Source organism: Argiope bruennichi, chromosome 1 (assembly GCF_947563725.1).
Source record: "Argiope bruennichi chromosome 1, qqArgBrue1.1, whole genome shotgun sequence".
Classification (NCBI taxonomy): domain Eukaryota; kingdom Metazoa; phylum Arthropoda; class Arachnida; order Araneae; family Araneidae; genus Argiope; species Argiope bruennichi.
In genome coordinates, this window is record NC_079151.1 from 15,446,414 (window position 1) to 15,518,502 (window position 72,089).

At 26.2% G+C, this 72,089-nt stretch overlaps 2 protein-coding genes across 3 annotated transcripts in view; both read right to left on the reverse strand.

Moving 5' to 3' along the window:
• Positions 1-5,237: 5,237 nt before the first annotated feature.
• Positions 5,238-47,185, reverse strand: LOC129969318 (small G protein signaling modulator 1-like). 2 transcript variants are annotated; one of them, XM_056083848.1, is made up of 25 exons: positions 47,058-47,185; positions 46,847-46,890; positions 42,293-42,368; positions 41,431-41,593; positions 39,148-39,321; positions 38,596-38,663; positions 36,043-36,203; positions 31,594-31,722; positions 30,173-30,321; positions 28,986-29,053; positions 27,381-27,545; positions 23,874-24,017; positions 21,092-21,284; positions 19,659-19,723; positions 19,013-19,227; positions 18,410-18,620; positions 17,353-17,483; positions 15,714-15,840; positions 13,022-13,248; positions 10,203-10,327; positions 10,024-10,106; positions 8,055-8,164; positions 7,622-7,718; positions 6,221-6,388; positions 5,238-6,069 (listed from the first exon to the last, which is right to left on the reverse strand). In XM_056083848.1, exons 1-25 carry the CDS (start codon positions 47,077-47,079, stop codon positions 5,981-5,983), a joined length of 3,204 nt encoding a protein of 1,067 aa, XP_055939823.1. In that variant the 5' UTR covers positions 47,080-47,185; the 3' UTR covers positions 5,238-5,980. The 2 variants fall into 2 exon arrangements, with proteins under 2 accessions (XP_055939823.1, XP_055939815.1); XM_056083840.1 differs by having other exon boundaries at positions 23,874-24,038.
• Positions 47,186-55,876: 8,691 nt separating this feature from the next.
• LOC129976371 (PHD finger protein 12-like) overlaps positions 55,877-72,089 on the reverse strand; it is a 39,738-nt gene continuing 23,525 nt past the window's right edge. The window contains exons 12-15 of the mRNA XM_056089907.1: positions 65,475-65,570; positions 64,498-64,580; positions 60,795-61,016; positions 55,877-58,306 (exon numbers count right to left, since the gene is read on the reverse strand). Of these exons, the coding sequence (XP_055945882.1) occupies positions 58,130-58,306; positions 60,795-61,016; positions 64,498-64,580; positions 65,475-65,570 (578 nt within the window). The 3' untranslated portion in view covers positions 55,877-58,129. The remainder of the gene's footprint in view (positions 58,307-60,794; positions 61,017-64,497; positions 64,581-65,474; positions 65,571-72,089) is intronic.

Consider the following 72,089-nt stretch of genomic DNA (forward strand, 5'->3'; position numbering starts at 1 on the left):
GGAAATAGCGATACAGTTTTTTTAAAAAAAATCTATTTAAAATATATCTGTTTTAGCTCAGAAAAGTGACTTTTGAAAGCATAAAAATAAATGATGAAATAAACAATGTATATGCTTTATAATTTCTTGATCATCAAAATACATAACGTTGGCAATAGGAGCATTGAAATTCATAATAGTATAACTTTTTATATACTTTATTTTTTAACACTGAAGTTTTAATTTAAACAACTTAAGGTTTTATTGTTTTTATATAAATTCACTTATGGAAACCATTAGTGTATGTTGGCTATCTTGCATACTATTGCAGATCATTGTTAATAAATTTATATTAATAAACTTGATTGAGAATTTTTTTGAGATTATTTACTTTGAAAATTTTACTTATAATTTTACTTTAATATAAAATTTACTTTTATTCTTTTTGAATTGAGAATCCGATGAAAAATGGAGAATAGGTAAGGAATATCTATTCTTCAGAGATAAAATATGTTACTAATTGTAACAGTAATTACAGAACAATTACACAATATTGCATATAATTGTCTTATTCATATGTATGAAATCCAAATTTAAATACACAAGAATATCTTGCACTAGCACAATAATCATCTTAAGTTAAAAAATTTGCTAGCGGCTCCAAAACAGAAGCGCAATGAACCTTAACTCTAGAAGCGCAATTCAACTCCATTTCGTCAGCTGGTCTCTGACTTTCTTCTTAAAGACAGCCTTTAATATCTTCCTTCAATTGGGTGGAAGGGGCGTATTTTCCATAGGAGCCTTTTATGCTAATCATCCCAAAATAGCCTAATTTGTTCGACATTTGAATATTTTTTTAATAAATCAGAATTTGTTCTTTGTTAAGTTCGGTGTCGATATGACTTTTGGTTCATTAAGAAATATCGCCATTATTTTCACATTTCATACCCAATTTCAAAGTCAGAAAATTTGAACTCAATGACGGCTTGATTAAGACAATATCATCAGTAGTATAAATATCACTTGTTTGATCTTTTAGAGAGTTTTCACACCAGCGAAGCAAATGTATAAGACTGAGTATTAAAAACTAACTACAATAACAACTTCGCTCAGATAGCTGCGATTACGCATGCAAATCCCTTAGTATATAGAAGACTGCTTTGTAGCAAGTAGAATTTTATATTTTATTTTATAATTAAGCTTCGGTTTGAGAGCATTCGTATGTTTTAATCCTCCGTTAGTTTCAATTGTTTTCATTCTTAAATGGTCTCACTGTGCTTTAAGAATATAAAATGCATTTCATGATATATTCATTTGATTTTAATATTTTTTCCTTGTTACTATGATAATCATTTCTTATAAAAATGTAAATAGTATTCTGTCAGAAAAATTCAAATTATAATATGTTAAATACAACAAATAGATGCAGATTTCCCGTGTTTCTATTAGAGTTATTAATAAAAATTTAAAGGCCTGTCAATGTCTCCTTAAAACTTCTCCGATATATTAAATATTTGACATTTGCATAGATGTTCTTCAATGATAAGGCAAATTCCTCGCCTCTACACTATGCTTTTTTAAAACAAAAGGTCCACTAAAATCCTAAAGAAAGTATAAGAGCAGAACATAAAAATCAAACACATAATAAAAGAAACTACATCATATTTCTTTATTCCCCGTCTAAAAAAAGGGGGGGTTATGTTACAACACATTAAAATACTTGCTTTTGCACCATTGCTTATAACATTTCATATTTTCAAGCATTCATACAATATGTCGAAATATTATAACATTCAATACAGTTAATTACTCTAGAGAGAAATAGCTTTACTTTAAAGATATTTCCATGCAGTGCATCTGAAAAAACTTTTTCCCGTTATTTTGACGAAGGGAAAAACAGAAAAATTACATTTCCAGATACATTTATCTATAGGCATTCTGTGCAGGTTTTCTGCATGAAAACTATTTTAACATGCATTTGAAGCACCGAGCAATCCACACTTTTTTTTTTCTATAGTATATAGAAAACATGAGAATGGAATGAAAAATGTATAAGTAATTCTTGCATAAATAGAGGATTCATTTCTTGCTCATATACAAAATATTCTCAAATATGCCACTTATTTTATTATATCACAAAACCATCAACAAATCGGCATAAAGACGACTCGTGTTCTAAACGGGACGACAGAAATTGCAAATACATAAGCTGGAATTCTGTTTCAAATAATTTCAAAAGAATTATATATAATAATTAAACTATTTTTCTTCCTTTGCTTATCTTTAAACATAAGGTTTTCCACAAAAATTAGTTAAAACTTTCTTAATTAAAAAAAAGTAATCATTTGGAAGATTTGCAAGTAATTAGCTTTTCATTCTATTCTCAAACATTTAAAAAATTACATAAATAAAATATCTCATTAACACCAATTCAAAGTATACAAATAAATGAAAAGTAAGATCTGAAAAAAATTATTTTAGTTTTATGTAACTGAAACGTGTTGTTGAGATGCAATTAAAAATTGATACATTTGATTATAAAAAAGTTGTACAGTCAGATTTGAAATTTTAATCTTTACAGTAATTACCCAGGATTGGGTTGTTCAAATTCTCAGCAAATTTCTACATGTAATAACAATAGTGAATATTTCAAATATCTTTTTCAATGTAAATTTTATAATGTAACATTCATATTTTTAAAAAAATCACCATAAATGAAAAAAATTCATGTATTTTTTAGAACATTTTAGAATACTTCGAATCTATATTAATAGTCTAAATATTTGTCAAAAATCAAAAGTTCCATAATATTCCAGCTCTGTCATCACCACTGAAGAATATTTCAATAAATTCAAAAAAATTTAATAGTACTAAAGTTAACAGACTTTTTTTAAAAAAAAATAGTTGTTTGGGAATTACATTTATTATCAGTATAAAATTTAAATTGATTACATTTTGGAGAAATCCATTAGACCAAGTCTACTTAAGATTAGACCAAGTCTATACATGCTTGGGATCCTTCATTTTCGAATTTATCCAGTCTTAAAGTAATACTGATCAAGTGGCAAAGCTTCAGGTACCTGCGTGATCAAACCAACCGAGATGAGCAGTGTAAAGAGTAATTTTCCTGGAACTGTATACATCTAGTAATGCAATAGTTCATCGTCTTTGAAATTCCTTTGTTATAATAATTAACAAAATCAAGTAATGTCAAATTAATAATACCCAAAGTATGCATTAAAAAAAATTCCAACTGCATTATTTTCCAGGTAGCAAATTTTTAATCTTATCATGAATACTGCATTTAAATGAAAAATAACAATATACTTAATATCATAACATATGGTAATGAGGAAAAAACAATAAAAGTAGCAGATAAACCAGACTTGTACTTGCATTTGGTGTTAATGAGATTTTATCGAAAATGCAAATGTTAGAAAGCTACGAAAATACAAAAACTGTAAATAAAAATAGTTCACATTATTTGAAATTTTATAAAACAAAATAAAAATTCTTTTAAATGACTAGATAGATATTTTCATATAAATCTCTGTATGTAAAAAAATGTTAATCCCACAAAATAGTTTCGAATGGCCTAGTATTTATCCCCAAAAGGGATAAAAGATTCTCTGCTCATTGATATGTCAATAATTTCACCAGCATTCAAATCTGTATTCACTCAATTAGTTTCAACAGCTTCAAATACCATCATCGAAGATATATGGAATATTTTATTTTATAATTTGCATGCTTAGAATATATAATTTGTACTAAAAATACTATAATAAAATATACAATAAGCTAACAAGAATCTTTAAAAATAATGTTATACATTTACATGTTTTATGCATGTTTTAAATATACACTCTGGAAGGGACAGACTGTACTAAAAGATATCACTGACTAGAGGCCACAAGAAATAGTTCATTTTATGTATATGTTAACTGGCAAAATAAGATCATGAATTGATTTTTATTAGATACACTGGAAAATATATATATATCAACATTTATTTCCACTATAGTAAGCAATAGTGATTCTAAATATAAATTTGGCATGCTTTAAATGATACATATCCATATTGAAGAATTAATAACTACATTAATTAAAAATATGCACAGTTTGAATCGGTAATTTTAATATTCATTTCATAAACAATGATATATCTTAACTGTCTCTCTTTAAAAAATGTTTAAAAAAAATTATACTTTAAAATGTAACACATAAAGTAGGATTTTAACACAATAATAGGTTAAAATACAATAGGTAGTATACTCACTCACATAAGACATTTATTATAAATTATAATCTAATTTAGGTTTCCATAATCAGTTACAAAAAACATATGTTCTGAGCCTTCTATTGACTTTAATTTTATATCTGAAACTTTGTTTATATATACCGTATATTAATATAATAGTATTTATATATTATTATAAAAAATACATAGGAAATATATCATAAAATTTGGATTTATAACATATACACAGAAAAAAAAAAGAATTCATCAAGTCTTATAACATAAGGATAAGTATAAACATTTTAAATAATAAAAAAAATTGAAAAATGATAAAAACATAATATTTTCTAGCATAGCATTTACCTTCTAAACCCTCCGATAAGAAAAAAAAAATGCTAAGTCAGTTTATAAAAAATATAATAAAAAAATGCTTAAAATATAAAAGGATTATCAAACATAAAATAACAGTCAATGTACTTTAAATATTGATACAAGTAACTTAAAAAAAAAAAAAATCTTTATTAACATAATATATCATATATTATATATATATATATCAAGAAGTTTCACGGAATTTAGATTTGGAAATATAATGTTATTGCCTAAAAGTCCCCTTAACTTTTTTTACCATAACTTCATATTAATTGTGTATAACTGCAGTTTAATACTGAAACTGATACCCTTCTATACCTTTCTACAATAATAAATTAAACTATATTACAATTTCAAAGGAATCATATCTCCACTGATAAACAGTACTCAACTCTAACAACAAAATTTTCAATGTTTGGGTTGAAATTATCATTATTTGCTTTGATAAATTAATGTATGACAATTTAATATATATAAAATTATTATATACATTTATATATATACATTAAATTTCTTTAAATTACACTTATATATTATTTCATTTATATCAATTTTCTATACATAGACATAAATATATATTGAATTAATATAATCTCTTTAAAGCAAGTTAACATTTATATTAAATATTGTTGAACAACAATAGGTAAATATTAGTAGCACAGAATCATCTATAAAGATACAAGACTAATCCTTTTCGAATTCAAAATAATTGTAATTATCATCTAATAAAATTCATTTCATAATTGATTTTATGTATACATTTAAGTATATGTAAACAAATTTAATGATTTAACTATTGTTCAATTACTAAATATTATTGGCAATAACATCAAAAATATACTGCTATTTAACTGCAGATTCAAAATGACTAGAATGACTCCACTGAAATGTTCCAAGTCAAGATAACTTTAGAGAAAAGAGGGTGAAATATTCTGGTACCATTAATGCTTCCAACTCAAATCTTTAAAACTCATTGGCATTTAGATAAAAAGGAAATGTAATTCATATTTGATACTCTCTCTCTTTCTCTTTTAACTTTCAAGATTGAAATGACCAAGGGATTTAACTTTTCTTTTTTGCATATTGAGAAGGATTAAGACATTTTTTTTTTGTAGCAGAGTAAATAAAAAATCCACGACATAAATGCTTAAGTCATTATAAATAATAATTACAAATAACGTAAATGACACAAAAGCTTTGGCACTTTAGGGCCTTCAGCCAGTCTGTCCCTGTGTCCACTCCTTCCAGGGAAGATACACCAATAGGAAGAGAGGTTTGTAGGAAAGGTCCATCCACACTGAATCTTCTAAAGGTGGTGGAAAGGGAAATTTCCCAGTGGACATGCAACATCACAATGGATTCATATACATCTCATAGGGATTGCAGTGCTCACTTGTTGTCGATTAGTGTTTGTATCTGGCACACCAGATCTCTAGCAATTTTTAGGACAGCTTTAGCATCATGTCTTTCGGCCATTTCTAAAAACAAAATCAGTTAAAATCAATAAATTTGGTTTTGTATGCTATGAAATATTAAATTAAAATTAATTGGTGGAAATGTAACAAAAATTCATTTGACAGCTTTGAAACAAAATGAGATGAGAAAATAAAACATAAGATAACATCTCACCATTAAAAAATTTAATGATGTCTGTGAAGTCCATATTGTTCTCCAAAATGATGTCTCGGTAGTATTCCACAAGAGCCAAGGCTATAAATAAGACAAAGTGACTAGAAGCAACATGCTTTGCAGCCCAAATGCTCTCCCATACAATGAACACATCATCATAAAGCAGTTCTGAAAAGAAAAATAATTCTATCATTTGAATTTCAGAAGAGTATCTACAAAGAAATTTTCCATTCTTCATTTTGAACCACAAATTAGATTTTCTTTCAAAACTTTGCCTTTATTTTCCATAGTTTGAATCCAATATTTTTTACGATGGCATTTACAGACTTTTGAATGCTCCATGAGATGAATCAAAATAATAATTTTTGCATATTATCCCAATAACTAAAAGAAGGAAAACAGAAATTTTATGCCTAAAACTAGACAATAACTAAATTCATTAAAATTAAACTTTCTGCATTAAAAAATTCAAATCTTTAAAATGCTATTAATTCTTTTCAAATGGTAACATTTTTAATGATTTTTAATTGATCTAATACACAGATTGAGAAATTAGATGTCAACATTTGAAAAAGTTATTGAAAATTATAATGACAGTATAGACAAATAAAAAATAACATCTGTACTTATACAAATTATCATTAGAAATATATTATTTTTTCGATTTCAATGTGTGACATTATTTTAATTAGTCATAAGAATTCAATTATATATTAGATGGCAAATACAAAGCTATTTTGATTTCAAAGAAATTTAACTTTTTATAAGAATTGGATTGAATATTGAACTATTTACATTTACAATATTTTACACTGTCAAAAACATTTTAACAAACATGTACCCTAATAAAACTTATACAATAAATAATGCAGGATGTCCATCTTGAGTAAATCAATTCTTACACTGAAATGTGTAAATTAATTTGAATTATTTTTATGTTTCAAAAGCAATGATCATCCACTACAGAATTACACTGAAGTAAACAAAAAGGTCTATATTAACAATCAACATTTATTATCAATAAAAAAAAAGCTATAATAAAGTTTTCTAAGATAAATTGTTTCATGTTTAGAGGAATCATAAAAATGATATAAAAAAACTGCAAGTCGTTAATTTCAGTTCCCATTAAATTTTCTGACTTACTATAATTATAGAGCTATATGTAAAATGCTAATATTCATATGCTAAATATTCATATGTCACTTTTGAGATTGTCATCACGTGGCATTCTTAAAATCCTCTCATTGTGTGTGCAATGAGTATTCTCTTATTTGTGGTGAATAAATGTGGTTAAAAGGGGGAAGGGGCTTTCTCCTCTTATTCTCAATAGGAAGTCTCACATTAAGTCTATCTTTTAAAATTGAAAAATAATGCAATATTCATAAAATATAAATCTATTACCTCTTTTGAAATCCAATAAAAACCACCTATAACAGAAGTAAAAATGTGTGTAGTCCCCATTTTGATGCATTAATTCAAACATTTCAGCATCTAAAATCTGAAAAATAGTAAATTTAAGATATTAATAAAAGGGAGAATTCAAATTAACTTATTAACAAGGATCTGAAAAACATTCAGACATGTTAAATAAATTATATAAATCCAGTTTATAAACATGTTTAAGAAAACAATTTTCTGAATTGTACTTATGTAGTTTGATATATATATATATATATATATATATATATATATATATATATATATATATATATATATATATATATATATATATATATATATATATATATATTAGACAGACTTAAAAATGTTTAAAGGAAAATAAATATCATTTTATATTTATTTCTATATAAAATATCACAAAAAGTTGAATTACCTGAATAAGAGATCTCATGTTGGCAAAATGGGCATCCATTGCTCCACCATGTGGAAAATTAGCAACCATTCTTTTCATAATCTCACAAAAACAACTGTATGATAGCATTTCTGAAGAAATAAATAATCTTCTCTAAATTTTTGACCATGTTCATTAAAATAGTACTATAATTTTTACTACTTTAAACAGACAGATATACATACATGGCTATATTCACATTCGTCTTTAGCAAAGAATCAAATTTAATTATAATACAGTTTCAATTATATTTAAATTAATTTTGTTAAAAAATGAAAAACTAGAAGACTATTATATGCTATATTTTTATTGTATAAATGATAACTGCTGCACTGAAATCTGAGATATTTATCATTTGATATATCATATGATTTTTCTTAAAAGAAAAAAAAAACTATTTTTTAAAATGAAGACTAGATTTTCTCTTTTTAAATAATTAATTTCATATTCATAAAAGAGAAAGCTTCGAAAATGATAAATGTATATCATTTAGCAAAAATTATTTCAGTTGAATTCTACTGAACAAAATTCAAAAGCCCACAGACTTTTAGCAAGCCAAAAACCAACTTCAAATCTTTATGATTAGATAATTTAATCTTTTCACGTATAGTAACATTAATATATCCATATTAATCAATCAATGTAATAATAAACTATGAGCAAAAAAATTTGAAAATGATAAATCAAGTATTTTCGATGTTAACTTCCAACCTCTACACAAGTTATTTTCAATATTAACTTATAACTCAAGCATCATTTTCTCATTATTTCTTACTTAATAAGTGAAAAGCACTAAGGATATTTTTGATAATCTTGCCGATAATCTGTGACTGGAAACATGAATTTTCTTATGCAGTCAGAGATGTAGAGTCAAAAAGACTATTATAATTTTTCTTTTTTGTTTTTTATAAACAGCGATGCAATTTATTTTGGAAACACAATATATTTTGAAAATTATGCAATTATTCAAAATATTAAAATTAAAATTGTTAAATGTTGGAAAAATATTATAAGAAACACCTAAACAATCTTTTGATGAGTAGTTATTTCATTTAAATATTATGGAATAAAATTAACATTAATAACTGTTAGAATTTCAGAAATAAAAATGAATACAATATGGATTGCAATGAGAAATGTATAGAAATTTAGAAATTTAAATGGGGTGTTATATATTTTTTTCAATCATAGTTTCAGAGACGTAGAATCATTGACTCCATAAACAGCAATGAAAACTCCGTTATATGCTTGTGTTCAAACTTGGACTTCTGCCAACATACTGCTAAAAGTACTACTTGAAGGTGCTGAGAAGATAATTGCATTCAAAATCCAAAAACAAAAAAAAAACAAGATAATCAGGGCAAATGAATAATACAGCCATCTTGACTCCTGTTTCCAATTATGGATTAATAAACTAACAATTATAGTTCAAAATGGATTTTGAGATAAAATCTTTTATCATTAATCATCAAAAGATGGTAATCCTTCTTGTCCCTTCCCTTCTTTCAAACTCGCAAAAAAAGAAAAGATTGATGCCTGACAGCATTTGCATATCAAATTTTTTTTTCTGTTGGTGGAATTTTCAAACTGAAACCAATTGCACTGTTTTGCTCCACTCTTTCAAAAAATGATAGATATGCATCTCGTCTATTTTTCAAGGGTCCAACCTTTATAAAGATCTAACAAAATTGAAACATTTTTTCATAATGCAAATTCAACAAAAAAAAAAAAAAAAAATTATGAAGTCTTTAACTATCTTCACAGGCCATGAAAATCTAGATCCTATAAAAAACACTTTGCAAATCAAAATATGATAGCCCATATGTAAACACTTTACAACTTACCCACTGTCAAAATCATACAGTACACAATAATGAAACATGTTTTTGCTTAACTAATAGATAAACAATGCATCAACAAAAACATACAGGTATTAAGCAATCTCACTCACCATCATCAAATATAACAAGTAGGGGAGCCACAAGATCGCACATTCCTTGGACATATCCCATTTCTAAATGTTCCCACACATATCTGTAATAGCAAAAAAAAAAAAAAAAAAAACATCAGTAATAAATTGTTTAAAAATATTACAAGAATATTAAATTAACAAAATAAAAATGTACTTACGTGCACATGACATTTCTAAGCTTTTCCAGATTTTCTAATGTAAAATACCAATAGTTACGATCACATCTTTGAACGTCTTTGTCGATACGATGTAGATTTAAAGAGAACATATCTAAAAGTTCATTCTAAAAGGAGATAAAATATCGATTATATACTTGCAGGATAATAAACACTAAAATTGCATCAAACATTTCAATATTATAGAGAATAAAATTTTCCTACGTTATATTAAAAATCAAAAAAAGATAATATTTCATAATTCTGAAATTTTTATTTTCTGTTAATGTTGTTTTCACTAAGCATGAATTTGAAAGTTATCTGAAATTATTTAATAAACTGTGAAGGACTTGTGAGAGGAAATTTCCAGAAAATTTTCTTTCCCATATCATTATGCCCCTTTACTATATTTAGAATCAATGATTTGATTCATTAATAGATTAAATCATTTATTAAATACATCTTTCAACTACAATGTGAGTAAAAATAAGTTTTTAATAAATTTTAATAAAAATAAAAGATAACTTTTGAGCTTTCTGAAAATTTTAATTTCAAATGTACAAAGGAAGATGAAACTTTTATTTTTTGCGTTGAGATCCAAATACAGCAAAAGGCAAATCCTTCAAGGTGAAGACTACAGATTCTGTTACTTTAAAAATATGTCCCACTCCTTCTTTATACCTTGCTAAGATTTATTTATTTTCCATAATTTTCAAAAATATATTGGTATAGAAAATGATTTTAGCTTTTTACATGATTTTATTTATTCCTTAAGGTATCAATAAATCTTTCAAACAAAATCATAATAATTAGAGAAATATAAAACATGGGAAAAAGTAAGAATTAAGAATTAGAAAAAAGCCTTTGAAACTTCTTTAAAGAAGGCCATTTGACAAAACAAATATCAAATACTGCTCATTATTTCTAGTTAAAGATTCCAAAAATTTTGAAAATATGAAATTAGATGAAGAATTTAAGACCAATAAAAAGTCAAGAGAAAAAAAAATTTAAGGAATTTTCTATATTTTATCTTTTTATAAAGCTACTGAGATGATGAGCCTTTATTGACTGTATCACACTTTAACACTAAATGTACACATTTTCGACATGATATAGTTAGCATGATCTATGGTCATCATATTCCGAGTAAAGTTAGTTTTCCATTCGATGCCTATAACTAGAAATATAAGTTTTGAATAATCAAGGACATTAAAAATAAATATTATTGCCTGTTTCCGTTTGCATTTTTAAGGCGCTTAAAAAAGGTTTTCAAATTTAAGAACTTTTTATGATGTTATGCGTTCTGTTACAATTTTGCCAGTAATTTTGCTACTAAATGCCATAGAAACAAAAATAATCAATTTTTTTTTATCTTAAATGTGTTGACTTTAGTACAAAATATAAAGAAATTCGAAATTTTTTGCAAAAATGGTGATTTTAAATAAAAAAGTTATTAATAAAACTTAACATTCACAAAACAATTTTTATCAGTAAATATTGTTTTTTTTCTTCAGCATTTTCTATTAAATCTTTACAATAACCACAAGTTTTTTTTTTTTAGATCTTAACTAAAATTTATAAAAAGATAGAATTATAAATTTAACATTTATGAAATTTTACTATATAGCATTTTTAATAAAACCTATGTTTCATTCTTAATTTCACTCCTTCATTGACAATGATGATTTATTGCCCTTCAAAAAATAATATTGTTCAAATGTTCATCGTAAAAAGAAACTACACATTGAAATAATAAGGAACATTATTCCCAGTAAAATAATTACTCAATTATTAATTAGTCAGTAATATTTATCATATACACTTGTGTTAGCGATAAAAAAATCATGCCAAGTTTGCAGCCAAGTAAATGCAACACATTTGAAATTAAAATAAAGCAAGTCAAAATATAATACAGGAGTATCAGTTTCATTGAAGTTTGATAAAAAGTTAACTAAACACAATAACTGAACCAAACTATAAAATATTATTCAATTATAACATCAAAATCACTGAGTGATCCAATTCATGAAATTTTAAATTGATTTAAAATGGATACAAATAGAATGTATTTATTGTACATATCTGTGAAATGAAACTGGGCTATCCTTAGATGTGTTTTCTTAACATCTTATGGTTCATAGCAAAAGTGCACCATATTTGAAGAAACTTTAAAACTTCACAGTTAAAAAATGAAAAATAATATGCCATTAAAATATAATAGAGAATGTGGTTACAGGGAACACAGATTCTAACTACAAGTCACATAATTTTATCTGGTGACTTGTATACTACACGCATCTTGTGATTTGTATACTATAGAAGAATTACAATTTCTCTACTCACTATTCCTAATCTTTTTTAATTTTTTTTAATTACAGCCATTCACCCCATTACTACAGAACTAAACCATATAAAGAGGTATTATTGTGACTTGCTATTATGCTCATTAACTATCCAAATTTTTGCATAAGAAAATAACAGCCAACCAAAGAATCTTCAAACAGTTGGTAAAAGACTAGAAATCTTTTCCAAGATTTCTTTTAATATTTTTAAATTTCCATGGTATTGTAATACTGTACTATACTATAATAATATGAAGAATTTTTTTAAAAAAATGTTTTTAAAATACTTAAATAAAAAGTTTAATTTTGTCATTTGATCTCAATTTTTTTAAACACATTCTAAACATAATACAATTATAAAATTTGAATATTATAGAGCTGAATAAAAATTAAAAACTTAAGCATCACTTTATAAAGGCTAAAATATTTTTTATCCTTTACAACTAATAAGAAAAGTTGAAGCAAAAATTTGGCATTTACCGAGTAAACACCTCCACCAGAAGAAGCTGGAGAAATGCAGGCTGAATGAGGATCAGTGGTTTCAAGTTGATTTGCATCTGCATCATCACACACTTCTTCTTTCTGTTCTAATTTAGTTGTCATTTTTTTCTCCTCCTCTTCACAAGGAGGTTCTCTAGGTGAAGACAGAACAGGACTCCCTGCTTCAACAGATGAATTTGTGATAAGGATGCTTTGACTCTCAATAGCTAGAGGTGGGATGAATCAATCAAAGAATATTTTAAACATCTCTAAATATAAACAAATCTTTAAGAAAAAAAAACTAAATTTCTAATTTATAAAATTTATTGAATTTTATATCCATTAAGTGTACATGCATTGAAGTATGGATACTAAATTTTATGCTACAATTCATATTGGTGACTTTTGTCTTTTTAAATAATTTTAGAAACAAAAATATGAATGAGCTCTTTTTACTTGATGTAGATAAATTTTTAAATGAAACAATCATTATTTTTCAATTTAGTGTAATTGCAAGCTGAAATGAAAAATAGTATTTTTTATTTTATATTTCATGCAGGTCTCGCTCTACATTGATAAAAGTTTATACAAATGCAGTTAAACAACAAATCACCACAAATTGCAGTTCCATGACAAAATATAGTTTTAATCAGTTGTAAAAAACATGCTTGGAACAGAAATTCGCTTAGCAGATATTTATAACTGCATACCAGGGATTAATCGTTAAAAAACTCACCAAAAATTATACAACAGATTCAAAGCTTAATATTTCACAACTATTGTTTATGCCACTGTCATGCAAAAAGTTATCTGCCTTCCTTAAGCACAAATTTTTGCAGGTGGGGAGGAAGAACGTCTTTATTAGATGTATGCAAGAAAGTTTTTAGGCGATTACTCTCACTCTGATTTAACTGATCATGCATAACAGCAGTAATAAGGATTAAGATAAAAAGCAAAACTTTGTGGAGTTTTTTTCCTCTACAAAGAGAGGGAAACTTTTCCTGTGTTTTCTCTGAAGATTAGAAGCTCTAAAAAGAATTGTATTAAATTGTTGATGAGTTAAAATGTTACCTGCAAAAATTATATAAATGAAATATTATATTCACAAATTAAAAAAATATTGGGGATATTGCAGTTCTACAGTGCCCATGCATAAAAAAGTCTCCCTAATGACATATAATTATTTTTCCTTCACAGATTTGTTAAATGCCTGGAAAATAAAGGAATGGTCAGATGAGCCCTGGAAAAAAGAAATTTCGAATTCAAATATGCATTGAAGAACCACAAAACTCAAACAGAATGCAAGCTTCAGAAATTAAAAAGCTACAGGCAATCTGTGCAGAGGTCTTGCATAATTTTCTTTTAAATAATATATAAATTCAACCATCCTCTAAAGAATTCAAATACTTATAGAGTTCAAAGAGAATTAACCTCTTAGTGAATAAAAAAGTGCCATCATTTTCCTCCTTATAGAATCAGGGAAATTTATAGGACAAAATGGTAAGTATTTACCAATGCATTTTTCTGTTATTCTCTTTCGAATAAAAAAAATTAAGTAAAAAAACCAGTCAACAGTCAACAATTTAAATTATTTTTAAATGTGTTATTTTATAGATAATTACCATACTAAAGGATTAATTTATATCATTTTTATTTCAAATGCATGCTTTGCATAAAATAAGTTTAGATCTTTTAATTAATGTCCTCAACAACTGAATTTTGAAAAAAATTAATTAAAGCATTGATTTATTTAGTTAGAAATATTTAATAAGCACTGCTATTATCAATGAATTCCTAGTACTTAAGTAAAAGCAAATGCAATCTTATATACAAATATTTTTAATGGCCAATAAAATAAGAAAAAAATTCATTAGCTGAACACAATTGGAAAAATAAATATCTGCCTCATTTCTTCTCAAACTGAAATGCGTTAAAGTTTTCAATGCAATTTCAGTAATTATGTTAAGACTGAATCTGAATATATATTTTTTCCTCGGTTAATATTATTTTTACAAATTTGTCATATTTTTCTCCATAATTACATATAAATCATTTAAGGTGCAAAAAACAAATTCGTTCTAATAATATGCTATCACAAACTTGTTAATGATAGTAGCAATATATGATAACAATATATCTTGATTCATAATACCAATTCAATATAATCAAGATTAAAAAAAATGCCAATACAACTGAAGAAGATATTGAATTTTCAAATAAAAAACAAGAAACTTCATATAGCATTCATGAGAAACATTTATTCTTCCTCACCAGACTTCATATCTAGACTATTTCAGAACAAATGGAAGAAATATAGTTATACTAGCTTTAATTATTTAAATACTAAATAAAATTTTTAGATTTTCATAATTTTTTTTCTCTTAAATATAGAATCTGATTCTTCCAAACCATCTCTTAAACGAGAACTTTTGTAATTATTGTTTAAAAACAGATAAATCATTAAAAAAATATTGTTAAATAACAGATAAGAAGTTTTTGATTTATAGTTTACTTTGATACTTGAAAAAAATTATTTGGAAATTATAAAAAATAAATAAAAAATAACCATCTTGAAGCTGAGCTTACAAAGCCAAAACAATCAGTTTAACCACTTAAAAGTTTTGAATCATAAGTAAGGATGTCTTTTTTTGTTTACATCATTTATCTTGTACATTTAAAAATTCTTCAATACCTTGCATATGACGGAGATATCTAACTCTAGATATCTGTTTTTCTTCTAAACTCGCTTGACACTTATCTTCTATGTCAACTTCTTTATTCTCTTCAGCATGATCTGACGTTTCAGTATTTTCAGCCTCCTTAAAAATTTATAATATGAAACATTGAGTAATCTTATTATGTAACTCAATACAATTATTTTGGAAGAGAACAAAAACTATACAATAATTATAATAAGAGAACCAAAATTAGAGATACTAAGGAATCTACCGATTTAAATTATTCTAATAACTGAAAAAAAAAACAGTCAAAAATTATTTCTTAATGATTTGTAACAATTTTTTTTTGTTTTATTTTAAATTATATACAGATATCTGTTACATATTCTTTAGTGATTCAATACATGATTCCAAAAACACACCCATAACTAATTTTTTTCCTAAATTAGCCTTTTTTTTTTTTAATCAATAAAACTACAACTTCACACATATTTTAAAAACCTTAATTGAAATCATATTTCACTGAAATTTCTTATGACAATATTTTTCTGTTTGCATAGCTTCAAACATTGATACTGTGAAGTTGCAGAGTTTTAAAATAAGAACAAATCAAATTCCTTGAATTAATGAATGATTATATAATGGAGTTAAGTTACACATATTTTTAAATGAAAACAATGTCATGAAGTAATTATATTCATGCATGATGTACTCTATTCTATGCTCTGATAAATCATAAATTCCAATTTAATATAAGATGATTCCATTTATAACGATTTAAGAATCAATAATTCAAAATTTAAACAAGATAAAAGTTAATCAGGAAAAGTATTTTTTGTACACAAAATATAAAGATTCAAGAAGAAAAAATCATGAAATATGACTAAAATAAGCTATTATACAATTGTTCAGAACTTCAAACTTAAAATTTTCTGCAAAATGAGATAATTTTAACAGAGAAAGTAACTAATGGTTTTATCTATATGTCAATGAGAAAATGACATTACTTGCAGCTATCAATATTCAATCAGAAAAAAAAAATTAGTTAATTTTAGATATTGATTACTTTCTTTTTACATATCAGTTTTGATAGAAAATTAATATACAAAAAGTTTTAATTGATATTCAATTGTATATAAATACCTTACAAATTCCAATAATAGCTTAAAAGAAAAAAAAAATGTCTTTCTTCCTTATACTCAATGAATTTTAAAATACTATTATTTACTGATTGCAGTAAACTTATTGAAGTTCTTAAAATTTATTTACATAACATAATTCAATTTTTCAAACAAATCGCATTTGAGAATTAATATTCAGCATTGTTATAATGAGAATAGAACAGAAAACTACATTTCAATAACAATGCATCAGTCAAATAAAAAAAATATATATATTAAGACTTTTAAACCTTTTACACCTAGATTTTAAGAACACAATTTTATGTTAATGAAGCAAAGTTTTTTTTTTTTTTTTTTTTTAAATTTCAGAATTATTTTTTTTTAAAACAAGCAAGATAGGATTTTTAATCTTAAATTTAATTAAATTGAAGGGTTTCACTCATACCAATAATGGAAGACATTCCTAGTTCAGAATGTATACAATATTAAATTACACACAAAAAAAATCAAATAATTAAAAAATGAAGTAAACCTTATCATTCATAGTTTTTGACTTTTCTTCTTCTTCTGGTTCTTCTAATATGTCGTCTTCAGGATTTTCATAATATTCAGTACTACTCATATCCTCAAACACATCATTACTCAGATTTGCATCCTTAGGTCCTAGTTCCATAGTTAGAAACATTTAATAATGGAGCACATGTTTATTTAGATTACTACATATCATCTAACAGGTTCATTATTAGCATTTTTTTCATAACTCATAATTCAAAAACGAAATTTAATATAGAAAAAAATCCAGAGAAAAATTTCAAATCAAAAGATTTTTCTACAAACAAATAGATGTCACTTTCGTTCTCTTTCTCAATGTTTTTTTAATCATATAATTAATCAATTTAAAGCCATTTCAAGGAACACAATTTTTTAGTAATAGAAATAATCTATTAAAAATCTTTATATCAAAATTCAGATGCAAAGAAAGAGACATTTTTTTAACACTTTTTCAAAATATCAGAAATGCATGCACAATCAAGGTGAGCTTCTCCCTTAAACTTTTTTCATATTATTACAGAATGTAGTGTGCTTTATACAAAGCTTTGTAATTTAATATAGATAATCATAAATGAATTTGAAACCTCTTCCCTTTTACTGATTGTGCTCAAACTTCAATATAAATCTACAATTTTAGAGACAAAATTACACCTCAAATTTATCTTCCTGTTGTAATTTTAATACAGATTTCATTCAAAACATGATTTAAAAAAATCTACTCAGAAATAAAATGGATACTACAATAATCATCAAACAAAACATGATATGAAGGCAATGCTAGTGTAAAGAATGTAGACTAAATTTCACCCTTCTAACATTATATTTTTTTGTCATCATGTTTGCAGACTCGCCAAATATATTATAAGCCAGAAACACAAAATAAATTCAAAAATTATTTTGATTTTTTCTTTTTAAATTTAGCAATATTAAAATTCACTAAAATCTACAGATTAAATATTTAATGATTACGATCTTTTTTCTGTTTAATATTATATTCAAGAATTTTTTCTAAAGCTTGCAAAAATGCAAATACCTACCAACAAGCGGTATTTCACTGTTGGTGCTTTCTGAAGACAACTTAGCCAGGTTTGCAGCCATCTGTTCTTTATCTCTCTGTTTAACAATAGCCTCTACAGCAAGCCATTCAGACATGGTGGTCTCATAGCTTGTCTGAACACTCATGTTGTGCTCCTGACGCTCACTTTCAGTACTGCCAAAAGCATAATGGCCCAATAAGTAAGGCCATACCTGAAAAAAATGATTCCATCCAATTCTATATTAAAACAGTTTTGAAAAGATCATGAAGTTCCTATATAATTAATTGTGAAAGAATAAAAATATATGAAAGATAATTAAGCTTTAACAAACATGATTTCTACAAATGAATAGAATTAACATAAAATTATAATTGGATTGTTTTTAAAGAAACTTATTTTTGAAATTATTACTGCAGCAAAAATATTTTCAAACACATTTTTTTTAAAAAAATGTCTTACTATCTTCTTTAAATTTATATATGGAGTCTAATTTTAGTACTCACCATATGAAGTTAAATTTTGACATATAGATAAAGAATAGAATGCTCAACATAGTAAGCTTATTTATAATAAGATAAGAAATTTTGAAATGCTATCACTCACTTCTTTACGTATACTAGGATCAACACCTCCAAAATACGTGAGTCGATAAACTTCATGCGAATCAGTCACTCGTGAATCATTATGCATATGAATCCATATTTCTTTAGTTAGGCCTTGTGAAGCATTTGTGGGATAAGTTTCACTGACAATGCTGGAATTTACTAAACCAGCCAAATGGGTTCGCACAGTGCGCAAATGGCGACAATGGGCTAGCCCTGTAAAAAAATTCAGCTTTGAAAAAATATTTTTTAAAAGTAAAACACAAGTAAACAAGAAAATACAAAACTCAGGTAACAGTTTTTGCCTATATATATTTAAAACAGTATTTGCCTATATTTAAAATGACTCCAGATAAAAACTTACATAATTGATCTTGCTAGCAGCATACATAATTATTATAACATAAAACTTAAATTTAACCTTTTTAATTCATTTTTCTTAAAATGTAAAGACTGCAACCTCAGAAATTTGTTTTGCTGTTTTTTGAATATCAAAATAATAATTTTATTAATATAAAAAATAAAGTAATAACAAATAAAATGTATGTAAAGTAATACTAAAAACCATATAATATATCCATCACAAATATTCAAATTTGATTAAAGAATATGACTAAAAAATATAAAAATTTTATTCATATGCTTACATCCATAGAAAGCTCGAGAAATAATTTGTTTCTTCATGGTGTCACACAGAATTTGTATAGATTGCCTAATAAGAAAAGAAAAATACTAAAAACAAAATTTTAAGCACTAAAATCAATGCTTTCTTATTTAAATTACATAAAATTATGTTTATAAAATTGCATAATTATAAACTTTATTTGTTAATAATTTAAGGAAACTGAAAAAAAAAGATTTTTATTTCTGGACTATAGTGTATAAACAACCAACTTTCAGAAAATCTTCTACTTTTAATCACTAGCAGTAGCAAATAAAAAAAAAATAGGGGGAAGACGGTAATGATCTTATAAGTTTAGTCAAAATCATAGCAGATAAAATTTTTAATGAATACTGAAAAAAATTCAAGAAAAGATGCTAGAAGATAAGAAAGATCAAACTTCTCACTAAGATTTTTTTTTTAACAAAAGAGTACAAGAAACAATAATAAATCAAAAAAAAGAACATTGTATGCCTATGCCTAAACATATATGCATTAGTATGTGTTTATATACTGGTAACACATAAGTAAACAAGAAAAAGTCTTAAAATTTGAAAAAAAAATTTTTATATCTGCATAATAACAATTCAGTCTTAAAGACTAATATGAAGAATGAGTATCCATACTAAACATATGGAATGTTTGTGACCTAAAATTGCAGGGGGGGGATGAGGAATTTAAAAATTGGAAAATATTTGCTCGCACCTCATCTTGTGAAAGTAATAAATTTACATTGAAACAAGTATTTAATGCACTCAAATTCATAAAACAGAAAATTTGTGTACTATAAGAACCTGTTTAAAGAATAATGAATGTGAATAATTTCTAAAGTTATGGAGTAAGTGGAATTAGTGAAAAACGAGTAAAATAAGACCTAATTCTGCATACAAACAAACATTTCAATTCATCAGGGAAGTAGATCTTAAAAACAACTACTTGGAAGAAAAGTTTGTCATTAAGAATTTGATTTCCTTAAATAATAATAGAAACTGGTATGTATTAAATTAAAATCTTGCACAATTAAGTGTTATTTCTACACCAATAGTTGCAACAAATCTAGCAAACTCATTTTATGAAAATGATTTTTTTCTCCCTTATATAAAATTTTTTCAGATCATCATTTTTTTTTCTATTCTTGAAGGTAAGAAACATTCTTCATTTGAGTTATTTTTCTCTAAAATTTGTAATGGTATAGGACTTCTAAAATAGTAAATGCCTATCCAAATTTGAAGTTTGAAAATATTTTGTTAAAAAAAACCATTAAGACAAGATACACAGAAAACTCAATAGAAATTTTCATAAACCATTAATCTTGGTGGATTCATGATATCTAGTTCTAGAATAAATAGATAAATATAATGAAAATATAAAATAGGTTTAAATTAATTTGAAATAATAATAATACATGGGAGATTTTACCCAGCAGGAGGTTTATCTTCTTTACTATCTAATGAGAACCTTCCCATGTCAATACTATTTTCATCAGCCAGTGACTTTGAACTAGAAGTGGAGGTTGTTGAAGAAGATGAATGGTGTGGAAGATGCTTGATGGACTCTTTTTGCTGCCAGGCAAATGTCTCCAGATTGATCTTGGGATCCAACATCTCAGGAGCTTCAAAATTGACATACATAAAATATCAATCTATTCTACATCTCAATCAAGTTTCAAATTATAAGATTCAATAGAAATATACAAAATTTGAAGAAATTACTATTAACACAGGAACTTGAAAAAACTCATAAATGGAAAATGAGATAAAAATAACAATTAATGTTCCTTTAAAAAGGCCTCTATTTTTCTAATTCAAATTTTTTAAAAATGGATTATACATGAATTTTCGAAATAATTAATATAGATAGGAAGAGTTGGGAGGAATGGAGCAGCTGCATTTTTGTCTAAATAAAATATTAGAATTTATTTTTAGTTTCTCCATTAGATAGAGTAGCTCTAACATTCTTATTTAATGATCACTGTTACATCAGCTATAATGTTATTTGTGTTTAAAATAGAAAACCTGATTTTTATGTCTCAGAAGTAAATACAAATTATTATTTTTTCAATGATTTTTTTTTTTCCATTTTTATTATTTGTAAAATAAAAATATTTCAAATGCATAACAAACTCAAAGATATTGTAACTGCAAATTAACAGCCAAATTAAGCTTAAATGTAGCATGCTTTATGTGGTAAGCATAATTAGGACATGAATGGGACATGCTTGATTATATTTCAATACATTTTCTAAATAGCTAAATATGCTTATGATTTATTAGTTTTTCTTAATGTTTAATAAAATTAGTTGTTGGAGTGCTATAATGCAATAGTAAATGTATACTAATTTATATATTTAAAATCATCCATTATTATGTTATACAATATTAAATATATATATGTTTTAAATAATATAAAGCAATAATATACAATAGAAAGCTGATCTTTCATTAACCAAAACAAAAAGCATAAAATAAAATTCCACTCTATTTCAAAGTGCACCAGTGTATCCAAAAATGTTTTGTCAATAATTATATCATAAAATGTAGATCATTCTGTATCATTTCACATTGATATATATTATTTTCTACCAAAAATCGTGTTTACCACTTATTTTTGTTAAGGGAAATTCTGTTGTAAATATAATAAAGTAAGCAATACTAAGCAATGAAAAAAATGAAGCTAAATTATGAAAGTTATTCATTAAAGCTTTTGTCACTCTAAATTAAACAGAATTATTAATTTCATATTTTCTATATAAAAATGCCACAAATATGGAGGACAAATTAACCAGCAAGAGAAAAATATATTAAATAATAAAAATATTAATTTTGTAATTGCATAAAAAAAATATTAATATTGTAATAAGTGGAAAATTGTCGTAAAAGGAAAGTTCTGAAGATGGGGAAGTACTACTGAAGATTTCAAATTAGCCCCTGTTTAGCATGTCCAAAACCATAAATCATTGAATGAAAAGGATTATCAAAATACAATATTTATTAATCTTAATTTTCTCAAATATAGTCCCATTCCTCCTTCAAATTAGAGAGGTGTGGGACAGAAATGTTACAATTTTTAACCATACAAAAAAAAAAAAAAAAAAAAAAAAAAACTAATCGTTTGCATTTTGCTGTTCTTGTACTTTTTAAAAATAAATTAAAGAACATACTGTTACATTTTTATAAATTGCACTCTTCAATTCACTAAACTAGTGAATTAAAAAAATTGTGAAATTTGTCCCAGTCCTCCTAACTCTACCCTATACCAAAAATATTATGCATATAGGAACTCTTGCAATTCTCCAAAACAATCATCATTATTTACCAAATAACCACAAACTGAGTTTATTTCTTAGCATTTCCATGCAAAAAAGATTTTACTATTGGCACAAATTAATATCTTAAAGCTTTATTTTTAATAAAATCCTTCAATTGTAAGTCTTTTTCTTAATATAATGTTAAAGTAGCACAAATATTTCAGATATTTTAGTTAAACAGCAAAAAATCTTGGATTTCAGGAAGTATAAAAGCTCACAAAATGAAGTAAGGAGCTTTGGGCTGAAGTATTTCCTTAATGGATATGAACTTTTGGCCAAGTAAACGTCCTATAAAAATACTACATGGGGTTTTAAGCAGAGGAATCAAATTATTGATTCCAATTTCCAATATAGCATATCGAGAAATTATGGAGATTATTTACTTTACAAAATAATGCAACTCTATTGCATCAGAATATCAATCTCTCTAACCAAACTATGGAAAAATGAGATAGAATAACATTACCTTATAATATAAAACAATACTCTTCCTTAAACTTTGACAAATGGAAAAGTTATTTTGTCCTTCTGCAGTTCTATACACTGCCCAACTCTAAATATTTTAATCTCAAAGGCACATATTCTGCAACAAACAATAATGTTGCATCAAACCACTATGTTTACTACCCTTGTGTGGAGAAATTATCAGAGTTTTTCTAGCAAGTAAATAGTATAAAATCACGAAGAAGTTCAAGAAAACTACACAGCTATCATTGTTTTCACTAATACTTCAAGACTTTTAACTTTCTATGCAAATGTTTCTTTGCCTACCAGCAACAATCTAATTTTCATAAAGCAAGATGCTGTTAATGATGATAACATTTACAATAATATATCTTTGATTTCACATTTTTCAAATAGTTTTTATTTTAAAATATTAATCACTGTACTTACATATAGAATCAGGTTTCAGAGATGTTATTATTCTGAAAACATAATCTGTAGCTTCACCATCTTCTTCTGAACCATTTTCCCCATCTTTAGAATGCCTCCTGAAGGATCCTCGACATTTCCTCCGTAACTTTGGAAACACTTTTCCTGGAAAAGGTGATTTGATGCCTACAACACGTAAATACAAGGAAGCATCAAAGCTAATTCTTGTTCTTAGTCTTTTCTGATACTGATTTGGAGTTTGTGCAATTCAAAGAATAATGTTCTTATTTATTAATTTGATGAGATACAAAATTATTATTATAATTTTATATATTTAATACAAGTAAAATAAGTTATTTTTCAAATTTTATATATTTAATACAAGTAAAATAAGTTATTTTTCAAATTTTACAAACCAAAGAGAAATTTTTGAAATTATTCCATGTAAAAAAAAAAAAAAAAATCTTCTTATTCAAGTAAAATTCCACTCAAAATTAAAACTTTAAAAAATTTATACTGATAAAAAATACAACATCAAAAAAACTATCATATTTATTAAAAATATATTACATTTATAACATACCTACCAATGTTATATATATATTTATATATTATAATTTTATTCCTTTTCTAAATATGAAAAAGGTGGAAATATTGATTTATGGTTCATTTAGAATAATTTATTGAAGAACAAAAAATAAAGTAAGTAAGTAAAATAAATAAGAGTAAATTTTTATTTAAGAAGAATCTATTTTTCTATCTATCTATTCTAAGAGTAAAGAGTAATGTTCTATCAAAGAAACAAAAACCTTCAAAACCATTTAATATAACATACTTGTAAAATAGAGAGGCAACAAAGGCAAAGGATTCAAAATTCTTTGATAACCCACCCCCCCACAAATGATGGAATATTTTTCAATATTTCATTTACATTATATTTCTATAATTAAAAGAATAAATATTTATTTATTTTACCTAAAAAATTAAAATATATTAATTAAAACTATTTGTAAATAGCTAAATTCATTTGAAAGAGCACAAAAAAAAAATAATTAAAAAACAGAAGTCTAAGACCGAACTTTGGTCTCATGAATGCTAAGCTAGCATTTTATCCATTGAGCAGTATGGAATCTCAGCTATGGTGACTCATTATTAGTACACGAGCCATACTGAAAGTTTAAGATCCATTTTCTCGAAACTGGCTGGCCATTACACCTTAATACTGTAATAAATGCACCTACTAAAGGCATACAACCATTATACTAAATCTCATCCTGAATCCCACTTTCCAATCCGTGCCTTCTTTCAATTTCTGTTTTTAATTTCCCTCTTCAATTGCTTATGAGCATAGTTTCAGCCTTCACTTTTTTGTCACGATGTCAACACCTAATTATACCTTACACAGATTTATATAAAAAGTTAATATATTAAAACTCTGTTCTATACTTGGGATTGTTGATATTGATAGTTTGGCAAAATCCATTATCATGCTCTTTTTAATCTTTTGACCACACACATCACTCCACATTTTATAATTATTACTGTGATAAAAATTACTCTGGAATTTATTAAAATCTGCTCTAAGTTGAAAAACAAGGAGAAATATATAAATTTGATATATTACGGCAGTGTTGCCTGTCTCCCAAGCAAAAGTTATTGTTTAGTAGAAACTTATAAGTCTATATGTGTACATTGATTAGCTTTGATTTATTTGTAAGCATAGCCCATTTTTTGCAATAAATATTGATTAATTATTATAAACACAAATCAACTTTCAAAGCAATTAATAATGTGCATGTCTGATATATAAAAAGTAATTTGGGTTATTATTATTTATAAATAGAAAATGAATATTTTTTTTTTAATTTTATTTATGAGACTACTACATCTCAGGTTGCACTCGGGAAAAAATAAAAAATAAATCGCATGTCAAAGAATGAATATTTCATCCACCAACAGAATTATTCATAACTTCATTAAACATTTCAAAAAAGCAAAAATTCTTCCTAATTACTTCAGCAACAGATTTCTGAACCTTTTATCTTCTTTCTCATAAAATACATTTTTTTTTTTTTTAATCTGCAGTCAAAGTACTATAAAGTTTACCATTTTAAGTTTGAGATACTGAATACAATGGAAATTAATAAAGAAGTTATTTTGGCATTTTTAAGAAAAGAAAATATATAACGAGGAGTTAAACAAATCTAAGATTTAAAAATCAGGTGAAAACTAATAATCCATATAAAAAATAAGCAACAAAGTTGAATAAAAACAGATTTCAAAATAATCATTCTAAGAAGTAAGTGGTTGAGACAAACATTAATGTGAACATAATAAAACTATTACATTTTAATTATTCACATGTTTCATCCACTAAGAAAGATATTTATATCTTTGTTAATTACAAAAAAAAAGCAAAAATTCTTAAAGATAACTTCAAAACACAACTTCTATATCGGAAGATATTCCGATTTTTTTAAATGCAAATATGTAATATGATATGTATTTCATTTTTTAAAAAATCTGTCCTTATTATCTTAGAAATGTACATTGCCCTAAAAAATGTTCAATAAGGTGTCTTATACTAAATTCAATAAGATTCCAATACTAAATTGCTAAGAAAGTCAATTATTTACTAATTATCATATAAACTGCCAATTCCATTAAATTATAACCAAAATAACATAAAATAAGTCTAAGGAAATAAATTAAAAAATAATGAGGGTTTCATATATTTATTTTTCTTCATAATAATATTAGCAGTAGTTCTAAAGTAAACAAATGACACTAAAAAAATCTAAATAAATATTCATAAATGAATGAAAGAAAAATCAAATTAAGTAACTAAAAAAAAGGGGAGAAAGGCACTGAAATTAGAAAATTTTTTGCAAACAATGCTATTAAAATTTAAAATGCATAAAAATATTTTCCATGCCTCTTAATTTCTTAAACTGGCTTCCAAGCCAAATCAATAAAGAAGTGAAATTTCTTCCATATCTGAACATGGATCAACAAAGAAAATCTTCAGACTCATTAGAGAAACAATAAATTAAAAATTAATGAAATAAGATATTTTGATTGTTCTTGTTTTAAACTAGAGAGAAATGTTTGAACAATTACTTAAAAAAAATGAAATAGATAATTTTAGAATGTCAGATGTGGAATTTTAATTTCAATTCTTCAAATTTTTGGGAATAAGTTATTAAGTTTTAGGATTGTCTTAAAAATCTGTAAATTACATCAACAGTGCAAAATAATCCTCATTATATTTGAGATTGTTTTTTTTTTTTTTTTTTTGATGGTACAGATTTTTTTCATAAGAAACCACACAAAATATTAATATAAATTTTTTTGCATTAAATTTCAAAATTTAAGCATTCATTTCTTCAAAGTGCATTGAGTTACCATTATGATTAACTGTGCACCAATTTCATGGATGTAAGTGTGACAGATTGGCTGTTCATCACAAATACACAAATACTTTATAAATATGATGTTAACAGCTCAATATATAAATTTAATATATACCTCTTCCCCTCTGTGACCACAATGGAGGATCCATTTGTCCATGAGGTAGAAGTCCATTTTCAAGACAAGACAAAAAAGCTAACAAGTGCCCACCTTTTGGAAAATGTATTGGAGGATGTTGAACACCATCCTGTCCAACCAAAACAATAGTACCACCAGTGTCAGCTACAAAACACAAATATAAATCAAGTTAAAAATAATGACAAAGCAAATATTCCAGAAATAAAGCTTAATATATTAATATATACACTTTAGAAACCTTATGTATTTAATATATTAATAAAAATTTTCATTTGATTTGGTCAACAACTGATTTAAAACACATTAGTAAAATTAGTATTGGTTGAAATAAAATGATTTTATTTTATATAAATTCTTGAATCAATAAGAGTATGACAAATATACTATGGGGCAAACATCAACTAGTATGATACAAGTTTGGAGATAGGATAATAACACAGATATTACTCTCATTTTCTGATACAAACTAAAATTATTATGTCTAATAAAAAGCAAAGTCAGCAAGAACCAAAAGCAGTTTTCTTTATAAATCTACTCAAGCATAGCAAGAGCTACTGTAGTAGCTTCAAAAATAATATCTCTCTCAACAGCCCCCCAAATATTCTCTAAAGAATTCAAATCTTAACACTGAACCATTCAATTATTTATGGCTGAAAAATAATTTTCCACAATACAAGTCCTATTTGCTCTAGCACTGTATCTTATAGAATGAAATTATCATCTTCTGCAAACTCAAAGTATCACACAAAAAAAAAGCAATAATGATATCATCTCTATAACCTAAGAAGTCTAGTTCCATATGAAAAAACATGGAAGATTATGTGCTGAGAGATTTCATTATATATACATTGTCTTCCATAGATGTTTGATGCAATATTTGAGATTCTCTCTAAATCAACATCTGCAAGCATTTTGCAAATTAAAGTAAAATTCATACATAAGGAAAATTATAATCTATTTATTTATAGTTAAGAGGACATATGAAGTACCCAAATCAAGTACTTTCAACAAAAATGCAAGTTAGAACATAAATAGTGGGTCATCTTGCAAACAAATCATTCTTAATGCTAACCAGAAATTAGTAATAATTTTGAGAACAGAAAAGCATTTCAAATTATTCATCCATTCAGAAGAAACTTCCTTTCATCCAGAAACTTAAAAATGCATTAAAAATTGTCTAACAGCAATAACCCTTTGTTGCCATTAACTTCCAATTCCAAAACAATAAATTCAGCCAGATTTATACAACACTCATTTGCATAATAAATAATATATTTTAAACCTACAAAAATAGTTATTAATAAATCTTCTTGGAAAAGCACAGTCTGCTCAGTGAATATAAAACACTCCCCTCATGTTATCTCACTATCATGGCTTTTATTATTATAATACCTTTTAGTGTTGTTTGGAAACATATTTAAATTTTTATTATTTGTTTTTGTTTTTTTCAACTAGTTTCTGCTAATTTTATAATTATTTTAAACTTATTTTATGGAAACTGCAGCATTATTAAGTTACAAACTTGCATTTAAAATTTCATAAGCACAATCAATATAAATTATTTTTGTAGTACAAAGAACTTACGATTTTGATGGCAATGCAAATATACTATATCATCTACACTGACACTCATGGCATACTCCCAATAAATACTAAAAGAAAAATCAGTATTATAGTACAATATATAGCTGTTAAGTCTAAAATATACAGAAGTTTAAATATTGCTTATAAAAATAAATGCAACAGGCAAAAAGAAACGCACAATATTTGTAGAATTAAAGTTTATATCACTTTTAATTTGTATTCATACAAAATTTCTATGATTATTCAGGGTCAAAAGTTGCAAAATTACAAAAAAAAATTGAACTGAATGTAAAAATACAAATTTATAAAATGACACTCTTTAGTTTAAAAAATATCTAACATGTTGATTCTTAATCAAAGAGAATCAACACACTAAAAGTTATTCTCGTACATTTTTAATATTTGCTTATAATATCATAATTAGAAAAACTTTGGTTGGTGCTAAAAAACTCTTCATATTTTTTCTATTACTAAATACTTTGCTTCCACAGTAATACTATTAATATATATGAATTATTTTTTACTCTTAAGTAATTTTCATATGAACTGTCTTTTTTGCATGCTGTGGATTTCAATATAATAAAATTTAGTACAAACAATTATCAATGCTATCTCAATGCCATGAAAATAAAATTAAAAAATAGGTTTTATATATTTAATAATACATAAATCAAAACTAAGAAATACCTAATGACGAGAAATAACTACCAAGAATGAGTCATTTATAATATTTATTTATGTATAGAAGCTACAAAAATGAAAATTTATAATTCATATTATAAGGATTGTATTTTGTTTTATTTCAAACTAGCATTTAGAAATATAGTATGCAATTAATTATTAAAATAACATATAAAAACAGATATATATGCTAATAATAAATAAAATTTATTATTAGCATATATATGACTTTATAATTATGAGAAGTGGATTTTAAAAATTGTTGACTATCAAAAGCAGACTACAAAAACATTTTCAAACAATAAAACAAAACAATTTTAAACAACAATAAAGTATGAGTGGAATGAAAAATTAAGTATAGTATAATTAATTCTAATGTAAAATTGCATATAGAATTAAATTTCTAATATTACACCAAATTATGTTTCGAAATTCTCATACTTCCATTCTTTTCTTTTTTAGGACAATCTTTTCAATGCAAAATGAAAAAATCCATAAAACTAAACCTTTTATCCTGGCTTGTTACAGAATCTGAAGAGCTGTCGCTAGTGCTGTAGCATCCATTCATAAGCTGATTAGGAGTCCATTTGATAATCAAACCATCAGGATTTTGATGAAGGGAAAGATAACCAGGCATAGGTTCTAAATGTTCCTTCTGTGAAATTATTCCAATAAGTCTAACAAAAATAATATTTCTCAACAAAAAAAAAAAAAAAATCTTATATTTACTCCTTTCACTCAATCACTTTTTATCAAAACTTTCAATATAGTTAAAACATCAATTACCAAAAATCTATAAAGAGGCAAATACATGAAATAATCTATCGATTAAATGTATTACACAATTTCAACTACAAAGTAAGAAGAATGTCAGGGTTATTAGGCAAAATGTTATAGCACAAATTGAGAATACTGAATAACTGTCTGTGCATAGAGTTGTCAACAACAAAATAGAACACCTCTGTAATTCTTTTGTTATTTATTATCGTATTTTCACAAAATTGGTCTCAATGGAAATGGCTTAAAAGGACAGATTTGCTGAGATAGACAAGCTAATTAACCAAAGTAATTAACATAATTAATTAATTATTATCTTGAAATGTTTCCATTTCAGAAATCAAGATTTTCCAATAGTTTGATTTACCAGGCCTTTTTATGAATGAGTATCAATTTTCTTTCCAAAATTTATAGTAGTTCTTGATACATATTTAATTTTATGTGCTGAAAACTCTGACCAAAAAGAATCATCCAACCAGGGACCATATATTAAATAAATCTCAGTTTGTTAACAATAAAATAATTACAGAGGTGTTCCAATTTTTTTGCTAACAACTGTACAAATATTCAAATACTAATGCAAAAAGTCAATAACTATATCCAAACTAAAATAGTTGAAAGATTTAAAAGCATTAATTCTTTAAATTAAAAAATATATTGAATTACACAGATAATTCTAATGCAATTTTTACACTTAAAAAAATTCTAAAATGACGGTTTAAATTTCGTATTATCTTTCAAAAATACTTTCATAATATTAAACTCTGGAAAATGTTAATATCAAAAAATGATATCCAATTAAAACATTGATCAGAAGCAAAAAGGTTATAAACCCTAATATCATGGGGAAAAATAAAAAAAAATCTCCAATACTAAAAATTTGATATTAAGTTCTTTATTCATATTTTTAAAAAAAACTTAAAGTATAAATAATGTTTATAAATATAATAGTATATTTAAATTATGCAATATAAAAATTAAACATTATTTTAATATCTATATTAATAATTCCGAATCAATGATTTGTGAGAGATCGTATGTATTGTTTGCATGAACAACATTTTTCAACAAAAATAATTTAAGAGTTTACTAATAGAAATTAAGTGCAATTTATTGGTGGAAAAGTGCAACACTAATAAAAATTACTTACAGGCTGAACTAAAACATTATTTTTTCCATACAATAAAGTGGACTTGGAATTTTGATGAAGAGATTCTACATATCCTCTGGGTATAACACGGCAGCAATCTTCTGTTGATATTCTTGTGTCTCTTTTATACTGATAAACAGAAAATATACACATTTTTTTATTAAAGATATAAAAATTTAATCATTTAAATGATTTTATCATTTTATTCTTTTGTTATAAATTTAAATCTTACAAATTCAATACTTAAATACTTAGCACACATTTTCATAAAATTTGTTTCATTACAGCAAGACTAAATAGCAATAACAGCACACGATTGCTTATATCAGCAAATAGAGGATCCTTTAAAGGATATTAAGGATAGAAAAAATGATAGGAAAATTCAGCCAAATACTATTAAGGAGAATTTACTCTCAACTAAAACATTCATCTGGTGAAAAATGTTTCAAGTTGCATCGTTATTACATACAATTTGTAACTAGCATTTGGTGATATTCATAAACATCTCTACTAAAAATAAAGATGAAAGTGTGTGTATCTATGTTGGCATTCAACAAGTCAGACCACTTAACTTAGAGCTACCAAATTTGCCACATATACACTTTGAATGGTATAAATATATACTTCATAGTGAATTTTTTGAACTTTTAATTAGAGCTTCTATTGATTAAAAATTAAACTGAATTTTGTCATTTTTACAAGATTACTTCTAAAGGTATTATAGCACAAAAATAAATTTTAAACCATTTCAATATCTTTTTTAAAAAAATAATCTTTTCAATAATACCAATTCATTAATCATGTAGTTTTCATGAATTTTGGCAATTTTTTTTTTAAATAATCTTTTTGCCTAATTTTCAACAATATATTACATTGTTGTTCTGAAATTCAAACTGTTTCCACTGTTTCATCAAATACTTGATTGGGCAATTTTCTTTCAATGTTAAAAGCTAAAAAAGGTCTCTGCTTACATTTGTACAATTTATATGACAAATAAAAAAAATGATGTTACAGTACTGTGAATTTTAGAAGATAGAATTACAAAATAGTACTTTGATGCCATGAGATTGGTCTCTATTAGAAAAATTCATGTACACAATAAATAAAATTTAAAACCATTAAAATAATACAAGAGTTAATGTCAAACAATTTGTCAGCAGTTGTATTGAAATGATTTATCTGAAATCCAATGTAATCAATAATATCAAGTATTAGTCATCTGAGGAGACTAAAATATAAAAAAGGCATTACAATGTTGCCTCCCATTTTAGGCAAATTTGTACATCAGTTTGTGGCATTCATTAACATTCCACCCTCAATTCAAAGAAGGGAAAAAAAAAAAGCAATCACCCATGTATGTTTTACATTATAAGTTGTGATTATTGTACAAGGGTCATTCTTCCTTCTTATGGGATAACATTTTTTTTCTAATAAAAAGACAACAAAATGAATTTATTACTAAAAGTCACAAACAATCAATGTTATTTTTCAACACAATTGTTCTGAAGTTTCAGACATTTGACTAATCAGTGTATCAAGTTTCCTATATCCTTAAAAAAGTTGCCAATAGGGATGGCAAGATGGGCCATAATGATCCTTTGAAGCTATTCATTAGCCTGTAAGTTCTTTGACGTTTTTCTTTTAAATAAAGAACATGGAGAAGGAATATCTAAACATTTACTCTCCAAAGTCACAATTTTGGCATGATAGACAGCAGCTTATTGTCTAGGATTCATACTCCATTTCTTTTGAATAATTTGGTCAACTTATTCAATATGATCCTATGTGAAGAAATACAAAAGAATGTTAAGGCCATTTCAGAGGATATAGAAACTCTGATCCATTCATATGACATAAGTCTGAACCTTTATAGCCCTTATTCCAAAAATTGAATTAAAATGTCTCTAAAATCTTGAATTAAACTCTCTAGTCATCTCTTATTTTTTTTTTTTTTTTTAGTGGACCTGGTATTTTTATAAATTATTCCAATTCACTTTCAGTACAATCTGAATCACAATTTGATTATGAAAATTGTTAGAACAGAGCAATATGCATAGAAAATAAGAGAATTGAAGAAGTAATCATAAATTAATAATGGAAATCTTAGAAAAAAGTAGGTGAAAATTTTTTGGCAAAAATATTCTTGCCGAATTACTAAGCTATTTCCTCCTATAAAAAATTTTTAAACAGTCAAATTGAAATTTCTCTTACTTAATAAAGAATAGCGATTGAAATGAATGTTTTTTTAATTGATGCTTTGAACAGGCCCACGCCTGTTACATCTTAAACAGCTGAATATACTGCTGATTTCTAATTCCTACAGTGAAAAAATAAGCATTTTTCTTTTTATCTACCTTTGTTTTTATTCAAATAGATATTTCACTCTTTGAATATTTAAGCAATTTGCAAACATCTACAGAAAAAAAAATAGAATAATATATTCTTCATAGAGGTCATAGATATATAGTATTCATTCTTATCAAAGCGCAACAGCTACTTTTTACACTTCTAATGATAGATATACAGTTCCTGTTGGAAAATGCTTTAATTGATGGGAAGAATTATACATTATGTTGCTTGAATTTTTTTATACAATCCTTCAGTCCTATAAATTATATTTAACAAAATATTTTTAATACTGACATTATAAACAAAATAATTTTTTTCCCTTCTATGATTATAACTATTTGAGTTATAAAACTTGGAAAATCACTATTTTAGATGAATTTTACAGCTAAATTTGGGGTCTTGATAAAGAAATTGTTTACAAATGGAAATAATACACTGCTTTGATACTTTTTCAAATTATTGCTTAAAATAAATTTGTACACATCCCCTATTTAGCTTAAACAATTGTCACTTGATCAATTTCAGACATAAAATGATGGGATATTTTTTTAATCATATGTTTCAGAATAGTCAACTTTGTATTGAACATGAATGATAGCGCCGGAAGGACGTATAAAAAGTTAGAATTCTTAACTTTTTTAGAAATATATTTATTGATTCATAAGGCATAATTTTTCCTATCATTTAAAGCTTTCTTCTGATTAGAATTATATATCTACCTTTAGCAGCTTAGAAATTACTTTGGGAGCCATGATAAGATCAGACACCTTATATTTACATGCATGAAAGAAAGAAAATACATATACATTTAAACTAAGCAGCGATTTATCAATCACAGAAAAACTCATAACAGATGCACAGATGGAACAGTTTATGATATTGTATAACAAAGAAAAGGATCACAAATACAAATGATTTAAGGACTGCGCAATTATCTAATAAATAATGTTTTAAACTTGAGATACTATAATTAAAACTCATCAGAGCAAATTTTAGTATTCAATTTATCATAGTTAAATATACCGAGGAAAAATGTTTTCCTTCTTTTAACATGAATAAAAAAAATCTTGATGAATTATTGCAAATATCATTAACAGACTATGTAATTATTCATTAAACTATAACATATATTGATAAAAAAAGATCACTCTATCTTCAACATTATAATTCAATGTTTCAAATAATTATAACATTTCTTATCCCAGATCAATAAAAGCTAAAACACTACAACTTATAATTTAAATTATGTCTTAAATATATTTTTGATACTATTAAGTTAAATTAAACTATTCTTAAACTGTAAAACATAAAAGAATAAAAATATCAGCAAAATTTTAAAAAAATTGAAGTTTCTTTAAATAATATGAGTTTTTTTTTACATCTCAATGTGTTCTAATATAAATACCTGAATCTGGTCATTCGTTTTTTTAATTAATTTTCAAATTTGAGGTTAAAAAGCATGATAAGAAAGTTGATTAAAAATTTTAAGAATACTTATACTGTTTTCCATTTTTAATGTTTTGTTTTAGAGTAAATGCTTAAAAATTCATTTTGTAAGAAATGTTTAAAATTAATATTTTAAATCTATAATTCTATTCTAATTAATATTATAGATTCTCAAAAACTGTTACAATGATATATAGCAATAAAATCAATTTATTATTTTACATAGCAATTTAAGTTTTAATTTAGTTTAACAGTTATAAGAATAGCAGCACAATTACAAATATTATTTAAATTAGGGACATTTTCTACTTCTGTCAATTTCTAAAAAGTAAAGGATATTTTTTTGATAATCATTTTAAGAAAACAAAATTTTTAATGAATAGCAATGCATACAAATAATAATTAAAATAACAGCATGTTTCAGTTTTTCCCAAATACTTCATGAACTTTGATGAATTTAAGACAATTGTACTTCAACTTTAAAAAATATACTTCAGAATGATTTATCTCTGTCACACTAGTTTTACTGATGAATACTCCTCTTTTCAAACAGAATCTTAATATGAATACATTACTTATATATAAAGAAATACTAGCGAGCATTTCATGGTATATGAATAAAAAGTTTATGAAATTTTATTGTTCTACACTGACCTGTAATGCTGGCCTACGTACAGATGGGGGAGTGGAAGGCCCACTAATCAGTGGTACACCAGTTGAAAGTCGATGCCGTTGTACCAATTCATCTGCAGGTGGATCAGTCCAGAAATGATCCTGAGTCTTCATTTTGGAATAATCAAGAGCACACGGCCCCACTGAAAGTACATAAAACAAGTTCAATAAGCTTCAAAAATGTTTTTTTTTTTTTTTTTTTTTTTTTTTTTTTGCTAAAACTCAATCAGATTTTAACAAGCAAGTAATTCATCGCAGATATATCCAAATGGTGCTTATGCAATATTTTTAAAATTAAGAAAAATATATACAGGAAAATGCAATTTACACGAGTGTTAAAAATAAGTCTAAAAAAATTTTCAAAACAAAATAAAATTGATAATTTTTTAGCAAAAACAAATATGGATTATAGAATGCTATAAACTAAATAGAACAGCATAATATTCAATCATATTTGGTCACTTTTGAAAAAAAATTAATTTACATTTAATAAGATGTCTTAACTGATTATGGATATGGCTGATTACTATGAAAATAAAATATTTAATTGCAAGTTAATGTTTATTTTGTTTATTTAATGTTTATCAACATATTTTTTTAAATAATTAAATTATCATTACCTCTGATATGTTACCTATGAAGATATTTCATTGCAAGTGCAGATACACATAGTATTTTAAAAAAAAATAAAGATGGTTAAAAGATTAAATATTTAATAATCTAAATGAATTTATTATACTAATTTTTTTTTAATCTTTAAAAAAATCATATATGAAAATGCAAATAATAAATACAATAAACAAAATATTTTAAATGAACTGAAAATTTTTGACAAAAATGAACAACACTTAAACTTTTAATATCCCCCTCAATGTTTTCATAATTAATAATATGAATCATTCCTCTCTCTTTTCTTTCTTACAGCACTCTTTTCAAAAACAATTTTACAGGAAATAAAAATTATATAACTGAAAAAGGAAGCTACTTGTTTTTGATTTATTCATCTATTTCCTTAATCTTATGATAAATGTAGAGGAATAAATCATGCTATAATAATAGGTCATTAATTACACCATAGAGAATTAAGCTTGATTGACAATGCCAATAATAAAATTACTCTGTCATAACAACGAGTATTACAGGGATACTGAAGGGTTTTGTTTGTTTTTCATACATAAGTTAATGAATAAGACACTGAGTCTTATGAAAGGGACTATATTACAAACATGGATAGATAATTCAAAAGTCCTTTGGTACTTTAAATCTTAGCTCTTAACTGGCAGTGTTATAGCAACATTAGGTTGCATGCACAGTTAAGGTTTAAAACACATATAATTCTTTTTATTCATCATTTTGTTTTTATTCAACTAAAATGGGCACCTATGATCTCAGTAAAGGTTTGTATATATTGCTTAGATAAAATATTGAATTATAAGCCTTTTAAACATACACAGTCACATGTTTGCTTTCATCAATTTCTATTTTATATTAAAGCTCCTGATACCTATATAAGTCATCAATGATTCTTATATTTCACTGCACATTTTCTATGGAGAAAAATTGCAACTGAGTTCCACAACCACCATCATAAGACCAATTCTGAAAATTTTCATTTTATTCAACCACGCTCCATTTTATTAAAGAAATTTTTTTTAAAAAATAAGTTACAGCGTAATCTCTTAGGGGAAGGGGGAGTATTTCAACAGATTACAGAGCCAGTTCCCTAAACATAAATGCTGCACTGATTCTAGAAATTTTCATTTTCATCTCTTTACTCATAAAATGTGTCACAGTGGTCATCTGATCTTCAACCATCTAATTTCACTAACCTATATCTAAATTAATTAAGAAAATAAAAAAAAATCTTCCCACTTCTAATCACTGGTTCACTTTCATCACTTTTTTATTCATAAAAAGCTTGTGAAATCAATGATCACCATATCTCCAATCAACTGCCATTTTGTTTTCAGATTAAATAAGAAGTATTGTTTTTGAGATTTCTAATTGAGAGAAATCTCAAAAACAATATTTTGCTGTGCATTCTCTGTGTATACTTCATCGTCACTATTCATCAAACAGTTTACTGAGTTTATCCATTTTTATTTCATTTGAAAGTTCAAGACATTAAGGTATGTCTCAATGGTGATCTGGCTCCGTTCTCCAATTTTATTTAGAATTTTTAAGAAATATATCAAAATAAAACCTTCATAAAACCCTAAGCCTAAACTAGATCAACTTTTGTCAATTTTTTTATCACTTTACATTCATAGTTTAAAAATCAGAATGCCCTATGAATATTGAGCAAATTTAATTTTAAATAATTCATTTGAAGTGATAAAAAGTTAGATACGTTAGTTAACATCACTAAAATCATGTTATTAATATGGTAGTTGAATAACTGGATGCTGAAAGCAGCTAATCATTTTTTTAAATTAAAAAAAAACTGATAGCTGTAATGGAAGATTCATATGAATTTCAAACTCCAATTTCTATTTCCCCATAGGAAAGAACAATTGAGTTTGATAAAATACCTACCTAAAAGAGAGGCAAATATTTGGCCACAAACAGGATCTGATATCAAGGCTTCTTTTTCATAATATTTGCTATAAAAATGATATTTATTGTGATTAAAGCAATTGGACAATGAATTACAAAATGAATGACACAAAATACCTTCTTATATAAGACTGAAAAAGTTTTACAAAAATACATAATTTTAAAAAAAAATTATGTAAAATATGTATTTTTACTTAAATTAAAATAAGTTTTTAATTAAATAATAAGAAAATAACTATAAAAAGGCTTTAAAATATAAAATATCTTAATTAAAAATGTGAAAAATAGAACGTATTAAATTAATTTAAAAAATTTAATAAAATTTTAAGTTTCATTAAACTTAAAATTTTATTAAATAAAATAAATAATTTTATTAAATAAAATAAATAATTTTATTAAATAAATTTAATTTAAATTTAAATTTATGCAAAAATCAGTGCTTCATAATATAAAAAAATTATCAGTTAAAAGTTTTTAATGGATAATAACCAAATATTATAGTTAAGCTAAAATGAGCCTTCCAGCTAATACCTTGCATTATGGACTAGATGATCAACAATTTTTGCCAGCTTCTTTTCAAATAATGCTAAGCGAATCCACAAAAAACGTGGATTAGGTTGCTGATTAAGGGAAGGGCTAGAGCTTTGACGTTTCTCAGGCTTTAGTCGAAGTTTATTTGTACTATCACTACTTGAAGCAGATCGCCTAAAAATATATTTTAACAACAGGGAGTATTATTTTAATTTTTAGACTCACAAACAAATATATCATAAAAAAAATGTAAAATATTAAATATCAGACATTCAGAACTCGAATATTGCAAATTAAGATCTTTAATGAAAGAGTACTTAAAATTGTTTTTTTACATAGTTTTACATTAATTTTTTTACATTTTATAAGGAACATTTTTACAGTTTATAATATAAATGATTCTCATTAAATTACAAAAAAGGAAGAACGTCTTTTCAACACTGCACATTTAATTTAAAAAGACAAATGTTTTATTCTTCTAAAACTTGTAGCTTTTAAAGAACAATATGAAGTTAAATTCAAAATATTTACATGTGATAATCAATTTCTTGAAAACTAAAAAAAAAAAAAAAATTATTATTCTGCTGCTCTATTCAGATTTAATTCATTCATTACATTTTTTAACTGTATATTGTTGTTAACTATGAAAAACAACAATATGCAGTAATTTTATAAAGAGTTTGTGCCTTAATTTGTAAAATACATAAAAATTTACTGCATGTGACTTTTGTTTTATTCAAACATATTTATTATATAGATTATTGTATGTTGTACTTGTAGGAGCTTCAATTTCTACTTAAGTTATAATACAAGATAGTATACTATGTAGCAAATATAGCAGTATTTCCTATCAGTAATGGCTGGACCCCAATCTTTCTTTGAAGTGCATTTGTTCAGACTTTTATATGACTTCAATTAAATAAAGGGGGAAATTCCCCTATGAAAATATAAAAGGCCTTAACTAAAATAAAAGGAGAAATCCACCCCTTTGGACCTATTATATGTTTTGTTAAAACTCAATAAGATGCTGGTACTGACTTTATCTCCTTAAAGGTATTATTTACTAAAATCTAATTTACAACATCAAATAAATCCTGATGACAAATGAAGCTACAAAAATTTACATATTTAACAGAAATGTGATTTGCATGTTCATAGTAATAATACTAGTGCCACTCTTATTCCTCTAGTGTAAAATCTGAATCTATGTCATCTTTCAAAAGTGAAAATATTTTAAAATTTTGTTTATCTAGCACAACTCCTTTTTGGAGCTGAGATTTTAGTGTGTGTGTGTGATAATTTCAATAATTATTTGCTAATTATGTTAATTCAAACTTCATTTCTAAATTCCATTCATTTTTGCTTCCCAAACTCCTAATTCTGCATGTACCTAAAATAAATACTGCCTAAACTAGATTGAGGAAAAAAAATCCACCATTTGAAACTATATTTCTGCAAGCTTTCCTACATTTTTATTTTAATGCCTTCTATCTTACTGATTGGAAAGTATACCTCATTAGTTATGGATTTAATAATTTAAAAAAAACATGAATACAAATATTACTTTACAGAATAAATTAAGAAAGAACTTACTACCTCCTCCTCCTTTTAACAGAGAACTTATTTCATATCGTATTCCTAATCACACCTTTAAAAACAAAATTTATTTCCTAATATAATTACCTATCAAAATTTATTTTCATATCAATTGATTAATAAAAATACTATTAACAACTCTGAATTCTTTCATGGCTGCCTTGAACTCCTTCAAGAAAAAATTCCATTGAAATAGAAAATTTATAGTTATTTTAACATTCTCTCCTTACCCTTCTAGAGATTGCAGTTCATTCTATGCAAATTATACATCTATTTTAACAAATTGGATTTTCCTGCTTCCTCCTCCCTTCATTATAATAATGAAATACTTCAAGTAAAAACTGGAGAAATATCTTCCTCACACTTACATTATTCATCTAAAAAATTAGTTTTTTAAAAAATAGTAAAATTGCATAAGAATTTATTTCTTATTAAATTGAATATCTTTGAAGATTCACAATAAAAATAGCATTCTATAAATGTTCTTATATGGTAAGATAAAACAGTCTCTTATAAGAAAGAAATTTATTAAAATATCTTAACAAAATACATTGATTAAAGCAGAAAATCAATTATTAAAAATGCTTTTAGGTCTAGTATCCATTAACTTGAATTTGATATCAATGTTACTGATTTTTGAACATTTATAAAAAGAAAAAGGCATACTTTATATGAATAATATATTACTTATTGGGATCAATATTTTCCATTTCTGCTACTGTCCGTGCTATCTCCGCAGCTTCTTCACAGTTCTTTGAGAGTTTTTGAAGCAAAGCTGTGGTAGAGTTTGTTTTAAATAACCCCAAAGCCCTACGTTTTAAGCTGTGAGACAGACATGCATCTACTGCAGCTATAAAATAAAATTTAAAGCAATTTGCATTAATACAAATATTAATACACTCAGACTTTGTTCATATAAAAAAAAAATTTCAATCCATATATGCAATTGCAAAATGTTAAACCGATAAAAAAACTGATTCAGCAATCCCACTGAAATTAAATACTACCAACACATGCTATATTTGAATATATTTGCATTATACATAATAAAATATATATTTGTGAATATCTATTGGGAGAAAGTGTGAGAGAATAAGCTGTCACTTCATGAAATGCTCCTAAAGTAAAAATTAAAAAATATTAACTATACAGCAATAAACAGCTGATTAGATACATAAAAAGCAATCCATTTAAATACCCATTTTTTTAAAAATAAATTTATGTGAGAAAGAAATAAAACAAATATTAATAATTTGTTACACACATTTATAAAAGCAATTTAAATAACAAAACATTCTACATCATCAACTGAAAAATTCTTTTAACATTCTTTTTTTTTTTTAAATCACAAAGACAATTTTATTTTTTCAGGTAACACAATGCACCAAAACTTCTAACGAGCACTAAAATATCGATAGCAAATGTGAGAATAATTATGTTGTCTTTAGAAAGCTAAATAACTAAATAAGCATTTACATTTAATATTTTAAAAAAACACAAAAATGTAAAAATAAATCTAAAAATTAAGACAATCTATAATAATGCTTACCACATAGTGAAGTAATGCTACTACTATCTTCATGAACAAATTTGCGTGTAACAGCTTCTTCCATAATTTGCTTCACCTAAAGCACATATTAAAGGCATTATATAGCTTTCAAGGGTATGATAAAAAATTTTCATATAAATAAAAAGGCATTTAACTGAAATTTTAATTTAATAGTTAATTTAATTTAATTAATACCAATGCAAATTCATTAAAAAGTTGTAACTATAAAACTGTGTTGATAGTACGAAATTATTATTGCATAGTACTGAAAACAATAATTGAATAAAAATTATGAATAAAATTTTCATTATATGTTTTTTTACTAGTATTTTGATAAAAAAAAAAAGTTGCTTAAAGGAGTCAATTGTGTCTTTGAAAGGAAGATGAAAATAATAATTCTTCTCTATTTTTTAATTTAATTAAATAACTGGAAAAAAATAGGGGTATTCTCCCCAACTTTCTAGGAAAAGTTTTCCTTTAATATGAATCCAGAAATAATTACCTAGGTAAAAAATTTATAAATTTAAAGGAAAAAAATAATGTATAATGAAAGGCTAATGCTGTATAAGTTGCTTTACCATTAAGTTACTAGTCACCTATGATACCAGCTGGTTCGTCAGTGATATTGCTTACATTTAAATAAAACTTCATGTCTATGATTTCATCAAATTCTCAGACATTTAAATCATGTTATTTAAACTGTCCTACATATGTTCTGTTCATTTGGTTCACCTATTGTCTATATTTCAGAACATTGTAACTTCAGTTTTTTCATTTGTTGTGTAAACTACACAGATATGAAGCAGAATAATTTTTCTTTAGTTTTCAACAACTGAAAGAAAATCATATGATTAAATATTTGATGAAACAATAATGATTTAAATATCAGAGTAGCAATTTAATATATAGTTAAAAATTAGGCAAAAAATATTTTTAAAAAATGGTCAAAAATTCAAGAAAAATTTATATGATTATTAAATATTGGTATAAAAAAAGAATTTTAAAATGATGTAAAATTCATTTCTGTTAGAGTTTATCTTGGAGAAACATCGAAATTCAATTTAACTTCTAATTTATTAAAATTTCGATATGCACATTCCCACCCTCTTACATAATATACATGTAGCAAATTTGGTCACTGTCAGTCAAACCTATAGAAGACCAAAGCACACAATTTCATATCTATTACTAATCAGCTTTGTCAATCAACTGGTTCACCAAGGATAATGATTATACTTACTACTAGTCAATTGTTTTAACATATTTTTATGCTTGTGATTCTATCAAAATGCCAAGCATTATTATTTTGTATATTATAAGTATTATTTCAATACTCCTACTCATGTTCCATTCCTTGAGTATATAAATCTTTCTAATAAAGACCAGTTCCCATGCCATCATTGCACTATTGTGCGATTCATCTATCTACTAAAATTCATGATATTGCAACTTTTTTTTTAATTCATCTTGTAAACTATAGAAATATTAAACAAAATCCTTAATCTTTAGCTTTCAAGCAAATCATGTGATCAAATATTGAAATAGTGAAAATGTTTAGAATTTCAGGACAACAATGGGATCTATTGCTGGGAAATAGGATAAAAAAATTAAACTGCCAAAATTAAGAAAAAATTTTCATGATTTTATGATTATTTATATCATTAAAATTGTGATTTTTTAATTCTGAAATGATGTAAAATTTATTTTTAAGCAATATTATTTTTGGAAGTCAATTATCAAAAAAATCATAAAATTATTAAATTTTTAATTCAATTTAAAAAAAAAATGGTTTTGAGATGCACAATTTTATAGTCAAATTTATATATGTGGTAAGTTCAGTAGCTTGAAAAATGATATATATTTTAAATTTGGTTGTTAGTATTATTTATTCCACAAGTTAAAATGATTTATGTACAGTGATTTTTGAGATATTACAGTTTTTCTGGTCATCCTGTATTTTCAAAATAAATCAGCTTCATCACAAATGAAAATATGCTGAAGACTGTATCCTTCTCTTTTAATGAATTCTTGAAATTTAAAAATAGAGTTTCTTCATTTATACTAACATATTTATTGTGCAATATCAGATTTCTAATACCAAATATAAATTTAGTAAATTATTCTAAAGTAGATTCTAATTATTTTTTGTTCATGTGTAAAATTCAGAAATCATGAATTTCTATACTACTTGTATTTCTTTTCATCTTTTATCCGAACTGTAAATAACCTGGTTTTTTTTTGTTTTTTCTTTTTTTCCATGGTTACTACACCTTGGTGTCCAAGATTTGATTTTTTTAGCTATCGCTTTAGCATAGAGTTATTTCGTCTTTATGATTAAATATTTCTTAGTTAAGATTATCTTTTGTAAAGGTCAAGTCATACAACTTAAGAAAATAAATATGTTTATTTCACCAAGTACCATAGCTAATATATATGATAAGCACAAAAAAAAATTATAAGGAAACAATCAATTGCAGAGCATATAAAAAAATTTCATGAGCATAGTCGTAAAAATCTCTTTTCAAAAAATTTTACTTTCATGTACTTTTAAACTTTTTTTATAAAAAATCTTTTTGAATTCCACTTTCATTAGATCACCTCTCCATTGGCAGTACCAACACTTGGCAATATGACAAGTTCATTAACAGAACACATTGTTAGTAACAAAATATAAAAATCTGTTCATAAAAGTATCTGTTCAATATATAATCTGCCTATTAACTAATTGTAAAAGGTATTTTTTACAAAACATCACAAAATTGCTTCCTCTTTAAAAAAAATTAATAAATAACAAAGTATCTGTTTTGTTCCTAAACACAAGGGAACTTCACAGATAACAATTTTAAAATTTAAAATTTCCTTAGTTTTTTTTTTTCTCCCTATTCACCGGAAAAATTATAATTAAAAAAATAAAAAGAGCAATTAATCTTTAGTAATGAACAAAACATATATATAATCAGTCATATAATCAAACATTACATTAAAAAAATCACATTCATAAGTAATCAGTCTTTAATAATAATTTAAAATGTTAGACAATAGTAAAAATAATACAAAGTTTATACAAAGCATATTATGAAGGATATGTTAAAGTAAATAAACTATATAATAAATAATAATATGTTATAATAACATATAATAAATAATAATCTGTTAAAATTAATTATTTCAAACTCAGAGAAATTTTCTACTTAAAAACAGTTAAAAGCAACAGTAGAATACTAACAAAGAAATTAGAGCTAACAAAATATAAAATCTTTAGTAATCATTATCATTATTAGGCATATTTGATATTAATCTATACATAAAATAAGTTAGAATTAATATATTCTGCATGTGTGCAATCTAATGAAGAAATTGAGACTAATCCTTGAAAATTCTTTTGCTATACATCTTGCAATTTCTATATCAGCTTAAAAGGAAAGCCACAGAGTAAAAAGGAATAAGTGAATAGATTGTAACGTATTTGTTGAGGATGTACACAATAGACCTTTTAGAAATACCAAAAACATAATTCAAAACTCAGAATCTAAGAACCAGATGAGTTAAGACAGAAAAAATAAAAATATTACTTCGTAGGGTCAGGAAAACAAACTCTACTACTAAAAGGATATCTTTCATATTACAGAGAAAAGGAGATGAATTCACATATATAAATAGGATAAGAATACAACTTTATGACAGGATAAAGAACACAACTACTATTAAAATTTATTATTCACATTTTTTCATAAAGTTGAGTGAATTAATACTAATAGAAAGTTCCGAAATGGCAGATTATCATGATAATGTGAGCACAAATATTATTGCTGCGTCAGTTAAAAAATTAAAAATACTATTATTGCATTGAAATGTAGAATTGTAATGGCAACATAATTATATTTTTCTTCTCTACACATAAAAAGAAATGTGAGAATACTTTTCAAAAATGAAAAAGAGAGAGAGAGAGATTTATTTTTGGAAAAAAACTAGAGGATACTAGAATCAACTGTCAAATAAAGTAAAATTAAAATGATACATAATAGATTTAAACATAGACATTCGCTTTAAAATATAATTATGAAAAATTATTCGAGTCGACAAGAAAGAAAAATTCCAGAAAGATTAATTGAAAGAAAGAATTAAAAAAAAATAATGAATAGTTAATTTTTTTAAACATATTAATATAACGCTTTTCATCAATTTTATACTACATTTCAATTGTGAAGAAAAACTTAGAATTAAACTGATACATAACAGATTTGAATGAGCCTATTTGCTTTAAAACATAATTACAAAAAAAAAATATTTAAGTCAATAAGGAACATTTATAATCTAGAAATACTGACAGAAATAAAGACTGTTAAAAATATTAAATAGTTTACTTTATAGTCACAGCGATTTGAATTATGAAAATAATAAGCAATGACATAAAAACCAAGGAAATGAGGAGGAAAAAGGCAGAGGAAACTTAAGTCGAGAAATAGCAGTACTACATAAAAAAATTTATATATATATAGTGAAATATTGGACAGTTACAATCAAAACTAATATTTAATTATTTAACAAGATTACCTCTTTTTTCACCATACGTAAGAGTTTTTCTCTGTATTCTTTTTCTACAAAACAAAACAGATATTTCTTAGTTTACCGGGTATAGCAGCGTTATTAATGAGTAATTGAATGAATATGAATTTGAAATGAAAATATTACAACAGGACAATTATCACAAGGAAATTTATACTAATAAGAAGTCTCAATTTAAAATACAAACACTAACACTCACCAGAATTATTTTGCTCACTCATAATTTCAAAATTTTCGGTTCAACCATATGACAGATAGTTTCTATATAGTGTGTTGATGCCAGATAATTTGATATTCTGATTGTCGTTTACTCGTTGTCACACTGGAGTTCTCAAGTACCTCTGTTTCTGAATCGCGCCTCTTTTGACCTCTGGCCTAATGGCTAGTTGTAAGATAGTGGAGTTTCGGTCGAAGGTTCCGTTCATGTTTCAAATGTCAAAAAAAAAAAAAAAAAGATTTAAACTTATTTTTTTTTTTTATTCTTTTCAGCTAACAATGATAACCGAATTATAAGATTTTCTCCTAAATTGAAAGAAGCAGAAAAGTATTCAGTCTGCCGTGTTTAAAAATAACTTCCTTCAAACTCCGTGGAAGCCAAAGCGCAGTTTAAATTAAATAACATGTTTTCAATAAACCATTCATTTTCAAACTACCCCGAAAGACCCTTTAAAACTCACGAAAATAAGGATTTGGTTAGTTTGAAATAAAGCTACTTATATGAGAACATATCTCAAAATTATAAAGCAGTCAAATCATCTCAAACCAAACAAAAATATGATAATAAAGATACATTTGAAAATTGGTAGCTTGTGTGTTAGAAAAGACAGGGGATTGTATTAATAAATTTGTTACCGAAAAATAAACAAATAACAAACCTTTGTCGTTATATTACTCACTGTTTATATTCAAGTTCAATCAACGAGGCCGGGATAGCCTGGTTGGTAGGGCGTTGAATTCACGTCCCTTGAGCTGCAAATTCGAACCCCACCGCCCAAAGACTCTACGCGTGTTTGGTGACTGGCGCGCGTATAAATCTGTCGTGGTCCTCCATGTCGAGAGTAATACCACTTGGGATATTGGTTCAGGGCTGATCGTTCTCTGATTCAGGTCTAAATTTCGATCTGTGGATGAGTGAATGATGTCTGCCCCGTAAATAGGGTTGTGACGTGTGTGTAGCTAAGTCGTACTCTTGGCTCTAGATGGCGCTACTGAAAAAACAAGAGACGTACCCTTGGCTTAAAACCACAAAGGACTTCTTAAAGTCAGTGGGCTTATCTATGACAAAAACCATCAGAAACAATAAGTTCAATCAACAGCATTTTTCAGAATTCAATTTATTTAATTGTTGTTTTTTTTCCGTTAGAAGTGATAAATTATATTAATATATATTTCTTTCAAGAAAGCTCGTCAAATAAATGCACGCATAATAAACATAAGATCCCCAAAATATTGTTAAGATAATTCACAGATATGGCTAATATTACACCCTGAATATTGTGGAATGTTTGATGTAGACATAATTTCAATATTCGGCGAGAATTATAATGTGCATGATGGGGAGTATTTCTTAATAGTTAATTATTTAAATATTCCAGTTGGATCTATTTTCAGTAACCTCGCAAAGTCAGTCTACTTTCTGAACTACCATCTCTTGTCAGATCGGAACTTAAGTACGGAAAAGTTGAATAAGCGAAAGTAATCCAGAGTTCTCGGTGGTTAACAAATAGTTCGGATTTTGAGTAAATGCCACTATAACTCATTTAGTAATTTCTGCTTTATGAGTAATTTCAAATGATTTTCAGCTATAATAAAACTATTTTCTTAAAAGCACGATTATTATTACGTTAATTTCATTCTCTTATTTTTAAAAATAATTTCCTTACTTTTTTTCCGACAACATTTGCATCAATTAGCATTATTTAAAAAGAGCATTTATTTTTCCAACCATAAATATTATGATTTCATTTTGAAATTTCAATTTTTTAGTGTTAATTTATTATCCATTTCTTTAATACAATCGTTACACAAGATAAGATTAGGTTACACAGCTTATTAGATATAAGCTATCGTATACAGCAAGGACCTATTCAGCTGAAGTAGCACAACATATGCTTCTCAATATGCCGAATCTAATATTTACTGAAAATCATCAATGTTACCGAGAAAAGAATTGTCAGTCCTCATGTCGAGCTGTGGGAGCTTGCAATCATGCCATTTAATCCTTTCGCGGCAAATAGCGCCTTTAGGTTCTTGGCTATAGATGCTCACACTGAGCGAACAGCACCTATAGGCACTCGGGTAGAGTTGTTCTCTCCGAACGAATAGCGCGTTTTGGTGCCATTCATTTCTGAGCGTTCCGCCGGCAAACCTTATCGCTATTGGCAGCATGATTAGCTCAGACACCATCTTTATAATTTCACTGCCTTCGAACGACGTTTACACAGGATTCACAGACTAGTAAGCTGTCCTCCGCTGCATGACCGATAGTCTTTCTTTTCAATGCTTTGGAAACTCGCACATTCTTTCGGCACATAAGTATTTTTTTTTTTTTTTTTCATTTCTTTCTGTGCCTTGACTGTTTCTTTTCATAATTCCGAGTAATATGAAACATTTTAAAAGTATTTTGCCATTTCTATGTTAATATCAATTTTAATTTCGGTCACTATTTTTATTTCCACTTCAGATCTATTAGTGCTCTGCGAATTCTTTACATTATCATCAGAATCAAATTCCAAGCTCAACCAATGCCCATGACACATTAACTTGAAATTTTACACAAGACTCATTCCTGACTATACCGATTATATGTCCACATACGCAAGATAGCGTGACAGATCTTGTGCGACCAAAACTTCCAAACATTAATTATTCATTGAAGGATTAATAGTTGCTGTAGCATCATTAATTTCGTAGCCCTTAGCTATTCAAATATGATGGTATTTTACGCACAAGCTCGACTGGTCATCATAGTAAAACCGAATCGAACGGTTTCGATATAAAAGCATTCAATGTTCAAAATATTAATGCCTTATTCCGAAAACCCCTCCAAAGCTATACACAACAGAAATCCCATTGATTTTACAACATTCTTTCAGATTCCTTTTCAGACAAAAATATTTATATTAAATAACGAGAAAAAAATGGCACATTAAATGAATGTTTTAATGGATATTGCTTAAAGTGGATCTGCTAAGACACTTTCCAAAAGAATGCATACTAGAAATCTCATTGAGATTGTAGAATGGTATCCAAAAGTCATTATTTTTCATGAAAAGGTATGAATTACTAAGAAATTAAAAATTGCACAGCGAATTTGATTTTGTTTGTCACGTAGTTAGCGTTTTCACCGATGACAGTTGTAATAATGACATATTATTAATGATTAATAATAATATTTAAAATAATTTCTAAAATACTTTACAGAATGCTCTGTTTTATTCCATTGGATCTACAAACTCTAAAATTTAGTTCACACATCCCTTTATAGTTGCATAAAAAATCAAATTAATATTCTGATATAATTTTTTAATAAACTGTATACTTATAGAAAATAACCATGAAAAGGAAACCTAGAAACAAACCAAGAATATAAATAAGACTGCATTTACTATAATAAAGTTTATTATATGGTCTTCATTTGCATAGTTATGATAAGAATTTCAAATAAATCTACTGACAACAAAATAATGTAAAACATTAAAAACAAACCAAATTCACTTTTTAACAAGCATTTTTTTTTTCTTTTTCTGAAGAATAATTTCCAAATAAAACATTTAACATGCTCTTTTATACATAACAATTTTAACATCAAAAGAATTTGACAAAATCATAAGTTATAAAGATTTTGCTTGGCAGGAAAAATAAAGCTAAGTTTAATTGCTTTCTTTCTTTCTTTTTAATGTCACTCGGGGTTTTTAAAAATGGTTGGATTTAAAAATACTCAAAGATTTAGAGCAAAAACATAACACAGTTCACATCTTAGAAACACCAGGAAAAAATTTCAGCCACCTTGCAATCCAGCCATCACACTTTTTTTCCTTTTTATTTTTATAACTTAACAATTTAGTCATAGTAAAAACATAAATTATATATATAGAGAGAAATTTTACATAAAGTAATGTGGATCTAATAATTAACATTCATTCTTGAAAATACTTAAAAAAATTTTGTGCAAACTAAATTATAAAACTTTTTAACATCAAGCTGTGATGGAAATCAAAATTCCTGAGAAAATGAAACCACACATTTGAGAAATGAAGCAAGATGAAAGAATACAAAGATATAATAATACATACTATAGAAATGTAAAATGAGCAATCGAAATTTGTATTAAAATATGGACAAATTCAGACACAAACACACATGAAATAACATTTTTCAAGAAAAAACATTTAACTAGAAACAGGCAACTATTCCATTTAATTTTATACATTGCACAGATTAAAAAATTATTATATCATAAAATTATTTTACATTCAATAGATTTAAACCAATGAGCAAATATCTTTCTTGATTTTGTTTTATTACAATTAAAAAGAGGATGCATAAAATGTTTGGAGAGTATTGCATAAAAAACCACATTTCTTGCAAAATTAACAAATTTTTAAGATGCCAATTTTGTTGCAAATGTTTTGATGTCACTTGTTGATAAGGAAAATTCATATTAAATTGATCTTTGATAGTATATATTCCATTGTTTTAGTTATATATTTTAAGATAATCTAGCATATATTATGAAATACAGAAATTAAATTATGTTTGTAAGAAGCAATACAATTTTTAAAATAAAAAGTTATGAAATTTTATTAAAATTAAATAATACCATTAACATGTTCAGGTATAGAAAGAAAAAAATTGCCCTGATCCTCCTCTTTTAATTACCACTTAGAAAAGGCACTTTTTCTGAATGGAAGGAACACTGCTCCTTGAAAATCACTAACCTGCTTGAAAGCAGAAAGATAAGCACATGGTGAAAACATTTAAAAACTCTAGATATGAAGTTGTTTTACTCTTTTTTTTTATTATTTTTTAATCAAGCAAAATTGGTTATGTGGTTAATGTCAAACCATGTTTAAAGGTTAGTTTTAAGCAGAAATCTTTTGTTTTTACAAAATACCAAAAAACATAATTTCGAAGATAAGCCATGTTTAAACCAAGGAACAGAGGAAAGATCAACACTAATAGGGGAGGGATAAAAGACATGGTGCTTTTAAAGTGAAACAATAATTGAGAGTGCTAAAACATAAGTAATAGGATGAGAATAACGAAGAGAGAATTCAATAGTTCATAAATCCAATTTTACTCATAAAAATCTTTCAAATGAAAAAACCTTGATGCAGTGCTTTGCATCAAGATACAAAAATATTTTGAAACAAATTCAAGACTTTCTTGCTAATGATTAAAATAATAATAATAAAGCACTAGATTTTCTAAAAATGACTACATTTCAATCAAATAAACACACACAAATATTAATTCTAATGTAAATTGAAAACAATATCATTGCCTATGAATGAAAAAAAAAAAAAAAAACAATTATATTTGTATAATAGGCAACAATAGTAAAGCGAATAAAAAGGCTGGATTTATTATCTGAGTAATAACAAGTTTTTGACTAATAGGAAATTCTTTAAAAGAATTTACATATGTTTTGAGATAAATAAATTAGTAGAATAGAAATTTAAAATCTAATAACAAAACCAAGTTTTAAATGAAATTTAATTATAAAAACATTCACGAGTTATGAAAATATAAGAAATGCACTCTTCAAAGCACAAAAATTAAGTCATTATAAACAAAATAATTTTTTTGAGCATGAAATAAAATGAAAAATCTGTGATTACTTCTATTTATTTTTAACCATAAGATATAGTTATTAAATGTTTAATTTAATTGCAGAGAAACTACATGCATATTTATAAAATCTGACTTAAAAGATTTTGTTTCCAACCATTTTTAAATTTAAATAATATAAATGTTTTAATACTGAATAAAATTATTGACTTCTAAGATGCAAATTAAAAAATTATAATTCTAAGTAAATTTCTCTCAAATTCCCCAAATAGTTTCAAATTATTAGTTAAATATTTGTATCTCAAAAAGAAGACAAAAACCCTACCAGTGGAGAAAAAAAATTATCCAAATAATGATATTTTTCAATTAAGAAAACCTTAAAATAGTTAATTACCTAGTTCTTTTTTCTTTGAGTTTTATAAAAGAAAAAAGAAGTTTCAAATATTATGAAAACAAAAATACCATAAAACGATTTTAAATTCAGAAATTTAATGAATATTAACATATTTTTAAGGCTAATTTATAATCCAGATTTGTAAAGCAAAGGTAGTAATATAAAATAGTGGAGAGGCTAAGGGCACTTTTTATAACATTGGGAAATTAAATGTATTAATTAATAAACCAATAGATAAATATCAAACAATGTTCATATTCACACTAACCAGCCGAAGTAGTTCAAATACAAGATATTACTAAACACATGTAAAATAAAACCATTCAATCTGATTAATAACATAATGGGATTTTAAAATTTTTACAGAACTAGATTAAATTTGTCAAAGATATCTCATCGATGCTGAAGTACAGACAAAAAGTTTTTCAAAATAAAATGAAACAAGTGATTAGGTTCAGAGTTTTATCATATAAAATTTTAGTTCCTATGATGGAGTATAATTTAAAAATGCAAAAGGGAAGGGAGGGAGTATCAAGATTCTTATCACTAAAAAATTAAAATGAGCATGCTTAAGGCATCATAATATCAGCAAAACAATTTTTAAATAAACATGAAATACAGATTTTAAAAAAAATTAATGTCTGGTACCTCATTTTTAAGAAGCTACATTTCACACCTAAGTTAAATACACAATTACTTCTACTTTGCCTTCTCCACTTCATTGTTTCTATTTAGCTGTTAAACAAAATGTATATCCAAACTCCAAAATGATTTGCAACACATATATTATGCATGTTAGCTAGATTTTCCATATGATTTAAAATGGATGCAAAAAATTCAAATCTTTGTGTCTAATTCAAGCTTTATTTTCTGGCATTAATAAAGTATGTTATAAATCTTTTAGTATATAATCATAGAAAAAGCCTTTTAAAATGATTTGGGTAAATTTTCTTTATCTTGGTGTTTTGAACAAAATTGAGTAGATATTTTTTGAAATTTAAGGGTTGAGAGATAATATTCAATTACTTAGATCTATGGCACCTAATATAATTTAAAATTAAAAATCCAATTTTCCATCTGCAGAATCAAAAACGCCTATTTAATTATAAAAGACTGCATTTTAAACTTGCAGAACATAATTTACTATTATAGAACAATGAGGTTTTTCTTAATGTAAAAGTTTGAATGATTTTGTATCTACAATGATAAATATCTTCAAATATAAAATGAATCTCAAAACATTTGAAAGGAATTCTTTCAATGAAAAATAATGCAATTTATTTTTGAATACTATATATTTTTAAACAATCTCGCAGAAACTTTCACAGAACATTTGAGGATTATTAACATGCGAATATTCCACAACAAAGAAGATAAAAAGGAGAACGAGGAAATATACAATACAAATTAAATGTTTTTAAGAATGCGAATGTTTTGCTATTAGAAGTGAAATAACAATCAAGTCAAAAAGAAACTAATGCTAGAATCCCACAAGTATGGAGTAATGGGGGACCTATTACCAAAAATACAAGGAAGGAGAAAAAAAAACTTACAATATAACTAAAAGTGCAAAGGTGATGAAAGAAACCTCTCAAATATAATTTTAAAAAGAAAAAAAAAAGTATGCCTAGAATTTGATTTAAAGCCATTAGGAATGATGAGTAGCATTTCTGTTAAAATGTACTTTAATGGAGGTTAAATTGTAAGCAGAAGCATGATTATGTAAAACTGAGGAAAAAATACCTTCTTCACAAAAAACACAAAGAAGGCAGTATAAAGAAGGATATCCACATAACTAAAATTTTATAACAAATGCAAAACATAGTTGGCACTAATCTACATGAGCAAAACTAACACTGAAAATTACAAATTAAATATAGTCTCAAAACTGAGCTTCACTGAGAATTTTACATACTTGAACTTTAATAAGAAAGCAAGATATATATATATATATAAAGCAAGAAAAATTTCATTCTTTAAGCAAGTTCTTGAACAGTAAATGCTAAAGATTTGAAAATCACGACTAGAAAATACATAAACATAACTAATGAAAGTCAAATTAAATATAAGTTGGTATCTTGAAATATAAGTTGGTTGGTTTTCAATTATTATTCAATTTAATAAATATTTTTAAATATGTATAGAAGGAGTGTTCAAAATTCATATATGTTTAATTTAAAACATTAGACTAATCAAACTAATACTGATTTGAAAAAAAAAAGAAAAAAAAAAAACATGGTCCCACTTTGAGGAAAGATAATTATTAAGCAAAGTTATTAAAATAAAGTTTAATATGAATATGCATTTATACTTTTTATATACATAAATCAAATAAAGGTTTATTTCAGTATGTGGAAAATAAAACAAAATTTTATTGAGTAAAGAATTCTTAAATATCTATCAGAGTCCAAAATTAATTTTATAAATAATAGTGGATGCTTAGTAGATACTACTGCTCAATTGTTAATAAAAACAAAGCTTTTTTGCCCTTTCACTGTTTTTGTTAACATGCATTTTATTAGTAGAAGAGCTATATTTATGAAAGAAATAACAACAAATGAATAAACTATCAAAGAGACAACATTTAAAAACAAAGAAAAAAATGCACATTTTCTGCACATTAAGTACAAGAAGGGGTGGAGCAAATGAGGATAAATACAAGATACTGGTTTAAAAATTATCATAATTTACTTTGACTAATACAATATTTTCATAAATATTTAATAACGATTAAAACTATAAAAGAAAAGAGGGGAGAAGTCTTCCCAAACCCTAATTGAGGAATAAAGAGAGAAAAAATACTCCCCCCCCCCCCAAAAAAAAAACCCTATCTATTACAAGTGAAAAAAGCTGAAACTTTAGAATTTTTCATAAAAAGTTATACTCCAGAAACAACTTTGATTCCTGAATTTTTTCAGGAGAAGAATACAATAAAATGCTAATTACAAATTTAAAATGCATTGTACATATATTTATATACACAGATGTATATATACAGATATTACAGACATAATGAAATGCTCTACAAAATGACATTTAATTCAACAAAGATTTTGTACAAACATCGTAATATGATGAGTTAAATATGATTTTTGTCTCCCTTCTAAACAGTAAAATCCTCCACATAAGGAAATGGGGATGAATATATTTGTCATATTGCATCTTGTTAAATGCAGGTGATTGAATTTATGTACACTGTTTGCACGGAAAACAGACAATTTCTCTGGCACTTAAACATTTATACACATAGCGGTGCAAGGTCTTAAAATCACAACTGTTGTGCATTTCTCTTTAAAATCAATTTTACAACACCTTAAATGCATCACAGAAGATCATGTCCTAGGGATGAAAGAATTTTAAGCTGTGGCAATTCTTAACCTGAAGAATGAAATACAGATATTTATTGCTAAAATGTTTTGTACAGTTCGTTTTTATCACAGCACCAAAGTGAAAAGAATTTTTTAATTACAACATGCTAGTAATAAAGCATAAGATAGTACTTGACCATGTATATACTATTAAGAAAAAAATTTTTACATAAATACTTTTTTTACTGAAGAAATATTACAAAAGATATATGGAAAGAATCTTATTTAAATGCATTTTAATTTTGAAAAGAAAGAATTACAGCATTTAATCCTTTTACAAAACCTAAGTCTAAATTCAAAATCAATATTAAAACTAGAGTAATTATTTAAAATAGAGAATTTGAATATTTGAATCATACAAACATTCATTTTGTTTATTCAAGGCCCTGAAAGACAAAAAGAAAACTTTTGTCCCAAAACATAAGATACATTTAATAAGCAAGTTCCCCAATATAAATGGCAAAATTCTAGGCAAAGTGAGAAAGCATTTGTAATTCTATAGTACATAAAATATACGACATGTAAAATCAGGTTTAATTTTGCACAGATGGTGAAAGTGCATGTTTTACCAATAGAAAATGATTCAACAAATGTGCAAATCATTATACCATGGTCAGTATTACAACTAAACAACAATAAACCAATTATTTTGAGAATTTAGAGCTTAACCATGAGTTACAGAAGTAAGCTTGCATTTGATAAACAAAATAATAAAAATTTTCTCCAAAATTATAAGCATCCAAGGATTACAAATCATCAAGTTGTCTAATGTTGCAACACTCTGCCACATTTTGTCAGTTTTATTTAAATACCTAGTAGCAGAAATATTCATAACATGATAGCAATCCATTTCACTTAGATAGTCTGATTAGTAAGGAAGGGAAATTCTAAAGGTTAAGAATCACTATTACGTTGCACAAAATTAACAGACAATTCTTCATGTAAAAGTATTTCAACAGGAACAATCACTTCATATTATAAATTAGAGGAACTCTTTGTAATAAAAATTTCATTCAGAACAAGAAAAAAAATGAGCATTATTGTATTCACAGGGCAAAAACAGTTCTGATGAAATTTACTATTTAAAAAGGCATTTTTAAAAGAAAATATATTTTATATCTGATTTAATGGAGGAATCCTCTCTTCTTTCAGAGTGAAAAATATACAAATATTCTTCAATACAAATAAAGATTTGAGAATTCTTTCAAAATAATAGTTTCAATTCAAAGTCAATATATATGAGAATGTAAGCTTAATCATTCCACATTCTTTTTTAATTGGCAGCTTTTATATCATCAATAATCTGATTCACAAAAGGAGATTGGACATTATTTGTGACCTTTTCACACCAATAGATCGGGAAAGTCATTTCAGAGCAAATTAGTAATACCTCCTCACTTACTATGGTAAAAAGCTGCTTTGCTTCAGATGCTAAGCAGCTAAGGTCAACAAAGACTTATGAGACTCTTGCTCTTCAAACCTAAAACAACCTGGTTTGACTTTAATACCACAATGATATTAATTACTTTTAGCAGTGAGGGTGAGGAAATCATCAGCTTGCTTTTTAAATTGATTCTTCCAATCCACTGATGTGATAAGCTTTCAAATTCATTGCTTACTTCCTATAGAAAAAAATTGCTTGTAGGTAGGCCTGACATTCTTTTGCATCCACAGACCCAATAGTTGGATTCATTCCTTTGTTCATTTTGAAGAAAGTCATGATTTATTCTCCTCTACATTGTCTATCCTGAAGCCATATTCTGTGATGCTGAATACAAATTGCAGGCAGCCACATTGGATGCAACTGCCATGATGCAACAAGGCTGTACCTTCCCAACCAGCTTCTTCTACAACATTTGATGGCACAGTTTTGCATTTACAAGGATGGGAATGCTGTAGGAAATGAGAAAATTAATATTTTTTATACACAATTATGAAATGAATTCATAATTAAATACTGTCTATATTACATACGAAATTTCCCTTACTTTTATATAACATGCATATTAATTAGAAAAGATAATGTATTAAAGACTTTGGCAAAAAGTATTGAAAGGTAAAATATTGAATTAACAGATGGATAAAAACATCATATAGCAATTTTGGAATATGGCTAACCATTCATTAAAATTACAGCGCATGAAGATGCAATGCAACATATATGTATTGTAAATGAACTGTTTTCATCAGATATATTTCAAGTATAAATGGCAAAAGGCTATTAAAATTCAATGGAACAAATGCTACTTAGATTGAATTTACTTTTTGATAATAATTTTTACAGCAGCCATAATTAAAAAAATTATAATAATTTTACATTAAAGCCTTTTTTATATATATGCATGCATTGTATTTTTAACTACTATTTGACAAATAGAACTAAACCAAATAGAGCAACCATTTTTTACATTATTATTATTATTATTATTATTACAAACATCTTTCAATTATTTTAATTTCCAAGCATGCTTCTTATTCATTATTTAAATCAGTTGTTCAGTTATACTTCTTAAATAAAACTATCAATTAACTTTGCAAAAAAAAAACTTTTTATATTGCATCAAATAATTGCATTCTATAATTACGGCACATTAATGTTAAACTTCAAAGATATCAGCCAATCAACATAACAAGGGAACATGATCAAAGGCATTACGAAAGACATAGTTAATTTCTCACAAAGAACTGCAGAATCCTTACATTGTTGTTTACTGAACATAATAATAATCAGTACAGAAAATATAATGGAAATTCATTGATAAGAGAGCTGAAATATATATATAAATCAGAACATTAAATGGAAAAACCATACAGAGAATATCAAGAGAAAACTGCTGCAAAAATTAAGCATTTTAGCTTTAAAAGAAATAGGCACTTTTAAACATATGTGCCTGTGTAAACACTTTTTTTTTTTTTTTTTTTTTTTTTTAAGTACAGGTAGTTTTCTGTTTTACAGCAATGCATAACTTCAAGTAAAAATCTTTAAAAATATATTTTTTGATTAAAAAATTTATTTTATTATTTATTTCTATATTTGCTTAATGCCTTCCTACTAAAAAATAAAGCATGTATTTTTGGTTTGACAAAATTATAATGCTAATTGTCAAAACTAAAAACTTTTATAAGATTAAAATTAAAAATCTGCAATTTTTTTATTACTATCAATTTGGATGGATCCATTATTTTTGAAAATGTTCACACTAACGTAGAAACTTAGCAAGACCAAAAAATTTTAAAAAGGGACAGCAAACATTTTTTCTTTATGTTTATATTAAAATAGAATAAAAAATAAGAAGATACATTTAAAGAGAATCAATAATATTTTGTGTTGTATTAAAAATGTTTCAATAAACTTTCAATAAAACTTTTGATTTTAGATTTTATTGATATTTACTTTTTAAATCTCTGTGAATATGATATTTTGACATTAATGGGTTTAAATTATCATGTGGAAAAGGGTTTAAATTAATTGTGGAAATTACTTTTGAAATTTTTTTGACACTTGTCATATTTTAATTAAAATATTCTAAAATGAAATTCCAAATTCTGAAAATGATTATAATTTTCTTTAGAGGCTCAATCAAACCTTATCACTTATAAAGAACGCCAATAATATTTTAAAGTAATAACTAGGTAACTTAGGTAATCAGCTGGCTTGCCAAAATTAATAGTAAATAAAATTTTCAATTAAATATTTTCTATAGCTTAGCCTTAATAGCTTCTTCAAAAAAATATTTTAACTGAATTTTGATGGATATATAATTCATTTTAGAATTTTATTATTTAGAATTTATTTAGAATTTTTTAACCATATATTTCCCTAATTTTTTTCTCAGCTCCCTTAAAATTTATAAAGAATGAATGCACACTACTCTTTCTAACATTTTAACAATATAACCTAATTTCCTACCAAAAGCAATGTAAAATTTGGCAAATTTCTTAATTGTGATAATATTTTCAAAATAAAATTAAACCAGATACTTTTCAAAATTAAGTAAATATATTATTTGCTTTCCTGAAACCTGCTAGCCAATAATGATTTATATTAAAGACAGAAGCTTAACTTAATTATTTTGCCCATTTCATTATTCAAGATGTACATTACGCATCCAATATAAAAGAAATAATGAAATTTATTGTATATTGCATTCAATTATTCATGTGCAATGAGTGGGAGGGGAAGGGGAAGAACTATTTGTATTTCTCTAGAAAATAAAGTACTTATCCATTTTTTAAAAAGAATTAAGTATTTCTAAGGTGCTTAAAAATAATTTTCAAATCTTAACACTTTTTATAATATATTGTACCTTGTCATATATAAAAAAAGGGAAATAAACTGAATTTTTGAAAGAAATGTTCTTAAAAACAAATGGAAACTAACCTGCTTTCCTCTTGCAATGATGACAGGTTTTTGAGTAACTGGTATGGGAGATGGGAGTTCGGCCATACGAGGTGTCGAACGTGCCAACTTACGTACAGCAGCTGACAAAGAGTTAGGGGGTGGTGGACATCGTTGTTTATCTGATATATCTGAACTGTAAAGTACATTATCAACAATGGTGCCATAATAGCTGTAGTTGATAAGTTCATAGCGCTTGGTGATCTATGTAGAAAAAGGTGGAACAAATAAAATCAATTAATACCAAAATGTCCTGGAAAAGATTATAAGGTAACAAAAAATTTCTATTCCACAAACAATAATAATTTCATATTTTCAATATTTACTAATACATAAAATAAAGTTGATCTTGCACATACAAAATATATTAATTTAATGCTAATCATTAATTACAATAACACAAGAAAAAAAAGTCTGTAGGGATTTATTTATTTTATTTTTTTTAGATACCAAATTATGAACAAGAATCACATTCCTAATCCATTAAACATACAAAAGCAAACATTATTCCCCAAAACAAAATTTCATACACTAGTTAATATTTCTTATACTTATATAAATGTTAGAAACATAAATTATCCATTCAATACCATTATAATATATGATTTCCTAAAATATTTTATGGCCATAAATCAATATTTACAAATACTAGAAATGTAAAATATATTTAGGTAGTTATAAAATAAAAATTTTAACATCAACACAGAAAATATGATGCAAAAAGTGTTTAGACATCCTAATTAAAAATAAACAATTAACTATATCCAATTTATTTAAACATTTTTTTTGTTATTATTATTTTAGCTACTAGATCTGCTGCTTCACCTGCATCTAGTTGTTCTTTATTATATAAACAAAAAATGTGCACACTTCAGTAATACAGTTTTTATATCCATGAATAAAAGGTTTATACAAACCCCCTAATTAATTGCTACTCTAAAGTATCTGAATAAAAAACATTTTTAGTTTTAACATTTGACATATACATATAAAGATTTGAGTTCACACTCTAGAATTTAGTAATATATAATTAGGTGTGTGAAAAATATGGAGCTTCTAGTGGCATTTTTAAGAGATTAAGTTTTAGTTAATTAAAAAAAAGCTGTTATCCACATAATTATAAGAAATCATATATATCAAAAAACATTTGAAGATTAAAGAATTTGCAGCTGGCAGTTACTAAACCAATTTTTTAGAGAGGAAAAGAAAAAAAAAAAAAAAAAACTGTTTTTAGCGATACTGTATTCATTAGTAACTAAAATCAAACTTGTTCTAATTTCAAGTTTCTTCTACGAGTAGATTATTTGCAACAGAGCAAGAGAATATCATGAAAGCCATTTTCTTTTAATTGTAGAAAGAACAATAATGGCTGTCGTAAATTCCAAATTTATTCAGTAAGGCCAACCAGGTAATTAGGCTTGTTAATATTATCTCCTCTTTTATTTTTAACCCATGCAATAAGAGATAAAGAAGGAATTCTCCAAGAGTTTCTGGTGCTTGCTATTTTAATACATATTTTACAGCGAGATTTTCTAATTATACCTTCAACTACAATTCATTCAAATCATAGGCTCGACTTCATGACTAATTTTGCCAGAGTATCAGTCTTTTCATATCAAGAAATAATTGAATGTCCCTAGTTCAAAATAAATTATCTTAAGGTCTAGTTTTGCTCTAATTAGGAGTTTCTTGACTTTTCTACAGGTTACTACCCAATGTTTTCAAAGATATAGCTTTTAAGGCTTGAAGGACAAAGATTAAAGGTCAGCAAAATTAAATGTTTTCTAGAATTGAGAGGTCATCAGTGGTTTCACAGATTACTACAGCTATGGCTGTAAGGATGGAGTAAAAGAAATTAATTCAATAATTAAAGGTTTATACTAACATTTTCAAATAATATGAAAACAGAATCCCAGCAATTATAAAATTTAGATAACCGCCCCCCCCCCCAAATTACCTTTGTTGTATGTATACATATACCTTCATATTTTCTAAGCATAGAATATTTTCTGTTTTATAAGCATGCAAATGTTTTGAAACATTTTTAAAATTAATTTTTAATGTGTATTCTTTAAATTTTAATATTTATTTCTGTATTTGCACAATGTCTTTTATTGCGTTTTTCAAATGATGTCATTTTAGTTTTGAAAAAATAAAAAATGGATCATAAAAATGAAAAAACTCTATACAAAAAACTGTCAACTTTTATATGATTATTAATAAAAATATGTGATCTTTTTCAATATTTCTGGAAAAAAAATTATTGGTTTATTTAGATGAATAGACCATCATGAAATGCCGATGCAAAAGCACAACATCAATGAAAAAGGAAAAATCTTTATAAAATGATAGATCTAAATCCTAAAGAATAAAATTTTTGAAAAACTTCTATTTTCCTAAAAACATTAAATACGAAAACTAGAATTTTTTCCCTCCATAAAAACTAAATTTTGATGAGACTGGTTCAACAAATAATAATTTTCAAATGGGTGTGGTTATTTAAAAAGTACATTGTGAAAGAAATCAATATCACTGAAAATTTACAGCTTCAAGTTAATCTCATCATATTAGATTTTACGCTATTGACTAATACAATTACACATCACAATTAATTACAATTCAGTTTAATGCATTAAAATTTCTCTACTACGTCATTCAAGGAACTGCTCTCAAACAGCATATTAATGAGAATGTAGACTGAATGTATAATGTACTAAAGAGGTTTCACTGAAAGTGTTTTTACAGCAGTTTCTAAAATGTTCAATATATCTCTTTGGCTGGCCAAATTTCACTAACTCAGTATTTCAATAAGCAGCAATGCATATTGTTGAAGAAAGAGGAATGGAAAAGAGTTCATTAAGAGATATCTTAATTTGTGTTGGAGTCCCTGGATCTATTTCGCCCTGGACTCCTTGTTCGAATTCTTCCCCTTTCTTGGTGTCCTTTCCAGATGCATCCGATAAATAAGCCTTTATGACTATGCTTTCAAATTATTGTTTACAACATGTGGAGGAACAAAACAAAATATAATGCTATCTTTGCACTTTGAGAAAATTAAGCACTTTTAAGAACAATTTTTCCAAATTATGTACTTATAAGGTGCTTAAAAATGGTTTTTCAATATAAGCATTTTTTAAGCACTTTTAATGACACTGCATAGTTCTATGCTAGTCATTATTTGCAATTATTAAATGTAAAAATATATTTATAATTCAAAGAAAGAGAGTCTAAACAAAGAGTATGGGAAGAAAACTATTTTAATTGTGTGTAGATTAATTACTGCAAATTCATTAACACATTCCTTGAAAACTTTAAGCACTGAATAAGTCCAATTGAATTAATTTAAAACAATATAGTTATTTCTATTTTAATCAATGGTGTAATATGTTTTGCTTTTGAACTATACACTTTCCAACACCAACACATATTTAACAACAAACTGAATTAATATGAATATTTTTACTACTAACCCTATCCTATAGAGATTTTAAACAAAATTAAATAACTATTGTTAATTAATGGTAAATAATTATCCATTAACATTTAATAAATAAATATTATAATTCTGCTTTTTTTTTCAAATAGATAATTTATATTTATTATTTTACAAAGTATTATTTTTCCCATCTAAAGCTAAACAAAATCAAATATGCATATTCACTAGCTAATGTAATAAATTTCATACTTCATCATAAAATATGGAAGCATGTTTTGCAGATAGATAATTACAGTGTCCATAATTTGAGAAGCATACATCATTATCAGCACCTAAAAAAAGAAAATACTTTATAAATTAGCAAACATTTAAAAAAAATTGAAAATTTGGCATTTATTTTGTTATATATTTAGGAACTACATGTTGCCACTTTCATTGAAATCCAAATATTTCCATATACTAATTACAGAAAAAATCAAGTAAAAAACACTGACATGGTGGGTTTTCAATTGATTCACAAAAATGCACAAGTCCCCCCCCCCAAAAAAAAACAGAATATTTTGAATACACACTTATAAATTTTTTTCATCGAAGATAATTTTTTAGAAGAAAAACCATGTAACCATTATTAATTGCTATTACATATATTTGTAATCTACTTATAGAAATATATTATCTTCTCTTTCTTACATGAGAAATTTTTTTATATCAAATCATTTAAACCTTAAGAATATAATTATTCTTAACAATATGTTAAAGAGTTTTTTTAGAGCAAATTTATTGATGAAAGAATGATACATTGTTATTTTATTAACTGCATTAGAACACATTTCGAAAAAAAAAAGTTAATCAGATCATTTAAGATGATATATTTCATGTATAGTAATATACACAACACAAGAACCACTTAAAAATCATAAATTGTCTAAATTGCAGTTAGATGATTATAAAAATAGCAGCACAGCAATTCTTAAATTTCACTAAATATAATTATTAAGAGAACATCCTACACAAAAATACAGAAATATAAAAAAAAAAAATATTAAGAAACACAATAGAATTAATTAAAAATCTTCTAGTAAATCATCAATTATAACCTGTAAATGTGTGTCAAACAGATTTAATTTAAATAAGAACTTATAAAAAATTTCAATTCTTTTCCACATATATATTTTTTAATCTTAAAATATCTTAAATTGGATATGAGAAAGAAATGAAGAACAAACCTAATCCAAAATGAAGCGATCTGTAGCACATGGGGACAGTCAAGCCTCGCATATCTACTGGACAGACAACAGCACGACCACGAACTTCAGCAGATGCTGAAATATATTAGCAATAAATTGAAAATGAAAGGTTGAAAATTACTGCTGTAATCTGCCAGTTACCAGACTTAAAAGTCTGAAAGTCAATGAAATTAAAATCACTAATACTTTTCACTCATTTTCCTTTTTTCTCTATTTTGTTTGAACATATATAGTACATCAATAAATCTTTCACTAAATCTAATTTTCCATGCATATTTTGCAAAAAAATATATAAATAAATCAAATCAACTTATTAAATGACAGAAAAAAAAAGCAATATTTTTCAGTTGAATATGATTCACAAATGAAATTTTGTTGATTCTTTCTCTACACCCAAAGAATAACCCTTATGAACAAGATCAATCAAAACTATGTAACATTAACAATATTTCATCCATATATTTAACAATTTTAACAATATTTCATTCATCTAATTCATATTATTTTTTAAAAAAAACATTTATATCCTATTTTGTGCATCATAAATACTACATGCTTTATGTTGTAGATTTTTTTTTGAAAAAAAAATAATATCAATATTACACACAAAGAAAAAATATATAGTTTATACATAGCATAAATAGTAAAATAAATATAAGTAAAATTTTCCACTATACTGTTAACTAATGCCAATGCATTCAATTACATTGTTAATTGAAATTGTATATTGAAAGTAATGCATTCTAAAGAAAGCATAACTTTTACTTCGAAATCTCCAAAGAGATTGTGAATTATTCATAAAATAGGGGATAAATAAAAATTACAATAACATAAAATATATATATATATATATATATATATATATATATATATATATATATAAAGTTGTTTTTTTTTTCAGCAGTAAGTCACACAGATAAAGAAATTGAAAGAATGATTGATAAAAAGAACCATTTAAAATCTTATGTTGAAGTAGATTTCCAATTTATGGTTTATTATTTTATGGCAAGTCAGCCCTAATATGAAGATAGAGACTCGAGATAATTTTTAATAAAGTAAGACAGCATGTTAAATCCAATATCATCAGTCTGATGGTATTGCATAACTTCAAAACCGATGTTTAATTAAATTTATTCAATCTGTGAAAATAGAATTTAACATTTTTTTTTCTATTATTCTTAATTTCATTCTTTGCCAAAATCAGCAAGAATGTAAAATCCCTCCCCCAGTGGATCATTTAAAAATCAAAAGCTACAAAAATTTTTTTGAAATAATCAGAAAACCATTAAAAATCATAAATTAAAAGTTAATAAAGTATTTGACTATTTTTGTTTTAGAATGCCAATTTTTAAAAATTTTACAAAATCCAGCAAATTATGTCAAAGGTGCAAAATAAATTTCTTTAGAATGACAACTGTTTGCTTTCACTGGCAAAACACAGATCATGTTTATGTACAATCATTAGAAATAATAATACAGACAAATCTGAGGGCAAAATCAACCAAAACAACATAAAACACTAAATAAAAGCTTTCATAGACTAAATTCTAAAATGCAGATTTCAAGTTGCAGTAATCACCATTAAGACGAAGTTTCAGTCAAATTTCACAGCTGTAAGTGTGATAGAATTGTCTGGATACCCCAAACATACAATTACTGAACTTGGCTGTGTAAGACAAGTCTTTTTATATCTATTTTTAAACTTAAGCTCAATAAAAATTTTATTATATTAGACAATTTTTAAATTTTATACTATGATATAATTTCAGTAATTAGCTTCTGGCCATACTTAGGGTTGCCACACAAATCTGGGGAAGAAAAAAAAATTCCCTGTACATATATTCAAATTACAAGAAAATGCACGAACAGTATTCATATGCTTGTTACAATGGAATATGGATTTAAGGAGTGGAAATAGCAAGGAAAGGAAAGCAACAATTGAACATTATTCAAAATAGTATATTAAATGAAAGTTTATATTTACATACAAAAAAATATCTTTATTATCTAGAATTTAGCAAGATAAAATATATATATTAAGAAGGGGAGGATATATTACCTTTCATGCTCTTTAATTGTAAGTAATAAAAAATTAAGGACTCAGATGAAGTAAAATAAATCATTTTTGTTACCACAATATGAACCATTTAATGATTATTTAACAAAAATCATTATAAAGCAAGATTACTTACTTATTTATTTTTGTCAATTCAAGTATTTGGGCGTCAATTTCCACAATTTTTACAGATTTTTAAATTTTCAATTTCATGGAGCTAAAATCTGTAACAAATAAGGTACAACATTTCTGTACGGGCAAATGTGCATTTTTTAGCTATTTCACTTTCAGTAAACAAAGGTAAAAATAAGTTTATTTTCGGACATTAAATTTGGCATTTCCGGGTTTGACATGTCATCTTTTCCTGTATTCCTTTTAGCTACTAAGTCCAACATCAATAATGACTCTTTTCAACTGGGATGAGCCTTATATGTTTTCCTCTTTTGGCATAATTAGTAAATGCTTGTTTTCCCATATAACTTAGATTTATTATCTTTTTACAAAGCAGTATGCAACAAATGGATTTTATAGAGCTTCTAGAACCCATTTAGCAAAATCAGGATTGAATTTTTCATCCATCTAATTCATATTAAATACAGATTTTAAGCAGCTCATTGTTAAAAAAAATATATATCTAATCTATTTTGAACAAGTGCACAGTTTCTCAAATAATAAACAGACCATTCAATAAACTCAAATATGGTTGACTAAATGCCACTGTGCTGCTCCTCCAGATTGAATGTTGCTAATTCCACCAGAAAAATGTATTCTATTCTTTCATGCAGTTACAGAAGTCACATGCATGCAATTCAGGAATCTCATTCACAAAAAAATAACTATCTTGCAAATCAAAACTGGAATGATCTATACAGAAAGAAAGAGGAGAGAGAACAGGGGCAAGTTTCCGCATTACACAATCGCAAATGACATTGTTTCGCTTTTAGAAGTTATAACTATGATCTTTTATTCTAGCAATCTTTAGAAATCGGCATTTTTTAGATGGAAAAAAAAAAAAAAAAATAACTGACTTAAAATTCCCGGTTTCTATGAAAATTTTCAAATTCCCTTCAATTTTCCCATTTCTCCCCAGTGGTGTTTTCTTAATGCTTCCTGATTCAATTATTTACAAACTATTTATAACTAATGGTACAAAAGATATCAATTCTTAAAGTAGTTGTTAAAGCTGCCTAAGAAAAACACCGTTTTCTTTCGCTTTTTATATTAAAATAGAAAAACGATATCCCACCGGTAAAAAAATTCAAACTTTGTTTATTCCATCTTGGGATTAATCTACAAGTTGCCATCTACAGAATGAGACAGCAAAAAATATTTCTTAAATAACGTTGCCATTCTAAAATAAACAAATAAATAAAATAAAATATTAATACATTTTCAACATCCTCCCACCTTTTGATTATAAATAATAATCAAAATATAATACTATCAGTTAAACACAGTTACGAGATTCAATTAATAGCAACGTTTTACAAATTTTCAATTAATATTTAAATATAAAAATGAAAATTAATGTGAAAATGTCCAATCAAAACAAAATAAATTACAAGTTCAGTCTCTCTGGCAATTTAATTCTTCTTCCGGCTCTACTAAATTGCATCTCGTTGCCAGAAGTACTGTCAGAAGTTTTGGTGATGTCATTTGACTTATTCAAATCATCTTGTGTCATCGAAGTGGAGAAGTCATCAGAGGATGTTAACTCTAATGGATATATTCTTTGAATTGGTCGCAGGAAATTCTGCAGTGAAGTTTGCACTCGAACAAGTCGTACATGTCCATCTTTACCTGGTATGATTTCTGTGATATGACCTAAAGGCCAGACAAGTCTTTTTATTATCTGCTCCCACCATAACAATGTCACCAACAGTAACTGTACATTTTCTTGATTTTTTATTTCTCTGCTGTATGAGAGCACCCAAATACTCAGATCTGAAACGATTTCTTAAGTCTTTAAGCACTGCTTGTCTGTATTTGAATCTATTGCTCACAGAATTTTGCTCTACAGCATCTATATCAGGAAGATTGCATTCATGCACATCTTGTATGAACATCGATGGAGAAATTGGTTTTATAGCTTCCTCTTCGCAAATGTAAGTTAGAGGTCTTGAGTTGATTACACGCTCCCAGTCTGCCAAAACCGTTATCATCTCCTCATAATTGAGACGTGCCTGTCCTAACACTTTCTTCAAAAGATCTTTTAAAATTCTAATTAATCTCTCCCACCATCCGCCCCACCAGGCAGCAGTTGGAGGATTAAACTTCCAGTCAATAGAGTTTATTGCTCCATATTTTTGGATACGGTTCCAATCCAGTTGTTTTAACTAGTTGGCTGCTCCAACAAAATTGGAGCTATTATCGCAGTATATTGTTGTACATCTTCCTCTGCGAGAAACAAATCTCCTAAAGGCCATTAAAAAAACATCAGTCGATGCAGCAGTAACAAGCTCGAAATGAACTGCTCTGTACACTGCACAAGTAAAAATTAGAACCCAGCTCTTGTCTTTAAGGAATAAAGGTCCAGCCATATCAACGCCAGTTATCTGAAACACCGCAGCATCCTTTACTCTATTTTCTGGAAGGGGGGGACTTATAACTTCTATGTTCTTTGAGCTATATCTTTTACACGTAATGCAATTGGCCACCACATGTTTCACCGCTTTTCTTCCATTTAGGATCCAGTACTTTTCTCTAAGTGCATTCAATAGTATCTGGACTCCAGCATGACAGTTCTTAACGTGAGCATTATAGATTAAGCGCTTTACCACTTCATGCTTCGGAGGAAGAACAATAGGTTTAAGAAAATCTTCACTGTCCTGCGATAAATAATTTTAGTTTTCAAACGGATGATGCCAAGATCGTCTTTAAATACTTGTAGGGTTTTTAATCTCTTTTCTTCTTCTGGGAGAAAAGACTCATTCTGTATCATAAATAAAACCTTCCTTTCTGCTTCCTGAAATTCTGTAGCGGTTACTTCACCATGCTTCTTCTCAGTTATATTTTTGCAGTTGTTCCTGAAGCGCAGGATCCATGCAACAAGACGAACTATTCTATCATAGTTCGAAAAATATCTGTAGTACCAGTTTGCAACACCACAGGCTTCATTATTTGATAATATATAAGTCGTCTTAGACTTTTCCTTTCTAATCTCTTCTTCATTCCAATCATGGTTGGAGGAACCCATAATGTTTTGAAATTCAAAAGCATTTTTCATCCATTGTGGACCCTCCCACCATCTTAGGGAGACTAGATGTTTTGCCTTGCAGCCTCTGGAAGGTAAATCTGCCGGATTCTTATCACCAGGTATGTGTCTCTATGTTGTAGGATTACTCAACTTCCTTATCTCTTGAACTCTATTCCCAACGAAGACAGACCAATTTTCTTCCCGTAATATCCATGCAAGCACTGTTGTAGAATCACTCCAGTAATATATCGCAACATTTTTCCAACCAAGAGATTCAACAACTGAATTCGCTAGCCTCGCTCCAATCACCGCCGCAAGAAGTTCCATTCTTGGGATAGTTGTGCCCCTTAAAGGAGCCACTCGACATTTCGCTGCAAGTAGAAATAGCTCAATTCGACCATTATTTTCTATTCTAAGGAATGTAACAGCAGCATATGCATCTTTGCTTCCATCAACAAACGTATGAATAGTGCAGTTACTTATATCTTTTGAAGATGCTTGAACACACCTAGGAATCTGTATGTCAGACAAATGCTTAAGTTCTTGACACCACTGTAGAAATTCTTTACGAAGCTCGCCAGTTATTTCTTCATCCCAACTTGTACCTAATTTCCATGCCTTTTGTAGCATTATTTTTGGACAAAGCATCACTGGTACAGTGAATCAAAAAGGATCAAATACTTTATGTACTGTAGATAACATACTCCTTTTAGTTACTTTTTCCACATTAATGTCATCCAGCCATTTCATGTTAATTTTCAAAGTGTCTAATTTCTTATTCCAAATAAGACCTAATACCTGAGTTTCTTCCTTTGAATTAGTTTCACAGTCACCAGACCATTCCCATTCTCTAAGATCAAAACCACCTTTTGCCATCAAGGTTTTAGAATTGTCAATGAATTGATCTAATTGGTCTTCACTGTCAACACTAGTAACGACATTATCAATGTAGAAACTCTCCAAAAGTCTTTTCTTCAAAGATTTTTCAAATCCTTCACATTTTTGAATATGGTACTCAATTACTGAAGCTAAAAGAAAAGGGCTACATTTTACCCCAAAAACAACTCTTGTGTGACGAAAAACTCTCAATTTCTTTTCTTCTCTATTTTCCCACCACAAAAACCGAAGGAAGTCTCTATCCTCTTTACGAATACTAATTTGCAGAAAAGCTTTCCTGATGTCAGCTATAACGCCAAGCTGTCCCTCTCTGAATCGAAGAAGAATATTTGGAATAAGTTCAATGAGATTAGGACCACATTTCAAGCACTGATTCAAAGATGGATAATTTACTAATCTCGCTGAAGCGTTAAATACCGGACGAATTGGAGTAGTGCTGCTGCTT

Bases quoted from the DNA above. Each gene is read 5' to 3' on its own strand.
- LOC129969318 (XM_056083840.1), bottom strand. From the start codon at position 47,079: ATGAGTGAGCAAAATAATTCTG. The intron at 39,322-41,430 runs GTAATATATTAT...ATATATTTTTAG, and splicing joins GAAAATATTGATCCCAATAA to GCGATCTGCTTCAAGTAGTG. The intron at 38,664-39,147 runs GTATTAGCTGGA...TCATTTTTATAG, and splicing joins CATCTAGTCCATAATGCAAG to CAAATATTATGAAAAAGAAG.